Here is a 72,089-nt window from a genome sequence, read left to right as displayed (position 1 = left end):
GCATCGTGGGCAACTTGCGGTGCTTCATCTGCGGCTGCATCGGGGGCAGCTTGGGGGGCTGCATCAGGTGCTACTTGGGGAGCAGCCTCGAACGGTGGGATTTCTGCTTGAACGCCAAAATCCTTCTGAAAAGCATAGCATTTTAATGTACAGAATATCATTACTCTACAGTAAGAATGCATTCTTATGCAGTTTGAGGCGAACTCAAAATATTTTTTTTTCCAATTTTGTTCCCCCTTCAAATGGTACTATTCTTAAATTTTGGCATAACATTCTGATTAAACTTAGTTTATTTTCTAATTCTTATACGACAAAAGCACGGAAAAATAATAAGTACATACAGTTTATTCGAATCGCGACAGAAAGATCTCAATTGAAGTCCTCTTAATAGCATACTGCAGGCTTAAATACGATATTTTAAGGAAAGGAAAGTCAGAAAAACAACAAAATTCTTACCGTATTAATGGCTTTTTCCTTAATTCTTCTGTAAAGATCTTTATTTTCTTCATTCAGATCATGAATTCTCTGTTAAAGAGAGTAATTTGTTTTACTTTAGATTAGGTAATGAAATAAAAATCAACGTAATGAATTTTATCAATTTAATGAAATGTGAACAGATTCAGACAAATGATTATCTAAAGAAACTGCCGGGACATCTTTTCATTAGTTTTCTTTCAACACTTTTGTAAACTAGCCATGTGTCAAAAAAACTCAAAACAATCATAATCCATTATTCTCGTTTTCAGTTTCATGGAATTATGACAATTTCAAACATATATTGATTTAAGGTTAAATATGTCTTAGGACTACTAATCAAACAAGCCCAGAAAAACCGAGATATGCATAAAGTGAACATGGAACGAAATAAAAATGTTAAAATATACGTTTCAGGAGTGGAATTGTGCTCCGATTTAAACAAAAGAGTAAGTTTACTTAGATTTAAATGATGATCTTCCGGAACCATTTAACAACCAAATATACTTGTTTATAAGATTGAAAGCATAAGCGCTGATTAAAACTTGTAAGCATAAACTAAGCATTAAAGCCTGCAAAAAGGGTTTTTCTTTCAATGCCTCATCTTATGATTAAATATCTTTCATGGCTTTATTGCTTGGTTCAGAAACTTACTAGAAAATCAAACACTTTTTTCCTTAAACTTTCAAAGTTTTCATAGTTTATAGTACTAGAAAAATTTGTGGATAATTATTTTTATGTATAAATGACAATTCTATGCATCAAGCCCGCACCGTATATTTTATTCCGTTTTTCCGTTCCGTTTTTTTTTTTTTAAAGAAAACATTTGCATATTAACATTTAAATTGCTTACTAAAGTAAAGTTTTTAAAGAAGTAATGAAATGTTTCGCGGCATTCCAGTGCTTCTTTACAACACTAGAATCCACTAAACCGTTATTTTGATGGTTTTCAAACTTCGTACTTAAAATTGATATAAATGTATTTAGCAATTTCAGAATTTATTATATTGTGTGGATCATTCATGCAATAATGGACATCTGTACCTATTTACGTTCATTTACCCGTCGCTTTCAGACATTTCCTGGAAAAATGTGAATACCATTTTTCATATGAAATTATATTGATTGATCCAAAGTGTTCAGCTGGCGTTATAATGGGATCTATTTAATTCCGATTTTGATTCATTTTAAAACTAAAAGCTCTAACTGGTAATGGTATAAATAAAAATAAAAAAAATGTTTTTTTTTTATTTTATATATAATAAATAAATGTTTATATATTAAATGTATCTGTTAAATTATATTCTTTTATTTATATAAAGTAAGCCTAAAGTTACAATGAAAGCCATAACCCAAAAGTCAATTTTACGGGTATGGTAAAACTATATTTAACATCGGTAAAATATACATTTGTTAAATTATCTAAACTTTTGTACTTGTAATTCTTTGGTATATAATTGTATAATAGTAAAGATACATACAACTTAAAATTAAGGATTGAATACATTTTTCTTTAAAATGCAATTTTCTAATGATAGAGAAATATTTTTATTTCTCAAAATTCGAATTTCATCGTAAAATACTCTTTACGTTTTAATAGCATAAAATATACAACATTCACGATTTCAAACACTGTCAGTTACTTTTGCAGGTTTTTGAAGATTTTAATAGCTTTTCTTTATAAGTCCAAATCCCATTTATAAATCTAAAATGATCGACGGTCTAATTCGAATTTTGTAAAGATAGGAAGCACGAAAGAAATTGTATCATTTAATTTTGAATTATCATTCATTTATAAATAACTTAGAACAGAATTCAAAACTTAGAAGATGAACAAAAATGTTACAAAGTTTCTAAACAGGCTTATGAATAGCTATTTCTACAAATACTTTAGCAACTGAATCATTTTATATGAGTTGAAAACTTGAGACTGGGATCTCGTTTTCTAGATTTTTTCTTCTGAACAAAAGCATTATTCAAAATCACCGGCCACAAGTGATTTAAAAAGGGTTTTAAAACATTTTAGATAAGTGAAATGAATTTTGTAGTTTTCCGCCATTAACTTTGTTACATATTTTTGCCGAAATTCTATTTATACACTTATAAAATTCAAAAAGTAATCTTTTCAATTTTAACCACTTTTTTTCGGTATAATTTTATTTTTAAAAACTTTTAGGTTTTATAAAAGCAATTTATTGTTTTAGTTAATGCATTTATAATAAAACGCATTGCGTTGACGTTAAATACATTTTCTGTTACATATTTTTATATGAAAAAAGAAATGAGACAAAAAAAAAGACGAATGGACGAATAGAGCTTAAAAAATTATAGACAAGAAGTTTGAATATCTTAAATGTTATATGAATTTCCTCGGAATTATTTTTATAACAAAAATAGAATAATTGATACAGTTGGCAAACTGGACCCTACGGACTTATTTAAAAATGTTTGACATTTTTACGATCGCCATTTAAACCACAGCTCCCATCTTAAATATTTTTTCCCTGTGATGTATATTAAGTTTATAATAAAAATTACATAATTAATAATTATTATTTATATAAGTAATTGTGATATTTTAAATTGAAAAAGCAACTCTGTGTCAAGCCACATCATGAAACAGTCGAATTTAATAACGTATTTGAAATACGTTAAAAGATAGATAGAAAACATAAGACGAATCTTTATATATGATATGTGAAGTGTTGATAAAAATTGTTTGTTGAATAAAGCGATTTTCCTGCTGATTTTCGATAAGGAGATGAATAAAAAGGTAGTAAAGTAGCATTTTGAATGAATTCCAAGTGACTTATCTGCGCTCAAAGATACAAATGGAATTTCACTTCTTCGAATTTCTCACAACGTATCAACATAAATATATAAAATTTGTCTCAAACGATGAAATTTAGTTTTACAATTCTTGTTTTTCGCTTAATGTTAAACTCACCTGAGAGCTTTACAGATTAAGTACCGGTGATCAATAAATTAAGTACCGGTGATCAATAAATTAAGTACCAGTGATCAACAAAAATAAATCAATAAATTGAAATATATAAATTATGAATCAGAAAATGCTTCCATGCGACTGCCAGTATTCTTAAATAGTGAATGTTAGCGACCTGAAATCGCTAATATTGGTCAAATGTACAATTTTCAAAATTAATTTTTGTTATGATAAAGGATTCATCAAAAATTAAGATAATTCTCGCAGCTTTTCAAATCCAAATGAAGAAATAAACAGAGCAAAAATAAATTGTATGTTACATCATAAAGACCTATGAGTTATTTTTCAATAATACATACTTCAATGTGATCCATTTTCCTCTAATTTTAAAAATCTTCAAAAAATATTTCAAAAGAAATTGCAAACAATTAAATTCGAATCATTTTAGTATTTCCTCAAGGAGTAAAATTGTAGATAGTCAATGAAGTTTAAAATCTTCACCACCTCCCAAACCTTTTTTTAAAAATTAAATTATTTTTTAAAAAATATAAATTAATAAAATAAATTTTAAATAAAATATAATTTAATAAAAATATTTCTTGAAACGTTCTTTTATTAGTTTAAAATAAATTCTCTCATTTTAAGCAATCATTTTTCATTTAATCAAAACATCAAAACCCTATTGAAATTTTGTTATCTTCCTAAAATTTTAAAATATTTCGACATCATTAAAATTTTTATGGTGTTAAAATATTTATGAAATTAGCTATTCAGTGACATGAAACTTAATTTCAGCACAATTGTTTCCTCATTTTAATGATTTTGGCAATAGTCTTCACAGACAAAAAAAAAAGTTATTGTTGATGTATAATGTTTTTTTTTATTGCTGAAGAACAGAAATATATAAGAAGTATTGTCAGAAGTGTTAGAGGAATTCTGGAAGAACACTAGAAAAAGATTTTAAAGCTTATGCTTCACAATTTATATCGCTATTTGATTTTCAAAAGATCTTTTAGGGGATGAAAAACGGATTATTTTAACTGTCTCAAAACATTCATTAAAATATTATCAGTATTTGTGGAAAAAATAGCTTATTTTATCGCAAATAATATCTTGGAGAGTTGATCAATTATCATTTGATCAAATATTTTAAAAGTCACTTGATTTTTTTAAACTGAAAGTATATAACACTTAACGCATTTTATGCATTATAATATCCTGTACTAAAGATTTTTCATTAGACATATTAGACGTATAAACATTTTATTCCAAAAATACAGATATATATAAAAGTTCATTTGATATCAAAGGCACTTATTCATGCACATATATTGTATGGCAATTATCGGATATTTTCAAACTAATCTTTACCAAACACTGGAAGTTTAAAAAATGACTAGTTCCAGAAATCGCCTAGAACAAATGTTTCGAAAATATAAATAATTTACCCATGGGTAATTCTCCATATCCTTAATTACAATATAATCATTAACTTGAATTACCTCCTCATATTGAACCAAGAGAGCATCCTTTTCTGCAATTTGGCTCCTAAGGGAGCGCATCTCTCTTTCCATTTCTTCCATTCGACGGACCAAACGCAAATGTTCCTTAAAGAAAAAGGAATATTCAATCAACATCTCTTGATTTAACGCTAAGCACAGATTCAAATGTTTTGTTTTTTTTTTTAACTTTCTAAAACAACTGGTTATTCTTTCTGTTTTTAAAAAAATAGAGTTTTAAATTTCCAATTCTTGAAAAAAATTGAACTTTGATGAGGTTATATTTTAATCAGCAATACCACTGCCTCAAAATAGATTTCATTTAATTATTTTATGAGCCTAAATTGCATATTGACTAATCAGGATGATATCAATATTTATTAAACGCATGATTTAAGTACTTCCGAAACATTTGTCAAATAGCATCAGTGGCAATTTTAAATCATTAAAGGCACTTTAATGACTCAGTGTTTTCTATTTTTGCTCTGAAAATCTATGACAGTCACAACTAAAATATTCCAGAATATATAGTAAACGGTTAAAATTATGATGAAACAAAGAAGAGCAATAATTTTCAGTTTACGTAAGTTAAAATAATGAAATCATGTAGTATTATTTAACGTCGCGTTTTAGATTTTAAATTCCATTTTAAATGACTTATTTTGACAAACTAAAAATGACTGAGAAACTAAAAGAACAAATTTTCATATGAAAAATATCAAATGAATTGCGGTGTCGCTAGTGTGTGTGTTAATTTTAATAATTCAATGCATCACGTAACCTCAGTTTTAAAATTTAATTCAGAAAATTATTTTAGTGTTTTATTTAATGATTTTTTGTCCGTAGTTTCATTACTAGTGATTACAGAAGTACAAATGCCCTAACAAAAGGAGCAGATTGTCATCTTAAAGAAATCTGTTTTGCTTCTGACTTAGTTTTCTGGAGGGTCAACAATTTAAATATTGGCCATTTTTCAAAAAAAAAAGTTGCAAAATGCAAAATTCTTGCTTCGGTCTTCCTAATATAATACTTTTATGTATTTCAAGCTTTTTGAGGTCATTATTTAAACAAATGGATCAAATTTAAAACAAATGTGATAAAAATTCCCTGAATGTATTTATAAATGCAGTTCAAATTGGCTCAAAGATATTTCCCTGCTTCAGTCATTTAAGCTACAAATCTTCAACCTGAAGAAATTTTGTTCACTGATTTCGCAGAAGTCAAATTAGAAAACTAAGAATCGTGAAAATTTTTACAGATAAAACTGTTAAGTGGAAGCAAAAATATGCAGAATTTCTTAATCATGATTTGGTATCTCACAATTTCGTATTGTTTACAGATCCTAAAGGGTGGAATAATTACGATGGAAGATTTTTTATTTTAGGTACTTTGAGCAAAATGATTTTAAATTGCAGAATTTCTATTATAAACTACTTTCAAGCAGAGAAACATTGCTGCGAAATTTAGCTCGATCAAAGTATCTGTACAATGGTGTAAATAGCAATCGAATTACAACATATCATTATACAGTAAAACCACTTTTCGTCTGCCAATTACGACATTTTATGCCATGAATATGCTATGCTTTAACAAAAATATACCGTGTAAACTTAAATATTGTAGCAAAGCAGAAAGCATTTTTAGTCGGCCTATAATTATACAATAAAATACAGAAATAAGAGTAAATTAAAATTGTTTTTCACTTCTATAATGCGAGATTCACATCAGTAAGATATTTTGGCTGACGATGGTAGCTTTTAAAGTAGTGAAATAATCAGTTGGATATAATAATATCCTATTGATTTAAATAATCAGTTTTCAGAAATTTTAAAACAGTATGTTAGTTTTCCATTTCTAAAATATATATCTGATAAAAATACACATCGGAACTAAACATCACTTTTAAATCATTGATTAAAAATGAATAACAGAACACGCAATTTCATATCATTTACTTTCGTAATTAATATATTTGAGATTCTTTTTTTTTCTACCAAAAATACATAGGCGTTGAACCACGAACGGTACGAGCTGTAATCTCTTATCAATCCAAAAAGAATCAAGCTGGATTCTTGGGAGTTGCCGAATGAATGTAGCGATATTTTGAATTTTAATGGTACAAATGCCAGTCTGACATCTGGACCCAATAGAAAGCATTCTAACCAAACTTACATTATCAAAAATAACAGATAATTTAAAAGAGAAATACCAAAGAATTTTAAAGGAAAGAAGAATGAATCAAATTAGTCTGATTAAACCGATTTCAATTAGAAAAATTAAATTCCGAGGATTGCACAATAAATATTTCAAGATATTAATTGTTAAAATACTTCACTCAGTTAAAATTATTCCAATATGCTATAATTGGTCTAAAGGATCAATAATACTGTCGCCTGACAAGCACATTGGTGATAGTTTGCCTTTTAATAAATTATTGCTTGTAAAATCTGTTTGGAAAGTTTTTTATTTCAATTTTACAAATAAATGTCAATAAGGAAATGCCGCAACTGCCCTTTCAATGAAGCTGCAGAAACTGTTCGAGTAACATTGTTTATCACAGACAAATTTTCCGCTTTCTATACGAGTAATTAAATACTCGTGGAGTAAGATTTATTCATTCGAGATGCTCCCCCAAATGAGTTCGTCTAAAAGGCAGGGTTTCTAAGAACATTCAAAGGATGTACGTGATTAAGAAGTAGCTATCAGTTAAATGGCGACCTTTTTATATCAGCCCCTGAAGAAGCTGTGCTGTCATTGCAGTTTTTGATAGGTAGCATTTTTTTTTTTTAATCCACGAAAGAGAAACTCCGATATTCCAGCATTCAGATACTTTGGGAATGACAGTGTATGCTTGTTGGAAACCTGCGATACATGGCTGAATGAAGTCTTATTTATCACAGATCTGATCGTCCCTAATTGCACTTTCTTCTGGATACTGAAATATAGTATACTTTTACAATCCAGAGGAGTATTAAATACAGTAGATATTCTATATGTCATGTAAGATTGGAGCCTTTTTCAACAGACGGTATTGATCCTTTATTTCCTAAAAGTATTGTTCTCCGTTGTGTTTTAAAGAATGAAATTTGATTAAAACATTTCAAACTCATGAATTACCGTATCTAGATGCGTATAAAAAGGCTACACTACAGGGTTTTCGAATCTGTATAAATAATTCCTTCTTTATAAACCTTAGACAAAACGAAATATTTTAATGAAAGGTATCTACCGTCTGTAAAAGTGAGCAATATTTATTCAATGATTAAAACCGGCAGATAAGCCAACACAATTTCCGTTTTTAAGTCATCCAGAATCGATTGATTCGGAAGTTCCATACGCTTTATTTGGCAAGAAAATAGCTTAAAATAAATCGAATCAGATGTTAATTTAGAAATCTTCATAAAAATGATTGATATCATTTTGCCCAGCGAATAGCCTTTTTCTTTTTGTAAAGTACCCACATTTTCCATCACAAGATGTATTAAACTTATAGCATTCTATGTCCAAATAATGGATTCATCAGAGTACTTGAAATGTCGAGAATAAAGGAATTAGAACAACCATTCATAAGATGCTCGCAATTGCTTTTTATTTTAAAATATAAGACAAAATTTCTGTTATGTAAATTGTAAAATGGTATTTTGCAAATGATATTTAAATTATTTGTTACTTTCGCGGTGAAAATCCGAATCCTGAAATGATGTATAGGATACAATATATACAAGTGATTTAAAAGCGGATCCTATATATTCAGTATATGTAGATTTAGATAGTGAAGCTATAGTTGATTTGTTAAAATAAGACGAATAGGAAAGACTATTGAAAATCTGCACCCCAAGTAGCCTTCGCTGTTCAGATGATTCGATGTTTTGGCACATTTTCATTTCATATTTAAAGATTGGTCTAAATATAAATCGTTCTTCAAAGCAAAGATAACACCAAAAAATTCAGTCCGACCCCATTGGTACATTAGTGTCTAATTAATTTCAAGTTGCGAATGGGACCCACGAATTTTTCAGAAATGCCGAAGCTGTGTTCTGTTTAATAAAGTAAATCAGTTGCAATCTTTCCAGTTAGTAATATTTTTAGCTTCTGTATGCAGCTAACGTTCGATAAAATTCATTAATTCCAATTCATAGTCTATATGAAAGTAATGTATATATAATAAACCATCAACGTATTGCTGTAGCTGCAGAATGCTTTTTAATTTGATGAAGTTACACTTCAAATGCTTCTCTGAAACGCCTTCATACTGTGGAAAGAACGGTAAGAAATCTAAACGTACTTTAAATATACTTATCTGGAGAAAGTTGTATATTCATAAGATTTGGAAAGTTTCCCAGAAACCCCATGTTGTACACGCTCTAAAAGGCCACATCGTCCTGTCCTACAATATCCCGTCTTAAACGTTGTAATTGTCGAAAAAATTGGAAAGGGTATTTTGCCAAAAAAGAGTAAAAACGTTTCTAGCATTAATGTTTTATCATTGGTACCTCTTCCATATCGAAATCCATTTTGAAAACTTGATAAGAAACCAGATTTTTCCATGTAATGTATTAATTGGAAATTGGCCTTTCTCATCATTAGTTTTCACAAACAAATTGTGAAGGCAAACAGTTTATAAGCAAGTGTGTACGGTGTCCTTTCCATGATTGGGAAGTCGAATTACATTCCTCTGCTTCCATACATTGGTAAATATTTTTTAACCAAATTATATAAAACTTAAAAGAAAAAGGCACTTAAAATCTTGAACAATTTTTTTTTCTCTTTGAATGGAGATGCTAGTTGGGATTTCTTCATAGATATTGTAAATTCATGTAAAGCGAAAAAGCCGTTATTTATTTCTGACTTTGGAGACCGAAAATCCAGCAATTCTATCTACACGTTTTTTGTACATTATAAATTCGTGGGAAAGTATTCTATATTTGACCTTTTTTTACGAAAAGATTCATCTATGCGTTTCTACAGTGAGCTTTATTTTCAACATAATTTTTTCATTAAATAGGAGAATCGATACTAAATGACTTTTTATATTTTTTCGGTATCTTGTGAACATTTCCTCATACTGCTTTAGATACTATCTTATTTTGAATTGTATTAAAGCAATTTTCAAAAACACTCATTTTAATTTGAAGTTTTATTCTACTATTTATTGCTTAATATTACTTTAAGATCTATACTATCAGTTACTGGATAACGATTATAATTCTAAGCTTTAATTTACTAGCTTTCGCATATACGTCGACCCATTATGCTTCCCGAAATTTAAGGAATTTACCCAACGTTTTGGGAAAGGAATTTTCAGAAGCTGTTAGAATATGACACGTTTCAATTTTAGTAGCTACGTCAATTTTGTTTTTCCAAAGTCATGCCTAGAATAAATTTTGAATTAATTCTCTTGACGCAAGTTGGAATTTCAGAAGTTGCCCAACAATCCAGAACCGTTTCCTTATCTCCAATAAAATACACCAGCTGCCAACAGAGGTTAAAAAAGCGGACTCGCCTTTACCAACCGATTTAAGGAGCAACAAGGACAAAAGGAACAAATACACCGGGATCCTACTTTGCCTGTAAAGCTTCGCCATCGACACCCATATTAGAAAGAAGTTAAACAAAGAAGAGCATATGTATGATATGCCAACTTAATTTATAAAGGAAACCTCGAAGATGGAAAGAAAGGGGGAATCACTTAGGACACCCAAGAACTTGGCACCTGTGCTTGCCGAAGAACGAACCTCTCTGTATATAAGGAAATATTCTCTGGGAACTATGAGTACGAGCAGTCCACTCAAAAGATAAGCCTCTGAAAGGGAGCTTAGCAAGGTGTTATATACAAGTTACATTCCAATATCTTTGGAGAGAAATATCAGTCTCCCCCCCCTGTAACGTTTTAATTTTAGTCGTTTTTTCTTTCAATTAAACAGTCTCAGTCCTGTAGTGATAACATTATCAAGAAAAGAAGAGTAAAGTCATTTTTTATTTCGCTTTTACTGCTTTGCTATAATTTATTCTGAATTTGATTTCGATACAATTGAAGCCGTTCGAGTTAGTATTCTCTAAAATAACTAAAAAGGGAACTACAATTTTTTTAGATTCCATTAAACACAATAACTAAATATTGCTCTCGAGTAGAGCAAATTCAGCGAAATCTAAACTGAAGACTTGATTCTTGAATAAACAAGAAAAAAGCAGATAATTCATGACTTATTATTGGAAATAGCAACACGCTTACTTTATAGACGGGTCGGAAAGTCTTAGTAATACCACTGATGAAAATCTAACCCGATATCTACACCTACATTCGCCACCGTTTGGGAAAAAAATTATGAATAAACTCTGGTCATTAAAAACTGAGCTTTCGGAAGTTTTAGGATTCTTAGAGATGGCTTAACAAAGCTACACCATCTTGGATTAGTAATAACCACTACAGTATATTTTAGACTTCCATTTTATTTACATTTGAACCGATTGTTACATTCCATCTTATATCTAGTTGCTCTAAGGTGAACTGAAGAAATAATACCAATTTGTACATGTTTGCGTCGAAGACTAATTTAGCTTTCTTTGAGGTTATACCATCAGTTTAACAGAAGATAAAATATTGGAAAAACAAACTGTCTTTTGTCTAAACATAGGCGTAAAGAATGCAATAGACAATATTTTGAAGAATTAAGGTAAGAGAAAATAAAATTATCAATTTCAATACAAATGATAATGTTATACCAATTTATCTTCAAATAAAATTATTATATGGTGTAAGTCTTGATGTTGACAAAACTATTCTTCTGCCATGGGTTGAACGTAAAAGCTCAGCAATTTTTTTTGTTAAGTTCCGATCCAAATTTAAATCTCTTCTAAACTCAATCTTTTCTAAAAGTTATAGATTACTGAAACCCTAGATCTAATAAAATGTACAAAAATCATTCAATAGTCTGTATTACAACAGTTTTGAGATTCAGCAAGCTCAAAACATTTCAAAGGTGTTGCCAATTAATGTGATAATCTAGAAAAAAAATATTCACAAATAACTAGTAAGAATAAGACAATCGACAACAATTATTTTTCTAAGAAATGAGTCAGGAAACAAATATATTGTAAATGGGCAGATGTCGAAAAACGCAAGTATCTATCCATATATCAAAGAAAAAGAAAGTTCTCACAAACCGAAGTTTAACTATTCTTAAAATTTTAACGTTCATTTATCATCTATCTTCAACAGGACCAAAAGTTTCCAATGCACATGCGGAAGATTTCGTCCAAAATCTTCTTATGAAATGAATGTGTACCTTTATCATAGCCATGGATGTCAAACCATTCACTCGAAACGCAAACAATTATTTACTTAATGCATCCATTAACCTTTCTAGAAAAAATCTTTAAAACGCGAGAAACTGCTGTCATTTATTAATGCGAGATTCCAATTTAATGATTCAAACCATCCTCTACATTCGTATCTGAAATAAAAGAATTCTATGATTGATCGAGACAACTTCTTTGTAACAACCGAATTTATAAAGTGCTTCAAGGGATTAAAATAACGTTGGAGTTGGATTCTGTAAAGTTTCTCCAAATTAGAATTGAATCTTTCAACCTTTGTATTCACAAAGTTGAATTTCTGCAATTCCTCTAGAATTAAAAAGCGTTTTCCGCATCTCAGTAATCAACATGAAAAGGATGCTATAGAAGGCAAATCAGAATGCTGACCAGACTTCCAAAGTTCATCAAAGTGAAATCAAATCTCCAGCTATTGCATTGAGTAATGCAAACATTCCACCTGAAAGCAGATTGGACTTAAAAATGGTAGTCCTTCCCACCCTCAACCCCCGCTTGGGGTATCTTGCTATGCTTCGTTTCGTAAATATTCCTAATTCGTTTAACTTGAAATCCTTTTTCATGCTTTTTGCCCCTTTCGGTTTGCTTCTTTCAAAAATATTCTTTTTAATTCGATATATTATTGATCCATTGTATATTTGAATGTCGCCAATCATTTGCATATGCTTCTAGGGAAAACCTATTTGAGTAAAATATTGATGATCAGTTAAACAATGGTCGCTAATTGCTGTTCGAGAAAGTTACCCATATCAGATTCGATGTCAATATCGGTAAAATTTTCCTATTTTTCAGAAGCTGTAACATTTTAAAATTTATATTCTTCAAAAGGCTTTTTTCGGAAATTTTCCATAATATTTTTTTCAGAAATTTAAATCTAATATCAAAAATTTTCCAGATTATTGTCACCCTTTGCTAATTGGCTTATCCTTCCATAACAGAGGAGATAAGGCCCTCATTATTCCAAAGAAAATGAAAAATTCATAAAAGCGTCGATTGCATGAGATTATGAAGTGGACCCTTCCAAGCCAATTACTCTAACAAATCAAAGATATGTTTAGAAATTCACCGCTTCGTGATTCTAGCGATAGATGGAAGGGGAGAATAAGGGAATTAGAAAATAGAGTATTAAAACTATCACAATATAATTTTTCATCTCGTTTTAATTGGGAAAAGACGATGTGAAAGTTCCAAACGTAGCTTTTGCTTCCCCATATGAACCTACTCATATCGATATCTTCCATTGGATTGAATCAACCCTTTCACTTCTAACACGGCTGTGAATTTATATATTAATGAGCTAGTTACTTTTTCAAAAAAGGGGTGCATGATGTAAAGCACGTCATCGGTAAAGACAACTTCGCTTTACATTCCGAATTCCACATTCAAAAAAGAAACCGGCAAACGATCCCTTAGCATAAAGCTTGCACTGCCGGGTTAATGAGTGTTAAAGCATTATTTATGAGCTGCTACTGCGAATTATATGAAATGAGCTCCAACACTTTTATTGTCATTACATTTGTACAGCATTAAAAATGGTTTTAATGCTGTACAAATTACCTTCATGCAAAAATAATGCGTATACTAAAAAGAACGAAGTATTCCCGCTTTTGATTAGGCATGGTTTAATTCTAGTTATAAATTTGTTTAATGCGACGAATTAAAACCCGCTGGTAGTATTAAAATTACCTGTAAATATAATTAAGTTACTTCGCAAATATCTTGTAATATTTTTTTTTAATATAATGCTTCCAATGATTTTTTAATAAGAACAAGGTAAAGTAATCTAGTGGGTAAGCTTATAAAAATATCAATCGTCGAAAGTGACAGTAGTGTAACTTAAAAGGGAAATTATTCTAGATAAATTCAACGCAAGTTACATTCAACATTTTCAAATCTTCTAAAGCTGCAGAAAGTTTAGTTAATTTTTTGAAGGTTTAAAACTGTTCCGTTGAATAAATATAAGCCACTTCAATTCAAAGTAATTGAAATTCAGTCCACCCTTTCAATGCATTGAACATATTTACAGAGATAAAGCCAAAATATATTTAATAAAAGTAGACTAAATAAAGTTCCAGATTTGTTTCAATATTGAGGGATCTTTATTTCTGTTTACATTTATACATCAGAATTTTAAGATGTATTGGTAATTACAGAAACAAAAGTTCGTAGTATATAGCCTACACAATCTTATGGCAAAATTGTGTTTCCTTTCTCAAGATCAACAAAGAGGAAACAATTGCATCCAGACCATTTCTTTATTGTTTTATGATATTTAACAATTATACGTAGAAAAAAATGGTAGCAAACATTTATATTTCTAAAATAAAAGTTCACGAAAATTTTATGGCAAATTAATATAATGACGAACAATTCACACATACCGGTCCGTGAATCGATTCATCAGCGAAGTGAATCCTCTTTCCGCCTGCCCCATCTAAAAGAAAATACAAACGAAATTTTATTTCTCAGCTTGGAATATTAGAATAAAATAAATACAAGCATATTGCCAATCGTGTTCCAATACGAAACCGATCAAAACTGTATATACAAATATACATAATACATATAAACTACTTATTCGTATATTACGTTTCTTACTGCATAAGCAAAACATTGATAATCGAATCTATTTTTTAGTTTGAATTTCGCCAATATTATATATCAATACCTGCATTTCGAACGATATTAAAACATTCGGACTTTGTTACGCTCCTGAAATTCAACAATTTTTCCATTGCGGCCTCAGTTATTCGCCCAGAAATTTAATATTTTCATGGAATGAACTTCATAATATTTTGCTTCAAACCTTGTTGTGTCTTCAATATAATGAGTATGAGGGCACATGAAAAGGAACTCTGTCAATAATGAAAATGTTCCTTTACGCAACATGATTGATATCGCTTGAGTAAAGAGCATGTGCAAATATAACCCATTTTATGAATTCCCTTAATTGAAGCTAAAACCAATTAAATGAGAGTGTTTTAAAAGCACCTCTTTGAACTAAAACGTTCTCCATTATAAAAAAAAAATTAGACATTCGAGTTTTCTTACAAAGATTTCTTACAAGTAAATATTTTAAATTGTAAAATCAAATATTAGAATGCATTAAAAAGAATGTTTCTTCAGGTAATCATTTTAATTTCAAATAGAAAATTATTGTGCAATTGCATATCATAAACACAAATCTGTGTACATATACCAGGTTAAAAAATCTCTAATTAGAAAAATGAGTAAAGGTACAATGAAGATGAATTCTTTTTAATTATTACTGGAACAAAAAAAATGGTACGAAAAAATCTGAAAAAATGGCATTTTTCGAATAGAAATCATTCTTGAAACAGTCCCCTCCCTCCCAAGGAACTAAAACTGTTTTAGATAAGATAAATTTTTATTTACAAGCATTTCGCAATTACGCTGTTTTAAGCATGTTTAAAATAAAAAAATGTTTTGTGGGAAAAAACATTACATTGTGGTTCTTGATGCTTATATATTTATTATCTTATTAAAATCTTGGTTTTATCTTGGATGCAATTTTATTTTTTGATTTAATGAATAAATAGCAAAAAACTGCAACTTAAAGATCTAAATGTCTTTAGGTACAAGTTGGGATAAAATTGAAATTGAAGTTCCCAGATAAAATACTTTGGATTCGAAAATATTCGTTGAAATTCATCAAAATATTTTAATTTTTCATCATTTCCAGAAAAATTCGTAAATCACCGGAAGTTGGAGTTGTTCTGGAACTACAACTCCAAGTAGACTTCACTTAACTAGTCACTCCAGTGACTCGTCTGTGCATCCCCACTCTTTGTAGATCCTATATCAGGGCTTCAAATGTTTTATCTTTGTCTCTAATAAATATCTCTCCAAAATTTCGGCAATTTCATTTTCTTCGGTAAATGGTTACCAATTTTGACACCAATGTTGGCAGTTATTACATTGGCATATATATCTGTAAAACTATCTTTTCCACTATACTTCGCATGGAAGCAGTATTACAAATTTGTAACAGTGTCGTTACTTTCCTCGGTAATAAAAAAAAATTGCTGAAATTCTGTTTAATTTTTAATGTCTCATAATTCGTTGCTGATTAAATATAGAACCAATTTCGTCACACAAATATGAAATTTTAACAATTTTCTATGAATAAGATGCAAGTGTCCAGAAATGTTATATCGTGTATTTTGGATTCACAGTCGCCGTTAGTATAAAATTCTTAAGTGCTAGAAAGTATTGCAAAACTTACCACTGGGTTCTCCTGCAGGTCTCTTGGACATCTAAAGTAAAGAAATTAAAAAAAGGTCAGTTTCGACAAATTGGATACGAATATAAACTGCATAAAGACACAATTTCGGCTTGAGCAAAATAGAGAGGAACCGTGACGATTATTAGAATATTTTATAGAACATCCTATTGCTCATTGCATTACTGAAGTCAAATGTATAGTAATTTAACAGTTATATACTTTATATCAGATGAGGATTAAGAACACCAAATGCCCCAGTGAAGTAACTCTTGGTTTTCCATGGGAGGGAGTGAGGTTGGAAGATTTTTATTAATGCCAAGAACATTTTTTGGAAACTTAGTAACCTGTATTTAGATGGCAAATTCTGCGTTATTGAAATTCGTAACGTATTACTTGATGCTTTTAAATGTCAAGATTGGGGAACTTTTCATTTTCTGCTTAAGTAATACGCAATATACGAATCAGGTATACCTTCATATTTTGTTGAACAGTTAGTTACAGAATTTCAATTACCATACATCCGTGTAGGCTTTTAACACGGAAGTGCTTTATTTCTCCATTTGGCTTAATTGAGCGATCAAGACTGTTATAGGAAACTAAAGCTATTATTAAAAGCATTTAAAGCTAAAACCCATTAGAAATGTGAGCTATTCAACTTGGATGTTACTTTATAATAAATTATTTTAATTCAGCAATTAAAAAAAGCGAATTAAATTAAAACTAAAAATGTAGTCATTTTAAATCCGACACCATTTATAAAATGGGAAGTAGGTTTGATATTTGATCAATTGTATCAATGCTTAGTTGTATTTTTAAAGACTGATTCTAAATAGCCAGTTAATTATAGAATCGAGGGTTATTGAATTTATAATTTAAGTCTTGAACTGATGTGCGAATTGAAAACTGGCGTGTATATTATCACAACAAGCTTAATAAGATTTGTTCATACGAAGTCTGATTATTTCATCCATCCATCTATATAATCAACGATTAAATAAAATGTTTAAATCGCATTTCTTATAAATTTAAAATAGGGTCGGTCTCTAAAAGTCTGTACATTTAAAATAGAGCGTGAAAACGGTTTAAAAAATTAATTAAATTTTGTAGTACATGCCTATAAATTGTACAACCTCTTCATTTTAAATATTAATTGTGGAGAATTAACTTTAAATTTCCTTAAATTTCATTCTAAATCTAATCGTTTTAATTTATTACAACTGTTAGATTGGGATCACATTTAAGGAAATTTTAACACAAAAAATAAAGGACAGAATATCCAATTTACAAATTATTCGAATTTCACTGACTTCTATGGACAGACAAATGAACCACACACCGAATTATACAAGAATTTTTCGTACAGTACTAAAATGCAAACGGATGACACATGAAATGAATTGGAGACATTTGTCCTTGAATAAAAACGGCTTTCAAGATCCAATTTAAAAAAACCCAATTTCATTGCTTCTCTTCACATAACATCGCTTGATTGCAAATGCATATAAATATTTAAAACGGGCAAAACAAACTGTTGCCAGATGTTTGAATAGAAACTATTCTATTAAAGGAATTATAAAGAAACATTCTACCAACAAAAATATTAAAGGGCAGCACAGAAATGTGAACCTTATTTTTTAATGATTCAATACACAATTAAACTAATACGATATTTTAACGAACTAAGAAAAATAAATTTGAGAGAGTAAAAAGATTAAAATGTTCAATTTTCGAAGGTCGTAAATTTAAAATATTAGATGTGAAAGCAAAAACTGCTTTATTTTGGTCAAATTCAACTTTCTTGAAAAAATACTCATACAAAAATTGAAAATCGAAATGTTCGCCATTACTATCCATGTTCTTTGTTTCTATTACTTGAAATAAGGCTACAGTCATTCATTAGTGCAAGTTATCGATATTTTGTTCTTGTATCATTTACAGTTATACTATTTAAACCGACATTGAGCATCTACAATAGTTTTTCTTCCAAGATTTTTAAACAGAAAGTGAAATATTTTAGATAGAAATAAAACACTAGGAACGCAGAAGCGGAATCCAATTTTAAGGCAAATTTTTAGGCTAAGAATTTGTTTTTAAATAAGGTTACATTTTCACCTGTCGGAGTTGGGTGCTGATACTATGGCAGCAAAAATTATTGTCGTTTTAATCTTTCCAAAATCTGTTTTAATAAATGTATTGTATAGATAAAAATTGGCTTGCACCATCAGAAATGCTTCAAAGGCACCGTTTCAACAGTCTTTGCGTATCTTGTTTTCATCGAAATACATCCTTCAAAATTTAGTAAGGAACTTATTCAATAAGTATGTAATACCGATTAAAGAGTTTGCTCTTTATTAAATCGGAATCTAAAAACTTTAGGTAATTTTCAAACGATATGAACGCATTAAATGCTACCCTTATACTTCATAAAACCTTTACATTCATATTTCCACAGTATTTATGCACGAGTTTTTTGGTTGGACATTTAAAAACCTTGTTGTCAGATGAAATATCAAGTAACCTCAAAAGGATGCCTTAACTAAACTTCTTAAAGGACGTATCTGCCAGAGATTTGTTTCTTCGATCCAGAAATCAGAGCAAGTGGTCGCCCGAAATACTCCCAATTTTAAGTCGTCTCTCTACCTGCCCAAGGATAAGATAATGCACCTTGGATTTGGCCGTATGTCTTGCATAGCATTTCGTGGATATTCCACAGAAATATTCATTAAATACCTATGACATATCAATATCTATGAAATATAAATTTCGACGGATTTCGTCTAAATTTAATCCATATCCACACTTCAGATGCTTAACTTGCGTACCGAATTTCGTTTACTTAATTCATTAAGTTTTATAATTACAGAATGAATTTGTACTCTAGCACTCATCCAAGGAAGGAGTTTCTATGGAAACTATAGAAATCAACAAATTTGGTCATGTGTTCATATACCAAATTTCATCCATCTAGCTCTAAACATTTGAGTGATCGTCTTCAGATGCAAAAAAGATGTGCATAATGCCGATGCGTTTTCCGAACTTGGTAATTTCTAAAGTTTGGAAAATTGTTAGAAAATCGATTTCGAATCGACGTTCACAATAACCGGCTTCCGAATTATTGAAATAGAATATAATTAGAATTAATATGGAATTTCTTGAAAATAAATTACAGAAAGCAAAAACGCTTATATACTACTGAATAACAATTAAGCACTTGTCGATACTTTTTTTTTTTTTTTATCTTGCCGTGATTCGATTCCAATGTCTCTTCCTTGATTTGTCTAAGTAAGCAATACATTTCCCAAAGTAACGATGAAAAACATTTAGATATCTTCGATTGCTTGGAATACACCTTTGACTTCTAATCAAAGCGATATGAACAACGCTAAAGAGTTTTGTCAAACATTCAGTAATGAACTTTTGAATTACGAGGCGTTGAAAAAAAATACAAAGGCTGAAGCAAGTTCACAATGCGATTATCCGAAATTGCGAAGTAAATGAAACCGATTCTTCAGAAATAGAATTTAAGGGGCTGAATTACTCTATTTTTACAGACTTCATCAAAAAAAGGTTGATTGGAAACAAAATTTATCAATCAAAATAATCGATGAAATGCGAGTTGCATGTAAACATCTAGTTTTCTACGAATGGATTTTATTCTTCGGTCCCGGAATTATGAAACGCTTGCGTTTATGTTTTATAATTAAACAGGAATCGAATAAACTCCCAAGCGTCTCCATCTGGTTATCTCAAAATTAATTCGACTCGTTTCAGGAAATTTACTTATCTTTATTTTCAATAAAAGAAATTTTACGATCCCTGGGGTACCTCTAGACATTAATTCACAAATGAATTAGTTAATTTCCATGAAATAATTTGTAAGATTATAATTTTACATGATTAGCTAAATGTCAAGTACACTAATTGAACTACGCAGCATATATATTTGAGCATTAAAAAAAATATTTCCACGAAGGCGCCCATTTTAGAGCGATGTGATGATTAATATTACCAGGCAGAAATGAATAATTGGTTACTACACACTTTGTATCTTTTAGTAAGAATGCATCTTTTTGAAGCATTAATTCAAACAGGAATTCCCTTTCAACTCGTTTATTGCTGTGTGAAATAACTTCAGATATGCAAATAACAGAAACTAACCCCACTTGCAAAGAGTCGACTTTACGTCATAAATTTTGAATATTTCGACAAACTCAAACGACACTCATCAGTTGCAATAAGGGATTGAAATTTCAAAACAGAAAGCGATAAATGTTAGTACATAAAGATTTTACTATGAACTACTTGGAATAAAATGCTCAAGAGCATGTCTTTGTATTTTTATAATCGCAGATTAATTCTTTCTTTACCACGCCTAAAAATTCTCCAACCCAGTTAAATGTAAAAGTAAAATACATTCGTCGATAAAATACTAATAAATGAAAAAGAATGATTTTCCACTTCACTGCAGCATTTTCATAATAAATAACTTACGGCGCAGAAAAGTTTACAGAATGATTTTTAAAAGTGCTTTATGGGGCTCTAAGATATGGAAACGCTTACAGCTGAAATAAGATTCTAACAGAAAGGCAGATAAATAAACGCAAAAAAAGTCAATCTCCAAAATATCAAAAAAAAGTAATTGCATTAAAATTGTTAGATACAGAACTGGAATTCTATTTCCAAACGCGAATGGAAAGAAAGATTAACCTATTAAAAACTATCACATTTTACAAGAAGAAATAAAGACTTGAATAAAAAGATCATCGCAGATATATCGATTTTTTTATAAACGCAATTCCAGATAATACTTGCAATAAAATAGAAAAGCCATACAAAAATACCCTAGAAATACAGAACATATACCAAAGAAAAAAAATCCAATACTTTATTGTTGTACAATAAAATGAGGAATGCGAAATGCATTATAAATTTTAAAGTTATAAACACATGAAGTCAAATGTTAATTTCATAAAACCAATCAAATTTCAAATGCAATAGATTAGATTTTATTATAAATACTTAATAAAATTGCAATGAACTTTCAAGCGATTGGAAGAAATGATCATAGACTCATCGCACACTATATATGTATAACTATAATTAATTATAAATTAACAGATCATTTATAAATTAAAAACATCCCCCAATGAAGAAGTTATAGGAAATATTAGTTTAAAATTGACTAGAATAAATTAAGTATTTTATACAATGCATCGAATGATTTGCATTTTGCGAAAAGAAACCTGTTAGCACATTTGGTAAGGAAAACTTAAAAAACGCATTTGCAATTATTACTTTTACTTCACTAATTCGACTCTCAAACACACTCATTGATTTAAATAATGTAAATCTCATAGAAAATACAACTTCCTGATTGCATATTATCTACTATACACAATAAGAAAGAAATATAGAAATCAATTTACTTACATTTAATAAATATTTAGAGAGGGAAAGATAAAACTAATAGATAACAAATATTTCAACTGAATTCAAATATCCAAGTAAGCACAATTTTTTTTTATTTGTTTATGAGCAATTGATAACAAAAGGTCATAAACGGAAACGAGAGACTCACAAAATTTCATTTATATACTAGAATGTCACGTGACTAAAAAAAAAATATTCTGACGAAAAAGTCAACAGATGTAAATAGAAGTTACAGTTTTTAAATACTAACTTACTAATAATTTTCTTGAATTTTCTCGTAACTAAATGAAAAAAAAAATATCAGCTTTTGATGAATCTGAACTGCTTTCAAAAATTACTTTAAATGTTTCCTGAAAAGAAACTTCTTTTCTCTTAGAGATATTTTAACATCCTAGACTGAATCATATAGTCTATATTTTACAATAAAAACCCCATTTTGCTATATAGAAAGATGTAAAATGAAAATTAAATATTTTAAGATAAAAAAAATCCTATGTTTGTGTGGCAATGAAGCTGCCTAAAAATATGTTTATTCTTTCATTCCAACAAGGTTCAAAATTATTGATTCTCAAAATCCCATTTTGACAAGTAAAAATTAGCATTAAGAGAGCTGAAATTAAATATTAAATAATGAAATTTAATCTTAAAATTTCATATATAATATTTTTAAAACTCTTTTTGGTATTCGGTACTTTTAAGATAGCCCTTTTAAATAAAGCAATCCCCTTGATATTTTGTAAATGGAATCAAACAGTTACGAAAAACACAACTCTTACTTTCAATGGAGATTTGGAATCATATACTAATTATATTTGCTTTACGAATTATGAACATTTTAGGTGATAAAGTTTCATCTTCAATATCATAGGATCATCGGTCTGATTCACTATGTGATCGTGTCAAATCCTGTCCTCGAAGGTTAAGCATCTTCAATTTGTGCTGGATTCCATTTCGTTTATTACGATGCATGGATTCTGTTCCTGAGTGCTGAATAGTGTTTATGATTACTAGGTCCGAACAACCTTCGGTTTTTCATACCGGAGCGTAAATTCATATCTATTACGTAAAGTAGTTAGCTGAGATTAAATACTTTTTTTTTATCTGGCGAAACTTTGAAATAAATATAATAAATGTCAAAAATTGAGATTAAAAGTTCTGGGAGATAAACATTTTAATTCAGTTTTTCCCTTATAATGATCACTGCGAAGGTATCTTCCATATTATTATATTAATGCACACCAATATTCGTTAGTAATGATTGGGGATTGAATTATTCAAAATAATTCTATACACCAAAAGAAATTCTGCATGTAGGCACATGAATAGCATATTTCAAATAAAATATTTGAATGATTTTTAATATTTGTATTTACACGCTTGTCCGTGATAATGAATTGAAGTTTTACTTTATCAAAATCTTATATAAATCCTTCATAGCAAGGTTTTCAAAATTTTTATCTCTGAAGATGTGAATATTTATTTCTCTTTGGGCCTTGTACTCCTCTTTGTAAAGTCACAGATTGGCATCAAAGAATTCTAAATTCAAAATTCGATCAAAGAAGAAAGAGAATCACTCAAGCATGCAGGACAAATGCAGCAGGGCTGGACGTCCTTTCGTTTCCGTACAGCAGAATTGTCGATATATTGTCGTCGTACTGTCAGGGGCATCATCCTCATCATCTGATCAAAATTAAAAGCTCAGTCTCCAAATAACTCTGATGTTGTATTAAAAGGGATATAACATATTTTAACTTAGTTATAGAAAGATAAAGAGCTTTCCCATTTTTTTTTTTTAGATTTTATCATTTTATTTAACTGTGCGTAAACATCACTACTAAAATTTCTCTTGAATATAGAAATATTTTGACATCAAATTTTATTTTAAAAGTATAACATTTTGAAAATTTATTAGCAAGATTTTGAATAATGGATAAATATAACTATAATAATTAAATAAAGAGAAATATATTTAAAAAAATTTCATTTTCGAGACTCGAACTGAAGACCAGCAAAACTAAGTGCCTCGTTCTGCTGATCTTTCTACGAAGCTTCGTATCCAGAGTGCGTCTGAATGGCCTAAGACTCTTATTAAGATGATAAACTAAAAGTTTTAACACGGTGTCATTCTGGTCTAAAAGAATAATGCTCTGAATAGGAATGAATTCTGCGCATGTGAGTGATCTTCACTCCTAAAATTTCTTTTGAATATAGAAATATTTTGACATTAAATTTTATTTTAAAAGTATAACATTTTGAAAAGTTCTTAGGATGTGTTGGAATAATGTATACCTAAAATAAATAAAAGAGAAAAAAGAAAAGAAAAAAAATATTCTAAAAATTCTCATTTTTGAGACTCGAACTGGAGACCAGCAAAACTAAGTGCCTCGTTCTGCTGATCTTTCCACGAAGCTTCGTATCCAGTGTGCGTCTGAATGGCCTAAGACTCTTATTAAGATGATAAACTAAAAGTTTTAACACGGTGTCATTCTGGTCTAAAAGAATAATGCTTTGAATAGGAATGAATTCTGCGCATGTGCGTGAACTTGACTCCTAAAATTTCTTTTGAATATAGAAATATTTTGACATTAAATTTTATTTTAAAAGTATAACATTTTGAAAAGTTCTTAGGAAGTGTTGGAATAATGTATACCCAAAATAAATAAAAGTGAAAAAAGAAAAGAAAAATATATTTAAAAAATTCTCATTTTTGAGACTCGAACTGAAGACCTTCAAAACTAAGTGCCTCGTACTGCTGATCTGGCCGCGAAGCTTCGTATCCAGAGTGCGTCTGAATGGCCTAAGACTCTCATTAAGATTCTACACTAAAAGTTTTAACACGGTGTCATTCTGGTCTAAAAGAATAATGCTTTGAATAGGAATGAATTCTGCGCATGTGCGTGAAATTCACTCATAAAATTTCTCTTGATTATAGAAATATTTTGACATGAAATTTTATTTTAAAAGTATAACATTTTGAAAAGTTCTTAGGAAGTGTTGGAATAATGTATAACTAAAATAAATAAATGAGGAAAAAGAAAAGAAAAATATATTTAAAAAATTCTCATTTTCGAGACTCGAACTGAAGACCAGCAAAACTTAGCGACTAGTTCTGCCGCTCTGGCCACGAAGCTTCGTACCCAGACAGCGTCTGAATGGCCTAAGACTCTCATTAAGATGATAAACTAAAAGTTTTTAACACGGTGTCATTCTGGTCTAAAAGCATAATGCTTTGAATAGGAATGAATTCTGCGCATGTGCGTGAACTACACTCCTAAAATTTCTTTTGAATATAGAAATATTTTGACATTAAATTTTATTTTAAAAGTATAACATTTTGATATGTTTTTATTAAGTGTTGGGATAATGTATACCTAAAATAAATAAAAGAGAAAAATGAAAAGAAAAATTTATTTAAAAAATTCTCATTTTCAGGATTCGAACTGAAGACAAGCAAAACTAAGTGTCTCGTTCTGCCGATCTGGCCACGAAGCTACGTACCCAGAGAGCCTCTGAATGGTCTAACATTCTCATTAAGATTATAAACTAAAAGTATTAACACGGTGTTATTCTGGTCTAAAAGCATAATGCTCTGAACAGGAATGAATTCTGCGCATGTGCGTGAACTAGACTCCTAAAATTTTATTTGAATTTAGAAATATTTTGACATTAAATTTTATTTTAAAAGTATAGCATTTTGAAAAGTTCTTAGGAAGTGTTGCAATAATGTATACGTAAAATAAATAAAAGAGAAACAAAAGAAAAGAAAAATATATTTAAAAAATCCTCATTTTCGAGACTCGAATTGAAGACCAGTAAAACTAAGTGGCTCGTTCTGCCGATCTGGCCAGGACGCTTCGCACCCGCAGTGCGCCTGAATGGTCTAAGACTCTCAATAAGATTATAAACTAAACGTTTTACACGGTGTCATTCTGGTCTAAAAGCATAATGCTTTGAATAGGAATGAATTCTGCGCATGTGCGTGAACTACACTCCTAAAATTTCTTTTGAATATAGAAATATTTTGACATTAAATTTTATTTTAAAAGTATAACATTTTGAAAAGTTCTTAGGAAGTGTTGGAGTAATGTATACCTAAAATAAATAAAAGAGAAAAAAGAAAAGAAAAATATATTTAAAAAATTCTCATTTTCGAGACTCGAACTGAAGACCAGCAAAACTAAGCTGTTCGTTCTGCCGATCTGGCCACGAAGCGTCGTACCCAGAGTGCGTCTGAATGGCCTAAGACTCTCATTAAGATGATAAACTAAAAATTTTAACACAGTGTCATTCTGGTCTAAATGCACAATGCTTTGAATATGAATGAATTCTGCGGATGTGCGTGATCTTGACTCCTAAAATTTCTCTTGATTATAGAAATATTTTGACATTAAATTTTATTTTAAAAGTATAACATTTTGAAACGTTCTTAGGAATTGTTGCAATAATGTATAAATAAAATAAATAAAAGAGAAAACAAGAAAAGAAAAATAGATTTAAAAAATAATCATTTTCGAGTCTCGAACTGAAGACAAGCAAAACTAAACAACTCGTTCTGCCGATCTGGCCACGACGCTTCGCACCCGGAATGCGTCTGAATGGCCTAAGACTCTCATTAAGATGATAAACAAAGTTTTAACACGGTGTCATTCTTTTCTAAAAGCATAATGCTTTGAATAGGAATGAACTCTGCGCATGTCCGTGAACTTGACTCCTAAAATTTCTCTTGAATATAGAATTTTTTTGACATTAAATTTTATTTTAAAAGTATAAAATTATGAAAAGTTCTTAGGAAGTGTTGGAATAATGTATACCTAAAATATATAAAAGAGAAAAATGTAAAAAAATTCTCATTTTTGAGACTCGAACTCAAAACCTTCAAAACTAAGTGAATCGTTCTGGTGATCTGGCCACCAGGCTTCGCATCCAGAGTGCGTCTGAATGGCCTAAGAGTCTCATTAATATTATACACTAAAAGTTGTAACACGGTGTCATTCTTGTATAAAAGCATAATGCTTTGAATAGGAATGAATTCTGCGCATGTGCGTGAACTTCACTCCTAAAATTTCTTTTGAATATAGAAATATTTTGACATTGAATTTTATTTTAAAAGTATAACATTTTGAAAAGTTCTTAGGAAGTGTTGGAATAATGTATACCTAAAATAAATAAAAGAGAAAAATGAAAAGAAAAATACATTTAAAAAATTCTCATTTTCGAGACTCGAACTGAAGACCAGCAAAACTAAGCTGCTTGTTCTGCAGATCTGGCCACGAAGCGTCGTACCCAGAGTGAGTTTGAATGGCCTAAGACTCTTATTAATATTATACACTAAAAGTTTTAACACGGTGTCATTCTGGTCTAAAAGCATAATGCTTTGAACAGGAATGAATTCTGCGCATGTGCGTGAATTCACTCTTAAAATTTCTCTTGAATATAGATATATTTTGACATTAAATTTTATTTTAAAAGTATAACATTTTGAAAAGTTCTTAGGAAGTGTTGGAATAATGTATACCTAAAATATATAAAAGAAAAAAATGTAAAAAAATTCTCATTTTTGAGACTCGTACTCAAAACCTTCAAAACTAAGTGCCTCGTTCTGCTGATCTGGCAACCAAGCTTCGTATCCAGAGTGCGTCTGAATGGCCTAAGACTCTCATTAAGATTATAAACTAAAAGTTTTAACACGGTGTCATTCTTGTCTAAAAGCATAATGCTTTGAATAGGAATGAATTCTGCGCATGTGCGTGATTTTCACTCCTAAAATTTCTTTTGAATATAGAAATATTTTTAAATTAAATTTTATTTTCAAAGTATAACATTTTGAAAATTTATTAGCAAGTGTTTGAATAATGGATAAATATAACTAAAATAAAGAAAGAATGAAAAATATATTTAAAAAATCCTCATTTTCGAGAATCGAACTGAAGACCAGCAAAACTAAGTGGCTCGTTCTGCCGATCTGGCCAGGAAGCTTCGTACCTGGAGTGCGTCTGAATGGCCTAAGACTCTCACTAAGATTATAAACTAAAAGTTTTAACACGGTGTCATTCTTGTATAAAAGCATAATGCTTTGAATAGGAATGAATTCTGCGCATGTGCGTGAACTTCACTCCTAAAATTTCTTTTGAATATAGAAATATTTTCACATTAAATTTTATTTTAAAAGTATAACATTTTGAAAAGTTCTTAGTAATCGTTGGACTAATAGATAAATATAACTAAAATAAATAAATAAAGAAAAATATATTTAAAAAATTCTCATTTTCGAGATTCGAACTGAAGACCAGCAAAATGAAGTGGATCGTTCTGCCGATCTGGCCACGAAGCTTCGGACACGGAGTGCGTCTGAATGGCCTAAGACTCTCATTAAGATTATAAACTAAAAGTTTTAACACGGTGTCATTCTTGTGAATAGGAATGAATTCCTCGAATGTGCGTGAACTTCACTCCTAAAATTTCTCTTGAATATAGAAATATTTTGACATTAAATTTTATTTTAAAAGTATAACATTTTGAAAAGTTCTTAGGAAGTGTTGGAATAATGTATACCTAAAATAAATAAAAGAGAAAAATGAAAAGAAAAATGTATTTAAAAAATTCTCATTTTCGTGTCTCGAACTGAATACCAGCAAAACTAAGCTGCTCGTTCTGCCGATCTGGCCACGAAGCTTCGTACCCAGAGCGCGTCTGAATGGCCTAAGAATCTCATTAAGATGATAAACTAAAAGTTTTAACACGGTGTCATTCTGGTCTAAAAGCATAATGCTTTGAATAGGAATAAATTCTGCGCATGTGCGTGAACTTGACTCCTAAAATTTCTCTTGAATATAGATATATTTTGACATTAAATTTTATTTTAAAAGTATAACATTTTGAATAGTTCTTAGGAAGTGTTGGAATAATGTATACCTAAAATAAATAAAAGAGAAAAATGAAATGAAAAATATTTTTAAAAAATTCTCATTTTCGAGACGAACTGAAGACCAGCAAAACTAAACGGCTCGTTCTGCCGATCTGGCCACGAAGCTTCGTACCCAGAGTGCGTCTGAATGGCCTAAGACTCTCATTAAGATTATCCACTAAAACTTTTAACACGGTGTCATTCTGGTCTAAAAGCACAATGCTTTGAATAGGAATGAATTCTGCGCATGTACGTGAACTTCACTCCTAAAATTTCTCTTGAATATAGAAATATTTTGACATTAAATTTTATTTTCAAAGTATAACATTTTGAAAATTTATTAGCAAGTGTTTGAATAATGGATAAATATAACTAAAATAAAGAAAGAAAGAAAAATATATTTAAAAAATCCTCATTTTCGAGAATCGAACTGAAGACCAGCAAAATTAAGCTGCTCGTTCTGCCGATCTGGCCACGAAGCTTCGTACACGGAGTGCGTCTGAATGGCCTACGACTCTCATTAAGATTATAAACTAAAAGTTTTAACACGGTGTCATTCTTGTCTAAAAGAATAATGCTTTGAATAGGAATGAATTCTGCGCATGTGCGTGAACTTCACTCCTAAAATTTCTCTTGAATATAGATATATTTTGACATTAAATTTTATTTTAAAAGTATAACATTTTGAAAAGTTCTTAGGAAGTGTTGGAATAATGTATACCTAAAATAAATAAAAGAGATAAATGAAAAGAAAAATATATTTAAAAAATTCTCATTTTTGAGACTCGAACTGAAGACCAGCAAAACTAAGCTGCTCGTTCTGCCGATCTGGCCACGAAGCGTCGTACCCAGAGTGAGTTTCAATGGCCTAAGACTCTCATTAATATTATACACTAAAAGTTTTAACACGGTGTCATTCTTGTCTAAAAGCATAATGTTCGGAATAGGAATGAATTCTGCGCATGTGCGTGAACTTGACTCCTAAAATTTCTCTTGAATATAGAAATATTTTGACATTAAATTTTATTTTAATGGTAGAACATTTTGAAAAGTGCTTAGGAAGTGTTGGAATAATGTATACCTAAAATAAATAAAAGAGAAAAAAGAAAAGAAAAATATATTTAAAAAAATTCTCATTTTCCAGACTCGAACTGAAGACCAGCAAAACGAAGTGTCTCGTTCTGCCGATCTGGCCACGAAGCTTCGTACCCGGAGTGCGTCTGAATGGCCTAAGACTCTCATTAAGATTATAAACTAAAAGTTTTAACACGGTGTCATTCTGGTCTAAAAGCATAATGCTTTGAATGGGAATGAATTCTGCGCATGTGCGTGAACTTGACTCCTAAAATTTCTCTTGAATATAGAAATATTTTGACATTAAATTTTATTTTGAAAGTATAACATTTTGAAAATTTATTAGCAAGTGTTTGAATAATGGATAAATATAACTAAAATAAATAAAGAAAGAAAAATATTTTTAAAAAATCCTCATTTTCGAGAATCGAACTGAAGACCAGCAAAACTAAGTAGCTCGTTCTGCCGATCTGGCCACGAGGCTTCGCACCCGCAGTGCGCCTGAATGGTCTAAGACTCTCAATAAGATTATAAACTAAACGTTTTACACGGTGTCATTCTGGTCTAAAAGCATAATGCTTTGAATAGGAATGAATTCTGCGCATGTGCGTGAACTACACTCCTAAAATTTCTTTTGAATATAGAAATATTTTGACATTAAATTTTATTTTAAAAGTATAACATTTTGAAAAGTTCTTAGGAAGTGTTGGAGTAATGTATACCTAAAATAAATAAAAGAGAAAAAAGAAAAGAAAAATATATTTAAAAAATTCTCATTTTCGAGACTCGAACTGAAGACCAGCAAAACTAAGCTGTTCGTTCTGCCGATCTGGCCACGAAGCGTCGTACCCAGAGTGCGTCTGAATGGCCTAAGACTCTCATTAAGATGATAAACTAAAAATTTTAACACAGTGTCATTCTGGTCTAAATGCACAATGCTTTGAATATGAATGAATTCTGCGGATGTGCGTGATCTTGACTCCTAAAATTTCTCTTGATTATAGAAATATTTTGACATTAAATTTTATTTTAAAAGTATAACATTTTGAAACGTTCTTAGGAATTGTTGCAATAATGTATAAATAAAATAAATAAAAGAGAAAAAAAGAAAAGAAAAATAGATTTAAAAAATAATCATTTTCGAGTCTCGAACTGAAGACCAGCAAAACTAAACAACTCGTTCTGCCGATCTGGCCACGACGCTTCGCACCCGGAATGCGTCTGAATGGCCTAAGACTCTCATTAAGATGATAAACAAAGTTTTAACACGGTGTCATTCTTTTCTAAAAGCATAATGCTTTGAATAGGAATGAACTCTGCGCATGTCCGTGAACTTGACTCCTAAAATTTCTCTTGAATATAGAATTTTTTTGACATTAAATTTTATTTTAAAAGTATAAAATTATGAAAAGTTCTTAGGAAGTGTTGGAATAATGTATACCTAAAATATATAAAAGAGAAAAATGTAAAAAAATTCTCATTTTTGAGACTCGAACTCAAAACCTTCAAAACTAAGTGAATCGTTCTGGTGATCTGGCCACCAGGCTTCGCATCCAGAGTGCGTCTGAATGGCCTAAGAGTCTCATTAATATTATACACTAAAAGTTGTAACACGGTGTCATTCTTGTATAAAAGCATAATGCTTTGAATAGGAATGAATTCTGCGCATGTGCGTGAACTTCACTCCTAAAATTTCTTTTGAATATAGAAATATTTTGACATTGAATTTTATTTTAAAAGTATAACATTTTGAAAAGTTCTTAGGAAGTGTTGGAATAATGTATACCTAAAATAAATAAAAGAGAAAAATGAAAAGAAAAATACATTTAAAAAATTCTCATTTTCGAGACTCGAACTGAAGACCAGCAAAACTAAGCTGCTTGTTCTGCAGATCTGGCCACGAAGCGTCGTACCCAGAGTGAGTTTGAATGGCCTAAGACTCTTATTAATATTATACACTAAAAGTTTTAACACGGTGTCATTCTGGTCTAAAAGCATAATGCTTTGAACAGGAATGAATTCTGCGCATGTGCGTGAATTCACTCTTAAAATTTCTCTTGAATATAGATATATTTTGACATTAAATTTTATTTTAAAAGTATAACATTTTGAAAAGTTCTTAGGAAGTGTTGGAATAATGTATACCTAAAATATATAAAAGAAAAAAATGTAAAAAAATTCTCATTTTTGAGACTCGTACTCAAAACCTTCAAAACTAAGTGCCTCGTTCTGCTGATCTGGCAACCAAGCTTCGTATCCAGAGTGCGTCTGAATGGCCTAAGACTCTCATTAAGATTATAAACTAAAAGTTTTAACACGGTGTCATTCTTGTCTAAAAGCATAATGCTTTGAATAGGAATGAATTCTGCGCATGTGCGTGATTTTCACTCCTAAAATTTCTTTTGAATATAGAAATATTTTGAAATTAAATTTTATTTTCAAAGTATAACATTTTGAAAATTTATTAGCAAGTGTTTGAATAATGGATAAATATAACTAAAATAAAGAAAGAATGAAAAATATATTTAAAAAATCCTCATTTTCGAGAATCGAACTGAAGACCAGCAAAACTAAGTGGCTCGTTCTGCCGATCTGGCCAGGAAGCTTCGTACCTGGAGTGCGTCTGAATGGCCTAAGACTCTCACTAAGATTATAAACTAAAAGTTTTAACACGGTGTCATTCTTGTATAAAAGCATAATGCTTTGAATAGGAATGAATTCTGCGCATGTGCGTGAACTTCACTCCTAAAATTTCTTTTGAATATAGAAATATTTTCACATTAAATTTTATTTTAAAAGTATAACATTTTGAAAAGTTCTTAGTAATCGTTGGACTAATAGATAAATATAACTAAAATAAATAAATAAAGAAAAATATATTTAAAAAATTCTCATTTTCGAGATTCGAACTGAAGACCAGCAAAATGAAGTGGATCGTTCTGCCGATCTGGCCACGAAGCTTCGGACACGGAGTGCGTCTGAATGGCCTAAGACTCTCATTAAGATTATAAACTAAAAGTTTTAACACGGTGTCATTCTTGTCTAAAAGCATAATGCTTTGAATAGGAATGAATTCCTCGAATGTGCGTGAACTTCACTCCTAAAATTTCTCTTGAATATAGAAATATTTTGACATTAAATTTTATTTTAAAAGTATAACATTTTGAAAAGTTCTTAGGAAGTGTTGGAATAATGTATACCTAAAATAAATAAAAGAGAAAAATGAAAAGAAAAATGTATTTAAAAAATTCTCATTTTCGTGTCTCGAACTGAATACCAGCAAAACTAAGCTGCTCGTTCTGCCGATCTGGCCACGAAGCTTCGTACCCAGAGCGCGTCTGAATGGCCTAAGAATCTCATTAAGATGATAAACTAAAAGTTTTAACACGGTGTCATTCTGGTCTAAAAGCATAATGCTTTGAATAGGAATAAATTCTGCGCATGTGCGTGAACTTGACTCCTAAAATTTCTCTTGAATATAGATATATTTTGACATTAAATTTTATTTTAAAAGTATAACATTTTGAATAGTTCTTAGGAAGTGTTGGAATAATGTATACCTAAAATAAATAAAAGAGAAAAATGAAATGAAAAATATTTTTAAAAAATTCTCATTTTCGAGACGAACTGAAGACCAGCAAAACTAAACGGCTCGTTCTGCCGATCTGGCCACGAAGCTTCGTACCCAGAGTGCGTCTGAATGGCCTAAGACTCTCATTAAGATTATCCACTAAAACTTTTAACACGGTGTCATTCTGGTCTAAAAGCACAATGCTTTGAATAGGAATGAATTCTGCGCATGTACGTGAACTTCACTCCTAAAATTTCTCTTGAATATAGAAATATTTTGACATTAAATTTTATTTTCAAAGTATAACATTTTGAAAATTTATTAGCAAGTGTTTGAATAATGGATAAATATAACTAAAATAAAGAAAGAAAGAAAAATATATTTAAAAAATCCTCATTTTCGAGAATCGAACTGAAGACCAGCAAAACTAAGCTGCTCGTTCTGCCGATCTGGCCACGAAGCTTCGTACACGGAGTGCGTCTGAATGGCCTACGACTCTCATTAAGATTATAAACTAAAAGTTTTAACACGGTGTCATTCTTGTCTAAAAGAATAATTCTTTGAATAGGAATGAATTCTGCGCATGTGCGTGAACTTCACTCCTAAAATTTCTCTTGAATATAGATATATTTTGACATTAAATTTTATTTTAAAAGTATAACATTTTGAAAAGTTCTTAGGAAGTGTTGGAATAATGTATACCTAAAATAAATAAAAGAGATAAATGAAAAGAAAAATATATTTAAAAAATTCTCATTTTCGAGACTCGAACTGAAGACCAGCAAAACTAAGCTGCTCGTTCTGCCGATCTGGCCACGAAGCGTCGTACCCAGAGTGAGTTTCAATGGCCTAAGACTCTCATTAATATTATACACTAAAAGTTTTAACACGGTGTCATTCTTGTCTAAAAGCATAATGTTCGGAATAGGAATGAATTCTGCGCATGTGCGTGAACTTGACTCCTAAAATTTCTCTTGAATATAGAAATATTTTGACATTAAATTTTATTTTAATGGTAGAACATTTTGAAAAGTGCTTAGGAAGTGTTGGAATAATGTATACCTAAAATAAATAAAAGAGAAAAAAGAAAAGAAAAATATATTTAAAAAAATTCTCATTTTCCAGACTCGAACTGAAGACCAGCAAAACGAAGTGGCTCGTTCTGCCGATCTGGCCACGAAGCTTCGTACCCGGAGTGCGTCTGAATGGCCTAAGACTCTCATTAAAATTATAAACTAAAAGTTTTAACACGGTGTCATTCTGGTCTAAAAGCATAATGCTTTGAATAGCAATGAATTCTGCGCATGTGCGTGAACTTGACTCCTAAAAGTTCTCTTGAAAATAGAAATATTTTGACTTTAAATTTTATTTTAAAGGTAGAACATTTTGAAAAGTGCTTAGGAAGTGTTGGAATAATGTATACCTAAAAAAAAATAAAAGAGAAAAAATAAAGAAAAATATATTTAAAAAATTCTTATTTTCGAGACTCGAACTGAAGACCAGCAAAACTAAGTGGCTCGTTCTGCTCGTTAGGCCACGAAGCTTCGGACACGGAGTGCGTCTGAATGGCCTAAGACTCTCATTAAGATTATAAACTAAAAGTTTTAACACGGTGTCATTCTTGTCTAAAAGCATAATGCTTTGAATAGGAATGAATTCCTCGAATGTGCGTGAACTTGACTCCTAAAATTTCTCTTGAATATAGAAATATTTTGACATTAAATTTTATTTTGAAAGTATAACATTTTGAAAATTTATTAGCAAGTGTTTGAATAATGGATAAATATAACTAAAATAAATAAAGAAAGAAAAATATTTTTAAAAAATCCTCATTTTCGAGAATCGAACTGAAGACCAGCAAAACTAAGTAGCTCGTTCTGCCGATCTGGCCACGAGGCTTCGTACCCGGAGTGCGTCTGAATGGCCTAAGGCTCTTATTAAGATTATAAACTAAAAGTTTTAACACGGTGTCATTCTGGTCTAAAAGCATAATGCTTTGAATAGGAATGAATTCTGCGCATGTGCGTGAACTTCACTCCCAAAATTTCTTTTGAATATAGAAATATTTTGACATTTAATTTTATTTTAAAAGTATAACATTTTGAAAAGGTCTTAGTAAGTGTTGGAATAATGGATAAATATACCTTAAATAAATAAAAGAAAAAAAAAGTAAAGAAAGATATATTTAAAAAATGGTCATTTTCGAGATTCGAACTGAAGACCAGCAAAACTAAGTGGCTCGTTCTGCCGATCTATCCACGAGGCTTCGTACCCGGAGTGCGTCTGAATGGCCTAAGACTCTTATTAAGATTATAAACTAAAAGTTTTAACACGGTGTCATTCTGGTCTAAAAGCATAACGCTTTGAATGGGAATGAATTCTGCGCATGTGCGTGAACTTGACTCCTAAAATTTCTTTTGAATATAGAAATATTTTGACATTAAATTTTATTTTAAAGGTAGAACATTTTGAAAAGTGCTTAGGAAGTGTTGGAATAATGTATACCGAAAATAAATAAAAGAGAAAAAAGAAAAGAAAAATATATTTAAAAAATTCTCATTTTCGAGAATCGAACTGAAGACCAGCAAAACTAAGTGGCTCGTTCTGCCGATCTGGCCACGAGGCTTCGTACCCGGAGGGCGTCTGAATGGCCTAAGACTCTGATTAAGATTATAAACTAAAAGTTTTAACACGGTGTCATTCTTGTCTAAAAGCATAATGCTTTAAATAGGAATGAATTCTGCGCATGTGCGTGAATTCACTCCTAAAATTTCTTTTGAATATAGAAATATTTTGACATTAAATTTTATTTTAAAGGTAGAACATTTTGAAAAGTGCTTAGGAAGTGTTGGAATAATGTATACCTAAAATAAATAAAAGAGAAAAAAGAAAAGAAAAATATATTAAAAAAATTTGTGTTTATTTCCAGACTCGAACTGTGCTCATTTTCCAGACTCGAACTGAAGACCAGCAAAACGAAGTGGCTCGTTCTGCCGATCTGGCCACGAAGCTTCGTACCCGGAGTGCGTCTGAATGGCCTAAGACTCTCATTAAGATTATAAACTAAAAGTTTTAACACGGTGTCATTCTGGTCTAAAAGCATAATGCTTTGAATGGGAATGAATTCTGCGCATGTGCGTGAACTTGACTCCTAAAAGTTCTCTTGAAAATAGAAATATTTTGACATTAAATTTTATTTTAAAGGTAGAACATTTTGAAAAGTGCTTAGGAAGTGTTGGAATAATGTATACCTAAAATAAATAAAAGACAAAAAAGAAAAGAAAAATAAATTTAAAAAATTCTCATTTTCGAGACTCGAACTGAAGACCAGCAAAACAAAGTGGCTCGTTCTGCCGATCTGGCCACGAGGCTTCGTAGCCGGAGTGCGTCTGAATGGCCTAAGACTCTTATTAAAATTATAAACTAAAAGTTTTAACACGGTGTCATTCTGGTCTAAAAGCATAATGCTTTGAATAGCAATGAATTCTGCGCATGTGCGTGAACTTGACTCCTAAAAGTTCTCTTGAAAATAGAAATATTTTGACTTTAAATTTTATTTTAAAGGTAGAACATTTTGAAAAGTGCTTAGGAAGTGTTGGAATAATGTATACCTAAAAAAAATAAAAGAGAAAAAATAAAGAAAAATATATTTAAAAAATTCTTATTTTCGAGACTCGAACTGAAGACCAGCAAAACTAAGTGGCTCGTTCTGCTCGTTAGGCCACGAAGCTTCGGACACGGAGTGCGTCTGAATGGCCTAAGACTCTCATTAAGATTATAAACTAAAAGTTTTAACACGGTGTCATTCTTGTCTAAAAGCATAATGCTTTGAATAGGAATGAATTCCTCGAATGTGCGTGAACTTCACTCCTAAAATTTCTCTTAAATATAGAAATATTTTGACATGAAATTTTATTTTAAAAGTATAACATTTTGAAAAGTTCTTAGGAAGTGTTGGAATAATGTATACCTAAAATAAATAAAAGAGAAAAATGAAAAGAAAAATGTATTTAAAAAATTCTCATTTTCGTGTCTCGAACTGAAGACCAGCAAAACTAAGCTGCTCGTTCTGCCGATCTGGCCACGAAGCTTCGTACCCAGAGCTCGTCTGAATGGCCTAAGACTCTCATTAAGATGATAAACTAAAAGTTTTAACACGGTGTCATTCTGGTCTAAAAGCATAATGCTTTGAATAGGAATAAATTCTGCGCATGTGCGTGAACTTGACTCCTAAAATTTCTCTTGAATATAGATATATTTTGACATTAAATTTTATTTTAAAAGTATAACATATTGAATAGTTCTTAGGAAGTGTTGGAATAATGTATACCTAAAATAAATAAAAGAGAAAAATGAAAAGAAAAATAATTTTAAAAAATTCTCATTTTCGAGACGAACTGAAGACCAGCAAAACTAAACGGCTCGTTCTGCCGATCTGGCCACGAAGCTTCGTACCCAGAGTGCGTCTGAATGGCCTAAGACTCTCATTAAGATTATCCACTAAAACTTTTAACACGGTGTCATTCTGGTCTAAAAGCACAATGCTTTGAATAGGAATGAATTCTGCGCATGTACGTGAACTTCACTCCTAAAATTTCTCTTGAATATAGAAATATTTTGACATTAAATTTTATTTTCAAAGTATAACATTTTGAAAATTTATTAGCAAGTGTTTGAATAATGGATAAATATAACTAAAATAAAGAAAGAAAGAAAAATATATTTAAAAAATCCTCATTTTCGAGAATCGAACTGAAGACCAGCAAAACTAAGCTGCTCGTTCTGCCGATCTGGCCACGAAGCTTCGTACACGGAGTGCGTCTGAATGGCCTACGACTCTCATTAAGATTATAAACTAAAAGTTTTAACACGGTGTCATTCTTGTCTAAAAGAATAATGCTTTGAATAGGAATGAATTCTGCGCATGTGCGTGAACTTCACTCCTAAAATTTCTCTTGAATATAGATATATTTTGACATTAAATTTTATTTTAAAAGTATAACATTTTGAAAAGTTCTTAGGAAGTGTTGGAATAATGTATACCTAAAATAAATAAAAGAGATAAATGAAAAGAAAAATATATTTAAAAAATTCTCATTTTCGAGACTCGAACTGAAGACCAGCAAAACTAAGCTGCTCGTTCTGCCGATCTGGCCACGAAGCGTCGTACCCAGAGTGAGTTTCAATGGCCTAAGACTCTCATTAATATTATACACTAAAAGTTTTAACACGGTGTCATTCTTGTCTAAAAGCATAATGTTCGGAATAGGAATGAATTCTGCGCATGTGCGTGAACTTGACTCCTAAAATTTCTCTTGAATATAGAAATATTTTGACATTAAATTTTATTTTAATGGTAGAACATTTTGAAAAGTGCTTAGGAAGTGTTGGAATAATGTATACCTAAAATAAATAAAAGAGAAAAAAGAAAAGAAAAATATATTTAAAAAAATTCTCATTTTCCAGACTCGAACTGAAGACCAGCAAAACGAAGTGGCTCGTTCTGCCGATCTGGCCACGAAGCTTCGTACCCGGAGTGCGTCTGAATGGCCTAAGACTCTCATTAAGATTATAAACTAAAAGTTTTAACACGGTGTCATTCTGGTCTAAAAGCATAATGCTTTGAATGGGAATGAATTCTGCGCATGTGCGTGAACTTGACTCCTAAAATTTCTCTTGAATATAGAAATATTTTGACATTAAATTTTATTTTGAAAGTATAACATTTTGAAAATTTATTAGCAAGTGTTTGAATAATGGATAAATATAACTAAAATAAATAAAGAAAGAAAAATATTTTTAAAAAATCCTCATTTTCGAGAATCGAACTGAAGACCAGCAAAACTAAGTAGCTCGTTCTGCCGATCTGGCCACGAGGCTTCGTACCCGGAGTGCGTCTGAATGGCCTAAGGCTCTTATTAAGATTATAAACTAAAAGTTTTAACACGGTGTCATTCTGGTCTAAAAGCATAATGCTTTGAATAGGAATGAATTCTGCGCATGTGCGTGAACTTCACTCCCAAAATTTCTTTTGAATATAGAAATATTTTGACATTTAATTTTATTTTAAAAGTATAACATTTTGAAAAGGTCTTAGTAAGTGTTGGAATAATGGATAAATATACCTTAAATAAATAAAAGAAAAAAAAAGTAAAGAAAGATATATTTAAAAAATGCTCATTTTCGAGATTCGAACTGAAGACCAGCAAAACTAAGTGGCTCGTTCTGCCGATCTATCCACGAGGCTTCGTACCCGGAGTGCGTCTGAATGGCCTAAGACTCTTATTAAGATTATAAACTAAAAGTTTTAACACGGTGTCATTCTGGTCTAAAAGCATAACGCTTTGAATGGGAATGAATTCTGCGCATGTGCGTGAACTTGACTCCTAAAATTTCTTTTGAATATAGAAATATTTTGACATTAAATTTTATTTTAAAGGTAGAACATTTTGAAAAGTGCTTAGGAAGTGTTGGAATAATGTATACCGAAAATAAATAAAAGAGAAAAAAGAAAAGAAAAATATATTTAAAAAATTCTCATTTTCGAGAATCGAACTGAAGACCAGCAAAACTAAGTGGCTCGTTCTGCCGATCTGGCCACGAGGCTTCGTACCCGGAGGGCGTCTGAATGGCCTAAGACTCTGATTAAGATTATAAACTAAAAGATTTAACACGGTGTCATTCTTGTCTAAAAGCATAATGCTTTAAATAGGAATGAATTCTGCGCATGTGCGTGAATTCACTCCTAAAATTTCTTTTGAATATAGAAATATTTTGACATTAAATTTTATTTTAAAGGTAGAACATTTTGAAAAGTGCTTAGGAAGTGTTGGAATAATGTATACCTAAAATAAATAAAAGAGAAAAAAGAAAAGAAAAATATATTAAAAAAATTTGTGTTTATTTCCAGACTCGAACTGTGCTCATTTTCCAGACTCGAACTGAAGACCAGCAAAACGAAGTGGCTCGTTCTGCCGATCTGGCCACGAAGCTTCGTACCCGGAGTGCGTCTGAATGGCCTAAGACTCTCATTAAGATTATAAACTAAAAGTTTTAACACGGTGTCATTCTGGTCTAAAAGCATAATGCTTTGAATGGGAATGAATTCTGCGCATGTGCGTGAACTTGACTCCTAAAAGTTCTCTTGAAAATAGAAATATTTTGACATTAAATTTTATTTTAAAGGTAGAACATTTTGAAAAGTGCTTAGGAAGTGTTGGAATAATGTATACCTAAAATAAATAAAAGACAAAAAAGAAAAGAAAAATAAATTTAAAAAATTCTCATTTTCGAGACTCGAACTGAAGACCAGCAAAACAAAGTGGCTCGTTCTGCCGATCTGGCCACGAGGCTTCGTAGCCGGAGTGCGTCTGAATGGCCTAAGACTCTTATTAAAATTATAAACTAAAAGTTTTAACACGGTGTCATTCTGGTCTAAAAGCATAATGCTTTGAATAGCAATGAATTCTGCGCATGTGCGTGAACTTGACTCCTAAAAGTTCTCTTGAAAATAGAAATATTTTGACTTTAAATTTTATTTTAAAGGTAGAACATTTTGAAAAGTGCTTAGGAAGTGTTGGAATAATGTATACCTAAAAAAAAATAAAAGAGAAAAAATAAAGAAAAATATATTTAAAAAATTCTTATTTTCGAGACTCGAACTGAAGACCAGCAAAACTAAGTGGCTCGTTCTGCTCGTTAGGCCACGAAGCTTCGGACACGGAGTGCGTCTGAATGGCCTAAGACTCTCATTAAGATTATAAACTAAAAGTTTTAACACGGTGTCATTCTTGTCTAAAAGCATAATGCTTTGAATAGGAATGAATTCCTCGAATGTGCGTGAACTTCACTCCTAAAATTTCTCTTAAATATAGAAATATTTTGACATGAAATTTTATTTTAAAAGTATAACATTTTGAAAAGTTCTTAGGAAGTGTTGGAATAATGTATACCTAAAATAAATAAAAGAGAAAAATGAAAAGAAAAATGTATTTAAAAAATTCTCATTTTCGTGTCTCGAACTGAAGACCAGCAAAACTAAGCTGCTCGTTCTGCCGATCTGGCCACGAAGCTTCGTACCCAGAGCTCGTCTGAATGGCCTAAGACTCTCATTAAGATGATAAACTAAAAGTTTTAACACGGTGTCATTCTGGTCTAAAAGCATAATGCTTTGAATAGGAATAAATTCTGCGCATGTGCGTGAACTTGACTCCTAAAATTTCTCTTGAATATAGATATATTTTGACATTAAATTTTATTTTAAAAGTATAACATATTGAATAGTTCTTAGGAAGTGTTGGAATAATGTATACCTAAAATAAATAAAAGAGAAAAATGAAAAGAAAAATAATTTTAAAAAATTCTCATTTTCGAGACGAACTGAAGACCAGCAAAACTAAACGGCTCGTTCTGCCGATCTGGCCACGAAGCTTCGTACCCAGAGTGCGTCTGAATGGCCTAAGACTCTCATTAAGATTATCCACTAAAACTTTTAACACGGTGTCATTCTGGTCTAAAAGCACAATGCTTTGAATAGGAATGAATTCTGCGCATGTACGTGAACTTCACTCCTAAAATTTCTCTTGAATATAGAAATATTTTGACATTAAATTTTATTTTCAAAGTATAACATTTTGAAAATTTATTAGCAAGTGTTTGAATAATGGATAAATATAACTAAAATAAAGAAAGAAAGAAAAATATATTTAAAAAATCCTCATTTTCGAGAATCGAACTGAAGACCAGCAAAACTAAGCTGCTCGTTCTGCCGATCTGGCCACGAAGCTTCGTACACGGAGTGCGTCTGAATGGCCTACGACTCTCATTAAGATTATAAACTAAAAGTTTTAACACGGTGTCATTCTTGTCTAAAAGAATAATGCTTTGAATAGGAATGAATTCTGCGCATGTGCGTGAACTTGACTCCTAAAATTTCTCTTGAATATAGATATATTTTGACATTAAATTTTATTTTAAAAGTATAACATTTTGAAAAAATCTTAGGAAGTGTTGGAATAATGTATACCTAAAATAAATAAAAGAGATAAATGAAAAGAAAAATATATTTAAAAAATTCTCATTTTCGAGACTCGAACTGAAGACCAGCAAAACTAAGCTGCTCGTTCTGCCGATCTGGCCACGAAGCGTCGTACCCAGAGTGCGTTTCAATGGCCTAAGACTCTCATTAATATTATACACTAAAAGTTTTAACACGGTGTCATTCTTGTCTAAAAGCATAATGTTCGGAATAGGAATGAATTCTGCGCATGTGCGTGAACTTGACTCCTAAAATTTCTCTTGAATATAGATATATTTTGACATTAAATTTTATTTTAAAAGTATAAGATTTTGAAAAGTTCTTAGGAAGTGTTGGAATAATGTATACCTAAAATAAATAAAAGAGAAAAATGAAAAGAAAAATATATTTAAAAAATTCTCATTTTCGAGACTTGAACTGAAGACCAGCAAAACTAAGCTGCTCGTTCTGCCCACAAAGCTTCGTACCAACAGCACGTCTCAATGGCCTAAGACTCTCATTAAGATGATAAACAAAGTTTTAACACGGTGTCATTCTGGTCTAAAAGCATAATGCTTTGAATAGGAATGAATTCTGCGCATGTGCGTGAACTTGACTCCTAAAATTTCTCTTGAAAATAGAAATATTTTGACATTAAATTTTATTTTAAAAGTATAACATTTTGAAAAGGTCTTAGGAAGTGTTGGAATAAAGTGTACCTAAAATAAATAAAAAAGAGAAAAATGAAAAAAAATATATATATATTTAAAAAATTCTCATTTTCGGGACTCGAACTGAAGACCAGCAAAACTAAGCTGCTCGTTCTGCCGATCTTGCCACGAAGCTTCGTACCCACCGTGCGTCTGAGTGGCCTAAGACTCTCATTAAGATGATAAACAAAGTTTTAACACGGTGTCATTCTTTTCTAAAAGCATAATGCTTTGAATAGGAATGAATTCTGCGCATGTCCGTGAACTTGACTCCTAAAATTTCTCTTGAATATAGAATTTTTTTGACATTAAATTTTATTTTAAAAGTATAAAATTATGAAAAGTTCTTAGGAAGTGTTGGAATAATGTATACCTAAAATATATAAAAGAGAAAAATGTAAAAAAATTCTCATTTTTGAGACTCGAACTCAAAACCTTCAAAACTAAGTGAATCGTTCTGGTGATCTGGCCACCAGGCTTCGCATCCAGAGTGCGTCTGAATGGCCTAAGACTCTCATTAATATTATACACTAAAAGTTGTAACACGGTGTCATTCTTGTATAAAAGCATAATGCTTTGAATAGGAATGAATTCTGCGCATGTGCGTGAATTCACTCCTAAAATTTCTTTTGAATATAGAAATATTTTGACATTGAATTTTATTTTAAAAGTATAACATTTTGAAAAGTTCTTAGGAAGTGTTGGAATAATGTATACCTAAAATAAATAAAAGAGAAAAATGAAAAGAAAAATACATTTAAAAAATTCTCATTTTCGAGACTCGAACTGAAGACCAGCAAAACTAAGCTGCTTGTTCTGCAGATCTGGCCACGAAGCGTCGTACCCAGAGTGCGTTTGAATGGCCTAAGACTCTTATTAATATTATACACTAAAAGTTTTAACACGGTGTCATTCTGGTCTAAAAGCATAATGCTTTAAACAGGAATGAATTCTGCGCATGTGCGTGAATTCACTCCTAAAATTTCTCTTGAATATAGATATATTTTGACATTAAATTTTATTTTAAAAGTATAACATTTTGAAAAGTTCTTAGGAAGTGTTGGAATAATGTATACCTAAAATAAATAAAAGAGAAAAATGAAAAGAAAAATATATTTAAAAAATTCTCATTTTCGAGACTTGAACTGAAGACCAGCAAAACTAAGCTGCTCGTTCTGCCCACAAAGCTTCGTACCAACAGCACGTCTGAATGGCCTAAGACTCTCATTAAGATGATAAACAAAGTTTTAACACGGTGTCATTCTGGTCTAAAAGCATAATGCTTTGAATAGGAATGAATTCTGCGCATGTGCGTGAACTTGACTCCTGAAATTTCTCTTGAATATAGAAATATTTTGACATTAAATTTTATTTTAAAAGTATAAAATTATGAAAAGTTCTTAGGAAGTGTTGGACTAATAGATAAATATAACTAAAATAAATAAAGAAAGAAAAATATATTTAAAAAATTCTCATTTTCGAGACTCGAACTGAAGACCAGCAAAGCGAAATGGCTCGTTCTGCCGATCTGGCCACGAAGCGTCGGACACGGAGTGCGTCTGAATGGCCTAAGACTCTCATTAAGATTATAAACTAAAAGTTTTAACACGGTGTCATTCTTGTCTAAAAGCATAATGCTTTGAATAGGAGTGAATTCTGCGAATTAGCGTGAACTTCACTCCTAAAATTTCTCTTGAATACAGAAATATTTTGACATTAAATTTTATTTTCAAAGTATAACATTTTGAAAATTTATTAGCAAGTGTTTGAATAATGGATAAATATAACTAAAATAAAGAAAGAATGAAAAATATATTTAAAAAATCCTCATTTTCGAGAATCGAACTGAAGACCAGCAAAACTAAGTGGCTCGTTCTGCCGATCTGGCCAGGAAGCTTCGTACCTGGAGTGCGTCTGAATGGCCTAAGACTCTCACTAAGATTATAAACTAAAAGTTTTAACACGGTGTCATTCTTGTCTAAAAGAATAATGCTTTGAATAGGAATGAATTCTGCGCATGTGCGTGAACTTGACTCCTAAAATTTCTCTTGAATATAGATATATTTTGACATTAAATTTTATTTTAAAAGTATAACATTTTGAAAAAATCTTAGGAAGTGTTGGAATAATGTATACCTAAAATAAATAAAAGAGATAAATGAAAAGAAAAATATATTTTAAAAATTCTCATTTTCGAGACTCGAACTGAAGACCAGCAAAACTAAGCTGCTCGTTCTGCCGATCTGGCCACGAAGCGTCGTACCCAGAGTGCGTTTCAATGGCCTAAGACTCTCATTAATATTATACACTAAAAGTTTTAACACGGTGTCATTCTTGTCTAAAAGCATAATGTTCGGAATATGAATGAATTCTGCGCATGTGCGTGAACTTGACTCCTAAAATTTCTGTTGAATATAGATATATTTTGACATTAAATTTTATTTTAAAAGTATAAGATTTTGAAAAGTTCTTAGGAAGTGTTGGAATAATGTATACCTAAAATAAATAAAGGAGAAAAATGAAAAGAAAAATATATTTAAAAAATTCTCATTTTCGAGACTTGAACTGAAGACCAGCAAAACTAAGCTGCTGGTTCTGCCCACAAAGCTTCGTACCAACAGCACGTCTGAATGGCCAAAGACTCTCATTAAGATGATAAACAAAGTTTTAACACGGTGTCATTCTGGTCTAAAAGCATAATGCTTTGAATAGGAATGAATTCTGCGCATGTGCGTGAACTTGACTCCTGAAATTTCTCTTGAATATAGAAATATTTTGACATTAAATTTTATTTTAAAAGTATAAAATTATGAAAAGTTCTTAGGAAGTGTTGGACTAATAGATAAATATAACTAAAATAAATAAAGAAAGAAAAATATATTTAAAAAATTCTCATTTTCGAGACTCGAACTGAAGACCAGCAAAGCGAAATGGCTCGTTCTGCCGATCTGGCCACGAAGCGTCGCACACGGAGTGCGTCTGAATGGCCTAAGACTCTCATTAAGATTATAAACTAAAAGTTTTAACACGGTGTCATTCTTGTCTAAAAGCATAATGCTTTGAATAGGAATGAATTCTGCGAATTAGCGTGAACTTCACTCCTAAAATTTCTCTTGAATACAGAAATATTTTGACATTAAATTTTATTTTCAAAGTATAACATTTTGAAAATTTATTAGCAAGTGTTTGAATAATGGATAAATATAACTAAAATAAAGAAAGAATGAAAAATATATTTAAAAAATCCTCATTTTCGAGAATCGAACTGAAGACCAGCAAAACTAAGTGGCTCGTTCTGCCGATCTGGCCAGGAAGCTTCGTACCTGGAGTGCGTCTGAATGGCCTAAGACTCTCACTAAGATTATAAACTAAAAGTTTTAACACGGTGTCATTCTTGTCTAAAAGAATAATGCTTTGAATAGGAATGAATTCTGCGCATGTGCGTGAACTTGACTCCTAAAATTTCTCTTGAATATAGATATATTTTGACATTAAATTTTATTTTAAAAGTATAACATTTTGAAAAAATCTTAGGAAGGGTTGGAATAATGTATACCTAAAATAAATAAAAGAGATAAATGAAAAGAAAAATATATTTAAAAAATTCTCATTTTCGAGACTCGAACTGAAGACCAGCAAAACTAAGCTGCTCGTTCTGCCCACAAAGCTTCGTACCAACAGCACGTCTGAATGGCCTAAGACTCTCATTAAGATGATAAACAAAGTTTTAACACGGTGTCATTCTGGTCTAAAAGCATAATGCTTTGAATAGGAATGAATTCTGCGCATGTGCGTGAACTTGACTCCTGAAATTTCTCTTGAATATAGAAATATTTTGACATTAAATTTTATTTTAAAAGTATAAAATTATGAAAAGTTCTTAGGAAGTGTTGGACTAATAGATAAATATAACTAAAATAAATAAAGAAAAAAAAATATATTTAAAAAATTCTCATTTTCGAGACTCGAACTGAAGACCAGCAAAGCGAAATGGCTCGTTCTGCCGATCTGGCCACGAAGCGTCGGACACGGAGTGCGTCTGAATGGCCTAAGACTCTCATTAAGATTATAAACTAAAAGTTTTAACACGGTGTCATTCTTGTCTAAAAGCATAATGCTTTGAATAGGAATGAATTCTGCGAATTAGCGTGAACTTCACTCCTAAAATTTCTCTAGAATACAGAAATATTTTGACATTAAATTTTATTTTCAAAGTATAACATTTTGAAAATTTATTAGCAAGTGTTTGAATAATGGATAAATATAACTAAAATAAAGAAAGAATGAAAAATATATTTAAAAAATCCTCATTTTCGAGAATCGAACTGAAGACCAGCAAAACTAAGTGGCTCGTTCTGCCGATCTGGCCAGGAAGCTTCGTACCTGGAGTGCGTCTGAATGGCCTAAGACTCTCACTAAGATTATAAACTAAAAGTTTTAACACGGTGTCATTCTTGTATAAAAGCATAATGCTTTGAATAGGAATGAATTCTGCGCATGTGCGTGAACTTCACTCCTAAAATTTCTTTTGAATATAGAATTATTTTGACATTAAATTTTATTTTAAAAGTATAACATTTTGAAAAGTTCTTAGTAATCGTTGGACTAATAGATAAATATAACTAAAATAAATAAATAAAGAAAAATATATTTAAAAAATTCTCATTTTCGAGACTCGAACTGAAGACCAGCAAAATGAAGTGGATCGTTCTGCCGATCTGGCCACGAAGCTTCGGACACGGAGTGCGTCTGAATGGCCTAAGATTCTCATTAAGATTATAAACTAAAAGTTTTAACACGGTGTCATTCTTGTCTAAAAGCATAATGCTTTGAATAGGAATGAATTCCTCGAATGTGCGTGAACTTCACTCCTAAAATTTCTCTTGAATATAGAAATATTTTGACATTAAATTTTATTTTAAAAGTATAACATTTTGAAAAGTTCTTAGGAAGTGTTGGAATAATGTATACCTAAAATAAATAAAAGAGAAAAATGAAAAGAAAAATGTATTTAAAAAATTCTCATTTTCGTGACTCGAACTGAATACCAGCAAAACTAAGCTGCTCGTTCTGCCGATCTGGCCACGAAGCTTCGTACCCAGAGCGCGTCTGAATGGCCTAAGAATATCATTAAGATGATAAACTAAAAGTTTTAACGCGGTGTCATTCTGGTCTAAAAGCATAATGCTTTGAATAGGAATAAATTCTGCGCATGTGCGTGAACTTGACTCCTAAAATTTCTCTTGAATATAGATATATTTTGACATTAAATTTTATTTTAAAAGTATAACATTTTGAATAGTTCTTAGGAAGTGTTGGAATAATGTATACCTAAAATAAATGAAAGAGAAAAATGAAATGAAAAATATTTTTAAAAAATTCTCATTTTCGAGACGAACTGAAGACCAGCAAAACTAAACGGCTCGTTCTGCCGATCTGGCCACGAAGCTTCGTACCCAGAGTGCGTCTGAATGGCCTAAGACTCTCATTAAGATTATCCACTAAAACTTTTAACACGGTGTCATTCTGGTCTAAAAGCACAATGCTTTGAATAGGAATGAATTCTGCGCATGTACGTGAACTTCACTCCTAAAATTTCTCTTGAATATAGAAATATTTTGACATTAAATTTTATTTTCAAAGTATAACATTTTGAAAATTTATTAGCAAGTGTTTGAATAATGGATAAATATAACTAAAATAAATAAAGAAAGAAAAATATATTTAAAAAATCCTCATTTTCGAGAATCGAACTGAAGACCAGCAAAACTAAGCTGCTCGTTCGGCCGATCTGGCCACGAAGCTTCGTACACGGAGTCCGTCTGAATGGCCTACGACTCTCATTAAGATTATAAACTAAAAGTTTTAACACGGTGTCATTCTTGTCTAAAAGAATAATGCTTTGAATAGGAATGAATTCTGCGCATGTGCGTGAACTTGACTCCTAAAATTTCTCTTGAATATAGATATATTTTGACATTAAATTTTATTTTAAAAGTATAACATTTTGAAAAGTTCTTAGGAAGTGTTGGAATAATGTATACCTAAAATAAATAAAAGAGATAAATGAAAAGAAAAATATATTTAAAAAATTCTCATTTTCGAGACTCGAACTGAAGACCAGCAAAACTAAGCTGCTCGTTCTGCCGATCTGGCCACGAAGCGTCGTACCCAGGGTGCGTTTCAATGGCATAAGACTCTCATTAATATTATACACTAAAAGTTTTAACACGGTGTCATTCTTGTCTAAAAGCATAATGTTCGGAATAGGAATGAATTCTGCGCATGTGCGTGAACTTGACTCCTAAAATTTCTCTTGAATATAGATATATTTTGACATTAAATTTTATTTTAAAAGTATAAAATTATGAAAAGTTCTTAGGAAGTGTTGGAATAATGTATACCTAAAATATATAAAAGAAAAAAATGTAAAAAAATTCTCATTTTTGAGACTCGTACTCAAAACCTTCAAAACTAAGTGCCTCGTTTAAGTGCTGATCTGGCAACCAAGCTTCGTATCCAGAGTGCGTCTGAATGGCCTAAGACTCTCATTAAGATTATAAACTAAAAGTTTTGACACGGTGTCATTCTTGTCTAAAAGCATAATGCTTTGAATAGGAATGAATTCTGCGCATGTGCGTGAAATTCACTCCTAAAATTTCTTTTGAATATAGAAATATTTTGAAATTAAATTTTATTTTAAAAGTATAACATTTTGAAAAGTTCTTAGTAATTGTTGGACTAATAGATAAATATAACTAAAATAAATAAAGAAAGAAAAATATATTTAAAAAATTCTCATTTTCGAAACTCGAACTGAAGACCAGCAAAATGAAGTGGCTCGATCTGCCGATCTGGCCACGAAGCTTCATACACGGAGTGCGTCTGAATGGCCTAAGACTCTCATTAAGATTATAAACTAAAAGTTTTAACACGGTGTCATTCTGGTCTAAAAGCATAATGCTTTGAATAGGAATGAATTCTGCGCATATGCGTGAACTTGACTCCTAAAATTTCTCTTGAATATAGAAATGTTTTGACATTAAATTTTATTTTGAAAGTATAACATTTTGAAAATTTATTAGCAAGTGTTTGAATAATGGATAAATATAACTAAAATAAATAAAGAAAGAAAAATATTTTTAAAAAATCCTCATTTTCGAGAATCGAACTGAAGACCAGCAAAACTAAGTGGCTCGTTCTGCCGATCTGGCCACGAGGCTTCGTACCCGGAGGGCGTCTGAATGGCCTAAGACTCTTATTAAGATTATAAACTAAAAGTTTTAACACGGTGTCATTCTGGTCTAAAAGCATAATGCTTTAAATAGGAATTAATTCTGCGCATGTGCGTGAACTTCACTCCCAAAATTTCTTTTGAATATAGAAATATTTTGACATTAAATTTTATTTTAAAAGTATAACATTTTGAAAAGGTCTTAGTAAGTGTTGGAATAATGGATAAATATACCTTAAATAAATAAAAGAAAAAAAAAGTAAAGAAAGATATATTTAAAAAATGCTCATTTTCGAGATTCGAACTGAAGACCAGCAAAACTAAGTGGCTCGTTCTGCCGATCTGGCCACGAGGCTTCGTACCCGGAGGGCGTCTGAATGGCCTAAGACTCTTATTAAGATTATAAACTAAAAGTTTTAACACGGTGTCATTCTGGTCTAAAAGCATAATGCTTTTAATAGGAATGAATTCTGCGCATGTGCGTGAACTTCACTCCTAAAATTTATTTTGAATATAGAAATATTTTGACATTAAATTTTATTTTAAAGGTAGAACATTTTGAAAAGTGCTTAGGAAGTGTTGGAATAATGTATACCTAAAATAAATAAAAGAGAAAAAAGAAAAGAAAAATATATTTAAAAAATCCTCATTTTCGAGAATCGAACTGAAGACCAGCAAAACTAAGTAGCTCGTTCTGCCGATCTGGCCACGAGGCTTCGTACCCGGAGTGCGTCTGAATGGCCTAAGACTCTGATTAAGATTATAAACTAAAAGTTTTAACACGGTGTCATTCTGGTCTAAAAGCACAATGCTTTGAATAGAAATGAATTCTGCGCATGTGCCTGAACTTGACTCCTAAAATTTCTCTTGAAAATAGAAATATTTTGACATTAAATTTTATTTTAAAGGTAGAACATTTTGAAAAGTGCTTAGGAAGTGTTGGAATAATGTATACCTAAAATAAATAAAAGAGAAAAAAGTAAAGAAAGATATATTTAAAAAATGCTCATTTTCGAGATTCGAACTGAAGACCAGCAAAACTAAGTGGCTCGTTCTGCCGATCTGGCCACGAGGCTTCGTACCCGGAGTGCGTCTGAATGGCCTAAGACTCTGATTAAGATTATAAATTAAAAGTTTTAACACGGTGTCATTCTGGTCTAAAAGCACAATGCTTTGAATAGGTATGAATTCTGTGCATGTGCCTGAACTTGACTCCTAAAATTTCTCTTGAAAATAGAAATATTTTGACATTAAATTTTATTTTAAAGGTAGAACATTTTGAAAAATGCTTAGGAAGTGTTGGAATAATGTATACCTAAAATAAATAAAAGAGAAAAAAGAAAGGAAAAATATATTTAAAAAATTCTCATTTTCGAAACTCGAACTGAAGACCAGCAAAACTACGTGGCTCGATCTGCCGATCTGGCCACGAAGCTTCGTACACGGAGTGAGTCTGAATGGCCTAAGACTCTCATTAAGATTATAAACAAAGTTTTAACACGGTGTCATTCTGGTCTAAAAGCATAATGCTTTAAATAGGAATGAATTCTGCGCATGTGCGTGAACTTCACTCCTAAAATTTCTTTTGAATATAGAAATATTTTGACATTAAATTTTATTTTAAAGGTAGAACATTTTGAAAAGTGCTTAGGAAGTGTTGGAATAATGTATACCTAAAATAAATAAAAGAGAAAAAAGAAAAGAAAAATATATTTAAAAAATCCTCATTTTCGAGAATCGAACTGAAGACCAGCAAAACTAAGTAGCTCGTTCTGCCGATCTGGCCACGAGGCTTCGTACCCGGAGTGCGTCTGAATGGCCTAAGACTCTGATTAAGATTATAAACTAAAAGTTTTAACACGGTGTCATTCTGGTCTAAAAGCACAATGCTTTGAATAGAAATGAATTCTGCGCATGTGCCTGAACTTGACTCCTAAAATTTCTCTTGAAAATAGAAATATTTTGACATTAAATTTTATTTTAAAGGTAGAACATTTTGAAAAGTGCTTAGGAAGTGTTGGAATAATGTATACCTAAAATAAATAAAAGAGAAAAAAGTAAAGAAAGATATATTTAAAAAATGCTCATTTTCGAGATTCGAACTGAAGACCAGCAAAACTAAGTGGCTCGTTCTGCCGATCTGGCCACGAGGCTTCGTACCCGGAGTGCGTCTGAATGGCCTAAGACTCTGATTAAGATTATAAATTAAAAGTTTTAACACGGTGTCATTCTGGTCTAAAAGCACAATGCTTTGAATAGGTATGAATTCTGTGCATGTGCCTGAACTTGACTCCTAAAATTTCTCTTGAAAATAGAAATATTTTGACATTAAATTTTATTTTAAAGGTAGAACATTTTGAAAAATGCTTAGGAAGTGTTGGAATAATGTATACCTAAAATAAATAAAAGAGAAAAATGAAAAGAAAAATATATTTAAAAAATTCTCATTTTCGAGACTTGAACTGAAGACCAGCAAAACTAAGCTGCTCGTTCTGCCCACAAAGCTTCGTACCAACAGCACGTCTGAATGGCCTAAGACTCTCATTAAGATGATAAACAAAGTTTTAACACGGTGTCATTCTGGTCTAAAAGCACAATGCTTTGAATAGAAATGAATTCTGCGCATGTGCCTGAACTTGACTCCTAAAATTTCTCTTGAAAATAGAAATATTTTGACATTAAATTTTATTTTAAAGGTAGAACATTTTGAAAAGTGCTTAGGAAGTGTTGGAATAATGTATACCTAAAATAAATAAAAGAGAAAAAAGTAAAGAAAGATATATTTAAAAAATGCTCATTTTCGAGATTCGAACTGAAGACCAGCAAAACTAAGTGGCTCGTTCTGCCGATCTGGCCACGAGGCTTCGTACCCGGAGGGCGTCTGAATGGCCGAAGACTCTTATTAAGATTATAAACTAAAAGTTTTAACACGGTGTCATTCTGGTCTAAAAGCATAATGCTTTAAATAGGAATTAATTCTGCGCATGTCCGTGAACTTCACTCCTAAAATTTCTTTTGAATATAGAAATATTTTGACATTAAATTTTATTTTAAAGGTAGAACATTTTGAAAAGTGCTTAGGAAGTGTTGGAATAATGTATACCTAAAATAAATAAAAGAGAAAAAAGAAAAGAAAAATATATTTAAAAAATCCTCATTTTCGAGAATCGAACTGATGACCAGCAAAACTAAGTAGCTCGTTCTGCCGATCTGGCCACGAGGCTTCGTACCCGGAGTGCGTCTGAATGGCCTAAGACTCTGATTAAGATTATAAACTAAAAGTTTTAACACGGTGTCATTCTGGTCTAAAAGCACAATGCTTTGAATAGAAATGAATTCTGCGCATGTGCCTGAACTTGACTCCTAAAATTTCTCTTGAAAATAGAAATATTTTGACATTAAATTTTATTTTAAAGGTAGAACATTTTGAAAAGTGCTTAGGAAGTGTTGGAATAATGTATACCTAAAATAAATAAAAGAGAAAAAAGTAAAGAAAGATATATTTAAAAAATGCTCATTTTCGAGATTCGAACTCAAGACCAGCAAAACTAAGTGGCTCGTTCTGCCGATATGGCCACGAAGCTTCGTACCCGGAGTGCGTCCGAATGGCCTAAGACTCTCATTAAGATTATAAACTAAAAGTTTTAACATGGTGTCATTCTGCTCTAAAAGCATAATGCTTTGAATGGGAATGAATTCTGCGCATGTGCGTGAACTTGACTCCTAAAATTTCTCTTGAATATAGAAATGTTTTGACATTAAATTTTATTTTGAAAGTATAACATTTTGAAAATTTATTAGCAAGTGTTTGAATAATGGATAAATATAACTAAAATAAATAAAGAAAGAAAAATATTTTTAAAAAATCCTCATTTTCGAGAATCGAACTGAAGACCAGCAAAACTAAGTAGCTCGTTCTGCCGATCTGGCCACGAGGCTTCGTACCCGGAGTGCGTCTGAATGGCCTAAGACTCTGATTAAGATTATAAACTAAAAGTTTTAACACGGTGTCATTCTGGTCTAAAAGCACAATGCTTTGAATAGAAATGAATTCTGCGCATGTGCCTGAACTTGACTCCTAAAATTTCTCTTGAAAATGGAAATATTTTGACATTAAATTTTATTTTAAAGGTAGAACATTTTGAAAAGTGCTTAGGAAGTGTTGGAATAATGTATACCTAAAACAAATAAAAAAAAAAAAAGTAAAGAAAGATATATTTAAAAAATGCTCATTTTCGAGATTCGAACTGAAGACCAGCAAAACTAAGTGGCTCGTTCTGCCGATATGGCCACGAAGCTTCGTACCCGGAGTGCGTCCGAATGGCCTAAGACTCTTATTAAGATTATAAACTAAAAGTTTTAACACGGTGTCATTCTGGTCTAAAAGCATAATGCTTTAAATAGGAATGAATTCTGCGCATGTGCGTGAACTTCACTCCTAAAATTTCTTTTGAATATAGAAATATTTTGACATTAAATTTTATTTTAAAGGTAGAACATTTTGAAAAGTGCTTAGGAAGTGTTGGAATAATGTATACCTAAAATAAATAAAAGAGAAAAAAGTAAAGAAAGATATATTTAAAAAATGCTCATTTTCGAGATTCGAACTCAAGACCAGCAAAACTAAGTGGCTCGTTCTGCCGATATGGCCACGAAGCTTCGTACCCGGAGTGCGTCTGAATGGCATAAGACTCTTATTAAGATTATAAACTAAAAGTTTTAACACCTTTGTCATTCTGGTCTAAAAGCATAATGCTTTGAATAGGAATGAATTCTGCGCATGTGCGTGAACTTCACTCCCAAAATTTCTTTTGAATATAGAAATATTTTGACATTAAATTTTATTTTAAAAGTATAACAATTTGAAAATTTATTAGCAAGTGTTTGAATAATGGATAAATATAACTAAAATAAATAAATAAAGAAAAATATATTTAAAAAATTCTCCTTTTCGAAACTCGAACTGAAGACCAGCAAAACGAAGTGGATCGTTGTGCCGATCTGGCCACGAAGCTTCGTACACGGAGTGTGTCTGAATGGCCTAAGACTCTCATTAAGATTATAAACTAAAAGTTTTAACACGGTGTTCATTCTGGTCTAAAAGCATAATGCTTTGAATAGAAATGAATTCTGCGCATGTGCGTGAGCTTCACTCCCAAAATTTCTTTTGAATATAGAAATATTTTAACATTAAATTTTATTTTAAAAGTATAACATTTTGAAAAGTTCTTAGAAAGTGTTGGAATAATGGATAAATATACCTTAAATAAATAAAAGAAAAAAAGTAAAGAAAGATATATTTAAAAAATGCTCATTTTCGAGATTCGAACTGAAGACCAGCAAAACTAAGTGGCTCGTTCTGCCGATATGGCCACGAAGCTTCGTACCCGGAGTGCGTCCGAATGGCCTAAGACTCTCATTAAGATTATAAACTAAAAGTTTTAACATGGTGTCATTCTGCTCTAAAAGCATAATGCTTTGAAGGGGAATGAATTCTGCGCATGTGCGTGAACTTGACTCCTAAAATTTCTCTTGAAAATAGAAATATTTTGACATTAAATTTTATTTTAAAGGTAGAACATTTTGAAAAATGCTTAGGAAGTGTTGGAATAATGTATACCTAAAATAAATAAAAGAGAAAAAAGAAAAGAAAAATATATTTAAAAAATTCTCATTTTCGAAACTCGAACTGAAGACCAGCAAAACTACGTGGCTCGATCTGCCGATCTGGCCACGAAGCTTCGTACACGGAGTGAGTCTGAATGGCCTAAGACTCTCATTAAGATTATAAACAAAGTTTTAACACGGTGTTCATTCTGGTCTAAAAGCATAATGCTTTGAATAGAAATGAATTCTGCGCATGTGCGTGAACTTCACTCCCAAAATTTCTTTTGAATATAGAAATATTTTAACATTAAATTTTATTTTAAAAGTATAACATTTTGAAAAGTTCTTAGAAAGTGTTGGAATAATGGATAAATATACCTTAAATAAATAAAAGAAAAAAAGTAAAGAAAGATATATTTAAAAAATGCTCATTTTCGAGATTCGAACTGAAGACCAGCAAAACTAAGTGGCTCGTTCTGCCGATATGGCCACGAAGCTTCGTACCCGGAGTGCGTCCGAATGTCCTAAGACTCTCATTAAGATTATAAACTAAAAGTTTTAACACTGTGTCATTCTGGTCTAAAAGCATAATGCTTTGAATAGGAATGAATTCTGCGCATGTGCGTGAACTTCACTCCCAAAATTTCTTTTGAATATAGAAATATTTTGACATTAAATTTTATTTTAAAAGTATAACATTTTGAAAAGGTCTTAGTAAGTGTTGGAATAATGGATAAATATACCTTAAATAAATAAAAGAAAAAAAAAAGTAAAGAAAGATATATTTAAAAAATGCTCATTTTCGAGATTCGAACTCAAGACCAGCAAAACTAAGTGGCTCGTTCTGCCGATATGGCCACGAAGCTTCGTACCCGGAGTGCGTCCGAATGGCCTAAGACTCTCATTAAGATTATAAACTAAAAGTTTTAACACTGTGTCATTCTGGTCTAAAAGCATAATGCTTTGAATAGGAATGAATTCTGCGCATGTGCATGAACTTCACTCCCAAAATTTCTTTTGAATATAGAAATATTTTGACATTAAATTTTATTTTAAAAGTATAACATTTTGAAAAGGTCTTAGTAAGTGTTGGAATAATGGATAAATATACCTTAAATAAATAAAAGAAAAAAAAAGTAAAGAAAGATATATTTAAAAAATGCTCATTTTCGAGATTCGAACTGAAGACCAGCAAAACTAAGTGGCTCGTTCTGCCGATCTGGCCACGAGGCTTCGTACCCGGAGTGCGTCTGAATGGCCTAAGACTCTTATTAAGATTATAAACTAAAAGTTTTAACACGGTGTCATTCTGGTCTAAAAGCATAATGCTTTAAATAGGAATGAATTCTGCGCATGTGCGTGAACTTCACTCCTAAAATTTCTTTTGAATATAGAAATATTTTGACATTAAATTTTATTTTAAAGGTAGAACATTTTGAAAAGTGCTTAGGAAGTGTTGGAATAATGTATACCTAAAATAAATAAAAGAGAAAAAAGTAAAGAAAGATATATTTAAAAAATGCTCATTTTCGAGATTCGAACTCAAGACCAGCAAAACTAAGTGGCTCGTTCTGCCGATATGGCCACGAAGCTTCGTACCCGGAGTGCGTCCGAATGGCCTAAGACTCTCATTAAGATTATAAACTAAAAGTTTTAACATGGTGTCATTCTGCTCTAAAAGCATAATGCTTTGAAGGGGAATGAATTCTGCGCATGTGCGTGAACTTGACTCCTAAAATTTCTCTTGAAAATAGAAATATTTTGACATTAAATTTTATTTTAAAGGTAGAACATTTTGAAAAGTGCTTAGGAAGTGTTGGAATAATGTATACCTAAAATAAATAAAAGAGAAAAAAGTAAAGAAAGATATATTTAAATTATGCTCATTTTCGAGATTCGAACTGAAGACCAGCAAAACTAAGTGGCTCGTTCTGCCGGTCTGGCCACGAAGCTTCGCACCCGGAGTGCGTCTGAATGGCATAAGACTCTTATTAAGATTATAAACTAAAAGTTTTAACACCTTTGTCATTCTGGTCTAAAAGCATAATGCTTTAAATAGGAATGAATTCTGCGCATGTGCGTGAACTTCACTCCCAAAATTTCTTTTGAATATAGAAATATTTTGACATTAAATTTTATTTTAAAAGTATAACATTTTGAAAAGGTCTTAGTAAGTGTTGGAATAATGGATAAATATACCTTAAATAAATAAAAAAAAAAAAAAGTAAAGAAAGATATATTTAAAAAATGCTCATTTTCGAGATTCGAACTGAAGACCAGCAAAACTAAGTGGCTCGTTCTGCCGATCTGGCCACGAGGCTTCGTACCCGGAGTGCGTCTGAATGGCCTAAGACTCTGATTAAGATTATAAACTAAAAGTTTTAACACGGTCTCATTCTGGTCTAAAAGCACAATGCTTTGAATAGAAATGAATTCTGCGCATGTGCCTGAACTTGACTCCTAAAATTTCTCTTGAATATAGAAATATTTTGACATTAAATTTTATTTTGAAAGTATAACATTTTGAAAATTTATGATCAAGTGTTTGAATAATGGATAAATATAACTAAAATTAATAAAGAAAAAAAAATATATTTAAAAAATTCTCATTTTCGAAACTCGAACTGAAGACCAGCAAAACGAAATGGCTCGTTCTGCCGATCTGGCCGCGAGGCTTCGTACCCGAAGTGCGTCTGAATGGCCTAAGACTCTTATTAAGATTATAAACAAAGTTTTAACACGGTGTCATTCTGGTCTAAAAGCATAATGCTTTGAATAGGAATGAATTCTGCGCATGTGCGTGAACTTCACTCCCAAAATTTCTTTTGAACATAGAAATATTTTGACATTACATTTTATTTTAAAAGTATAACATTTTGAAAAGGTCTTAGTAAGTGTTGGAATAATGGATAAATATACCTTAAATAAATAAAAGAAAAAAAAAGTAAAGAAAGATATATTTAAAAAATGCTCATATTCGAGATTCGAACTGAAGACCAGCAAAACTAAGTGGCTCGTTCTGCCGATCTGGCCACGAGGCTTCGTACCCGGAGTGCGTCTGAATGGCCTAAGACTCTTATTAAGATTATAAACTAAAAGTTTTAACACGGTGTCATTCTGGTCTAAAAGCATAATGCTTTAAATAGGAATTAATTCTGCGCATGTGCGTGAACTTCACTCCTAAAATTTCTTTTGAATATAGAAATATTTTGACATTAAATTTTATTTTAAAGGTAGAACATTTTGAAAAGAGCTTAGGAAGTGTTGGAATAATGTATACCTAAAATAAATAAAAGAGAAAAAAGAAAAGAAAAATATATTTAAAAAATTCTCATTTTCGAGACTCGAACTGAAGACCAGCAAAACTAAGCGGCTCGTTCTGCCGATCTGGCCACGAGGCTTCGTACCCGGAGTGCGTCTGAATGGCCTAAGACTCTTATTAAGATTATAAACTAAAAGTTTTAACACGGTGTCATTCTGGTCTAAAAGCATAATGCTTTAAATAGGAATGAATTCTGCGCATGTGCGTGAACTTCACTCCTAAAATTTCTTTTGAATATAGAAATATTTTGACATTAAATTTTATTTTAAAGGTAGAACATTTTGAAAAGAGCTTAGGAAGTGTTGGAATAATGTATACCTAAAATAAATAAAAGAGAAAAAAGAAAAGAAAAATATATTTAAAAAATTCTCATTTTCGAGACTCGAACTGAAGACCAGCAAAACTAAGCGGCTCGTTCTGCCGATCTGGCCACGAGGCTTCGTACCCGGAGTGCGTCTGAATGGCCTAAGACTCTCATTAAGATTATAAACTAAAAGTTTTAACACGGTGTTCATTCTGGTCTAAAAGCATAATGCTTTGAATAGAAATGAATTCTGCGCATGTGCTTGAACTTCACTCCCAAAATTTCTTTTGAATATAGAAATATTTTAACATTAAATTTTATTTTAAAAGTATAACATTTTGAAAAGTTCTTAGAAAGTGTTGGAATAATGGATAAATATACCTTAAATAAATAAAAGAAAAAAAAAGTAAAGAAAGATATATTTAAAAAATGCTCATTTTCGAGATTCGAACTGAAGACCAGCAAAACTAAGTGGCCCGTTCTGCCGATCTGGCCACGAAGCTTAGTACCCGGAGTGCGTCTGAATGGCCTAAGACTCTCATTAAGATTATAAACTAAAAGTTTTAACACGGTGTCATTCTGGTCTAAAAGCATAATGCTTTGAATGGGAATGAATTCCGCGCATGTGCGTGAACTTGACTCCTAAAATTTCTCTTGAAAATAGAAATATTTTGACATTAAATTTTATTTTAAAGGTAGAACATTTTGAAAAGTGCTTAGGAAGTGTTGGAATAATGTATACCTAAAATAAATAAAAGAGAAAAAAGAAAAGAAAAATATATTTAAAAAATTCTCATTTTCCAGACTCGAACTGAAGACCAGCAAAACAAAGTGGCTCGTTCTGCCGATCTGGCCACGAGGCTTCGTACCCGGAGTGCGTCTGAATGGCCTAAGACTCTTATTAAAATTATAAACTAAAAGTTTTAACACGGTGTCATTCTGGTCTAAAAGCATAATGCTTTGAATGGGAATGAATTCTGCGCATGTGCGTGAACTTGACTCCTAAAATTTCTCTTGAATATAGAAATATTTTGACATTAAATTTTATTTTCAAAGTATAACATTTTGAAAAGTTCTTAGTAAGTGTTGGAATAATGGATAAATATACCTTAAATAAATAAAAGAAAAAAAAAAGTAAAGAAAGATATATTTAAAAAATGCTCATTTTCGAGATTCGAACTGAAGACCAGCAAATTAAGTGGCTCGTTCTGCCGATCTGGCCACGAGGCTTCGTACCCGGAGGGCGTCTGAATTTCCTAAGACTCTTATTAAGATTATAAACTAAAAGTTTTAACACGGTGTCATTCTGGTCTAAAAGCATAATGCTTTGAATGGGAATGAATTCTGCGCATGTGCGTGAACTTGACTCCTAAAATTTCTCTTGAAATTAGAAATATTTTGACATTAAATTTTATTTTAAAGGTAGAGCATTTTGAAAAGTGCTTAGGAAGTGTTGGAATAATGTATAAATAAAATAAATAAAAGAGAAAAAAGTAAAGAAAGATATATTTAAAAAATGCTCATTTTTGAGATTCGAACTCAAGACCAGCAAAACTAAGTGGCTCGTTCTGCCGATATGGCCACGAGGCTTCGTACCCGGAGTGCGTCCGAATGGCCTAAGACTCTCATTAAGATTATAAACAAAAAGTTTTGACATGGTGTCATTCTGCTCTCAAAAATAATGCTTTGAATGGGAATGAATTCTGCGCATGTGCGTGAACTTGAATCCTAAAATTTCTCTTGAACTAGAAATATTTTGACATTAAATTTTATTTTAAAGGTAGAACATTTTGAAAAGTGCTTAGGAAGTGTTGGAATAATGTATACGTAAAATAAATAAAAGAGAAAAAAGAAAAGAAAAATATATTTAAAAAATTCTCATTTTCGAGATTCGAACTGAAGACCAGCAAAACTAAGTGGCTCGTTTTGCCGATCTGGCCACGAGGCTTCGTAACCGGGTGTGCGTCTGAATGGCCTAAGACTCTTATTAAGATTATAAACTAAAAGTTTTAACACGGTGTCATTCTGGTCTAAAAGCATAATGCTTTGAATGGGAATGAATTCTGCGCATGTGCGTGAACTTGACTCCTAAAATTTCTCTTGAATATAGAAATATTTTGACATTAAATTTTATTTTCAAAGTATAACATTTTGAAAATTTATGATCAAGTGTTTGAATAATGGATAAATATAACTAAAATAAATAAAGAAAGAAAAATATATTTAAAAAATTCTCATTTTCGAGATTCGAACTGAAGACCAGCAAAACTGAGTGGCTCGTTTTGCCGATCTGGCCACGAGGCTTCGTAACCGGGTGTGCGTCTGAATGGCCTAAGACTCTTATTAAGATTATAAACTAAAAGTTTTAACACGATGTCATTCTGGTCTAAAAGCATAATGCTTTGAATGGGAATGAATTCTGCACATGTGCGTGAACTTGACTCCTAAAATTTCTCTTGAATATAGAAATATTTTGACATTAAATTTTATTTTCAAAGTATAACATTTTGAAAAATTATTATCAAGTGTTTGAATAATGGATAAATATAACTAAAATAAATAAAGAAAGAAAAATATTTTTAAAAAATCCTCATTTTCGAGAATCGAACTGAAGACCAGCAAAACTATGTAGCTCGTTCTGCCGATCTGGCCACGAGGCTTCGTACCCGGAGTGCGTCTGAATGGCGTAAGACTCTGATTAAGATTATAAACTAAAAGTTTTAACACGGTGTCATTCTGGTTTAAAGCACAATGCTTTGAATAGAAATGAATTCTGCGCATGTGCCTGAACTTGACTCCTAAAATTACTCTTGAAAATAGAAATATTTTGACATTAAATTTTATTTTAAAGGTAGAACATTTTGAAAAGTGCTTAGGAAGTGTTGGAATAATGTATACCTAAAATAAATAAAAGAGAAAAAAGTAAAGAAAGATATATTTAAAAGATGCTCATTTTCGAGATTCGAACTCAAGACCAGCAAAACTAAGTGGCTCGTTCTGCCGATATGGCTACGAAGCTTCGTACCCGGAGTGCGTCCGAATGGCCTAAGACTCTCATTAAGATTATAAACTAAAAGTTTTAACATGGTGTCATTCTGCTCTAAAAGCATAATGCTTTGAATGGGAATGAATTCTGCGCATGTGCGTGAACTTGACTCCTAAAATTTCTCTTGAACTAGAAATATTTTGACATTAAATTTTATTTTAAAGGTAGAACATTTTGAAAAGTGCTTAGAAAGTGTTGGAATAATGTATACGTAAAATAAATAAAAGAGAAAAAAGAAAAGAAAAATATATTTAAAAATTTCTCATTTTCGAGATTCGAACTGAAGACCAGCAAAACTAAGTGGCTCGTTTTGCCGATCTGGCCACGAGGCTTCGTAACCGGGTGTGCGTCTGAATGGCCTAAGACTCTTATTAAGATTATAAACTAAAAGTTTTAACACGGTGTCATTCTGGTCTAAAAGCATAATGCTTTGAATGGGAATGAATTCTGCGCATGTGCGTGAACTTGAATCCTAAAATTTCTCTTGAATATAGAAATATTTTGACATTAAATTTTATTTTCAAAGTATAACATTTTGAAAATTTATGATCAAGTGTTTGAATAATGGATAAATATAACTAAAATAAATAAAGAAAGAAAAATATATTTAAAAAATTCTCATTTACGAAACTCGAACTGAAGACCAGCAAAACGAAGTGGCTCGTTCTGCCGATACGGCCACGAAGCTTCGTACCCGGAGTGCGTCTGAATGGCCTAAGACTCTCATTAAGATTATAAACTAAACGTTTTAACACGGTGTCATTCTGGTCTAAAAGCATAATGCTTTGAATGGGAATGAATTCTGCGCATGTGCGTGAACTTGACTCCTAAAATTTCTCTTCAAAATAGAAATATTTTGACATTAAATTTTATTTTAAAGGTAGAACATTTTGAAAAGTGCTTAGGAAGTGTTGGAGTAATGTATACCTAAAATAAATAAAAGAGAAAAAAGTAAAGAAAGATATATTTAAAAAATGCTCATTTTCGAGATTCGAACTGAAGACCAGCAAAACTAAGTGGCTCGTTCTGCCGATATGACCACGAAGATTCGTACCCGGAGTGCGTCCGAATGGCCTAAGACTCTCATTAAGATTATAAACTAAAAGTTTTAACATGGTGTCATTCTGCTCTAAAAGCATAATGCTTTGAATGGGAATGAATTCTGCGCATGTGCGTGAACTTCACTCCTAAAATTTCTCTTGAATATAGAAATATTTTGATATTAAATTTTATTTTCAAAGTATAACATTTTGAAAATTTATGATCAAGTGTTTGAATAATGGATAAATATAACTAAAATAAATAAAGAAAGAAAAATATATTTAAAAAATTCTCATTTTCGAAACTCGAACTGAAGACCAGCAAAACGAAGTGGCTCTTTCTGCCGATCTGGCCACGAGGCTTCGTACCCGAAGTGCGTCTAAATGGCCTAAGACTCTGAATAAGATTATAAACTAAAAGTTTTTACACGGTGTCATTCTGGTCTAAAAGCACAATGCTTTGAATAGGAATGAATTCTGCGCATGTGCGTGAACTTCACTCCTAAAATTTCTCTTGAATATAGAAAAATTTTGAAATTAAATTTTATTTTAAAAGTATAACATTTTGAAAATTTATTAGCAAGTGTTTGAATAATAGATAAATATAACTAAAATAAATAAATAAAGAAAAATATATTTAAAAAATTCTCATTTTCGAAACTCGAACTGAAGACCAGCAAAACGAAGTGGCTCGTTCTGCCGATCTGGCCACGAGGCTTCGTACCCGGAGTGCGTCTGAATGGCCTAAGACTCTGATTAAGATTATAAACTAAAAGTTTTAACACGGTGTCATTCTGGTCTAAAAGCACAATGCTTTGAATAGGAATGAATTCTGCGCATGTGCGTGAACTTCACTCCTAAAATTTCTCTTGAATATAGAAAAAGTTTGACATTAAATTTTATTTTAAAAGTATAACATTTTGAAAATTTATTAGCAAGTGTTTGAAAAATGGATAAATATAACTAAAATAAATAAATAAAGAAAAATATATTTAAAAAATTCTCATTTTCGAAACTCGAACTGAAGACCAGCAAAACTAAGTAGCTCGTTCTGCCGATCTGGCCACGAGGCTTCGTACCCGGAGTGCGTCTGAATGGCCTAAGACTCTGATTAAGATTATAAACTAAAAGTTTTAACACGGTGTCATTCTGGTCTAAAAGCACAATGCTTTGAATAGAAATGAATTCTGCGCATGTGCCTGAACTTGACTCCTAAAATTTCTCTTGAAAATAGAAATATTTTGACATTAAATTTTATTTTAAAGGTAGAACATTTTGAAAAGTGCTTAGGAAGTGTTGGAATAATGTATACCTAAAATAAATAAAAGAGAAAAAAGTAAAGAAAGATATATTTAAAAAATGCTCATTTTCGAGATTCGAACTCAAGACCAGCAAAACTAAGTGGCTTGTTCTGCCGATATGGCCACGAAGCTTCGTACCCGGAGTGCGTCCGATTGGCCTAAGACTCTCATTAAGATTATAAACTAAAAGTTTTAACATGGTGTCATTCTGCTCTAAAAGCATAATGCTTTGAATGGGAATGAATTCTGCGCATGTGCGTGAACTTGACTCCTAAAATTTCTCTTGAATATAGAAATATTTTGACATTCAATTTTATTTTGAAAGTATAACATTTTGAAAATTTATTAGCAAGTGTTTGAGTAATGGATAAATATAACTAAAATAAAGAAAGAAAGAAAAATATATTTAAAAAATCCTCATTTTCGAGAATCGAACTGAAGACCAGCAAAACTAAGTAGCTCGTTCTGCCGATCTGGCCACGAGGCTTCGTACGCGGAGCGCGTCTGAATGGCCTAAGACTCTCATTAAGATTATAAACTAAAAGTTTTAACACGGTGTCATTCTGGTCTAAAAGCACAATGCTTTGAATGGGAATGAATTCTGCGACTGTGCGTAAACTTCACTCCTAAAATTTCTCTTGAATATAGAAATATTTTGACTTTAAATTTTATTTTCAAAGTATAACATTTTGAAAATTTATTAGCAAGTGTTTGAATAATTCATCAATATAACTAAAATAAATAAAGAAAGAAAAATATATTTAAAAAATTCTCATTTTCGAGACTCGAACTGAAGACCGTCAAAACTAAGTAGCTCGTTCTGCCGATCTGGCCACTAGGCTTCGTACGCGGAGCGCGTCTGAATGGCCTAAGACTCTCATTAAGATTATAAACTAAAAGTTTTAACACGGTGTCATTCTGGTCTAAAAGCACAATGCTTTGAATAGAAATGAATTCTGCGCATGTGCCTGAACTTGACTCCTAAAATTTCTCTTGAATATAGAAATATTTTGACATTAAATTTTATTTTGAAAGTATAACATTTTGAAAATTCATTAGCAAGTGTTTGAATAATGGATAAATATAACTAAAATAAATAAAGAAAGAAAAATATTTTTAAAAAATCCTCATTTTCGAGAATCGAACTGAAGACCAGCGAAACTAAATAGCTCGTTCTGCCGATCTGGCCACGAGGCTTTGTACCCGGAGTGCGTCTGAATGGCCTAAGACTCTCATTAGGATTATAAACTAAAAGTTTTTACACGGTGTCATTCTTGTCTAAAAGCATAATGCTTTGAATAGGAATGAATTCTGCGAATGTGCGTGAACTTCACTCCTAAAATTTCTCTTGAATATAGAAATATTTTGACATTAAAATTTATTTTCAAAGTATAACATTTTGAAACTTTATTAGCAAGTGTTTGAATAATGGATAAATATAACTAAAATAAATAAAGAAAGAAAAATATATTTAAAAAATTCTCATTTTCGAGGCTCGAACTGAAGACCGGCAAAACTAAGTGGCTCGTTCTGCGGATACGGCCACGAAGCTTCGTAACCGGATTGCGTTTGAATGGCCTAAGACTCTCATTAAGATTATAAACTAAAAGTTTTTACACGGTGTCATTCTTGTCCAAAAGCATAATGCTTTGAATAGGAATGAATTCTGCGAATGTGCGTGAACTTCACTCCTAAAATTTCTCTTGAATATAGAAATATTTTGACATTAAATTTTATTTTCAAAGTATAACATTTTGAAAATTTATTAGCAAGTGTTTGAATAATGGATAAATATAACTAAATTAAATAAAGAAAGAAATATATATTTAAAAAATTCTCATTTTCGTGCTCGAACTGAAGACCAGCAAAACTAAGTGTCTCGATCTGCCCACGAAGCTTCGTTCCCGCAGTACGTCTGAATGTCCTAAGACTCTCATTAAGATTATAAACTAAAAGTTTTAACACAGTGTCATTATGGTCTAAAAGCATAATGCTATGAATGGTAATGAATTCTGCGCATGTGCGTGACCTTGACTCCTAAAATTTCTCTTGAATATAGAAATATTTTGACATTAAATTTTATTTTCCAAGTATAACATTTTGAAAATGTATTAGCAAATGTTTGATTAATGGATAAATATAAATAAATAAAGAAAGAAAGAAATATATATTTAAAAAATTCTCTTTTTCTAGGCTCGAACTGAAGACCGGCAAAACTAAGTGGCTCGTTCTGCGGATACGGCCTCGAAGCTTCGTACCCGGAGTGCGTCTGAATGGCCTAAGACTCTCATTCAGATTATAAACTAAAAGTTTTTACACGGTGTCATTCTGGTCTAAAAGCATAATGCTTTGAATAGGAATGAATTCTGCGAATGTGCGTGAACTTCACTCCTAAAATTTTTCTTGAATATAGAAATAATTTGACTTTAAATTTTATTTTCAAAGTATAACATTTTGAAAATTTATTAGCAAGTGTTTGAATAATTCATCAATATAACTAAAATAAATAAATAAAGAAAAATATATTTAAAATATTCTCATTTTCGAGACTCGAACTGAAGACCATCAAAATTAAGTAGCTCGTTCTGCCGATCTGGCCACTCGGCTTCGTACGCGGAGCGCGTCTGAATAGCCTAAGACTCCCATTAAGATTATAAACTAAAAGTTTTAACACGGTGTCATTCTGGTCTAAAAGCATAATGCTTTGAATAGGAATGCATTCTGCGCATGTGCGTGAACTTGACTCCTAAAATTTCTCTTGAATATAGAAATATTTTGACATTAAATTTTATTTTGAAAGTATAACATTTTGAAAATTTATTAGCAAGTGTTTGAATAATGGATAAATATAACTAAAATAAATAAAGAAAGAAAAATATATTTAAAAAATCCTCATTTTCGAGAATCGAACTGAAGACCAGCAAAACTAAGTAGCTCGTTCTGCCGGTCTGGCCACGAAGCTTCGTACCCGGAGTGCGTCTGAATGGCATAAGACTCTTATTAAGATTATAAACTAAAAGATTTAACACGGTTTCATTCTGGTCTAAAAGCATAATGCTTTGAATGGGAATGAATTCTGCGCATGTGCGTGAACTTCACTCCCAAAATTTCTTTTGAATATAGAAATATTTTGACATTAAATTTTATTTTAAAAGTATAACATTTTGAAAAGTTCTTAGAAAGTGTTGGAATAATGGATAAATATACCTTAAATAAATAAAAGAAAAAAAAGTAAAGAAAGATATATTTAAAAAATGCTCATTTTCGAGATTCGAACTGAAGACCAGCAAAACTAAGTGGCTCGTTCTGCCGATATAGCCACGAAGCTTCGTACCCGGAGTGCGTCCGAATGGCCTAAGACTCTCATTAAGATTATAAACTAAAAGTTTTAACATGGTGTCACTCTGCTCTAAAAGCATAATGCTTTGAATGGGAATGAATTCTGCGCATGTGCGTGAACTTGACTCCTAAAATTTCTCTGAAAATAGAAATATTTTTACATTAAATTTTATTTTAAAGGTAGAACATTTTGAAAAGTGCTTAGGAAGTGTTGGAATAATGTATACCTAAAATAAATAAAAGAGAAAAAAGTAAAGAAAGATATATTTAAAAAATGCTCATTTTCGAGATTCGAACTGAAGACCAGCAAAACTAAGTGGCTCGTTCTGCCGGTCTGGCTACGAAGCTTCGTACCCGGAGTGCGTCTGAATGGCATAAGACTCTTATTAAGATTATAAACTAAAAGATTTAACACGGTTTCATTCTGGTCTAAAAGCATAATGCTTTGAATGGGAATGAATTCTGTGCATGTGCGTGAACTTGACTCCTAAAATTTCTCTTGAAAATAGAAATATTTTGACATTAAATTTTATTTTAAAGGTAGAACATTTTGAAATGTGCTTAGGAAGTGTTGGAATAATGTATACCTAAAATAAATAAAAGAGAAAAAAGAAAAGAAAAATATATTTAAAAAAATCTCATTTTCGCGATTCGAACTGAAGACCAGCAAAACTAAGTGGCTCGTTCTGCCGATCTGGCCACGAGGCTTCGTAACCGGGTGTGCGTCTGAATGGCCTAAGACTCTTATTAAGATTATAAACTAAAAGTTTTAACACGGTGTCATTCTGGTCTAAAAGCATAATGCTTTGAATGGGAATGAATTCTGCGCATGTGCGTGAATTTGACTCCTAAAATTTCTCTTGAATATAGAAATATTTTGACATTAAATTTTATTTTCAAAGTATAACATTTTGAAACTTTATTAGCAAGTGTTTGAATAATGGATAAATATAACTAAAATAAATAAAGAAAGAAAATTATATTTAAAAAATTCTCTTTTTCTAGGCTCGAACTGAAGACCGGCAAAACTAAGTGGCTCGTTCTGCGGATACGGCCACGAAGCTTCGCACCCGGAGTGCGTCTGAATGGCCTAAGACTCTCATTCAGATTATAAACTAAAAGGTTTTACACGGTGTCATTCTGGTCTAAAAGCATAATGCTTTGAATAGGAATGAATTCTGCGAATGTGCGTGAACTTCACTCCTAAAATTTTTCTTGAATATAGAAATAATTTGACTTTAAATTTTATTTTCAAAGTATAACATTTTGAAAATTTATTAGCAAGTGTTTGAATAATTCATCAATATAACTAAAATAAATAAATAAAGAAAAATATATTTAAAAAATTCTCATTTTCGAGACTCGAACTGAAGACCATCAAAATTAAGTAGCTCGTTCTGCCGATCTGGCCACTCGGCTTCGTACGCGGAGCGCGTCTGAATGGCCTAAGACTGTCATTAAGATTATAAACTAAAAGTTTTAACACGGTGTCATTCTGGTCTAAAAGCATAATGCTTTGAATAGGAATGCATTCTGCGCATGTGCGTGAACTTGACTCCTAAAATTTCTCTTGAATATAGAAATATTTTGACATTCAATTTTATTTTGAAAGTATAACATTTTGAAAATTTATTAGCAAGTGTTTGAATAATGGATAAATATAACTAAAATAAATAAAGAAAGAAAAATATATTTAAAAAATCCTCATTTTCGAGAATCGAACTGAAGACCAGCAAAACTAAGTAGCTCGTTCTGCCGGTCTGGCCACGAAGCTTCGTACCCGGAGTGCGTCTGAATGGCATAAGACTCTTATTAAGATTATAAACTAAAAGATTTAACACGGTTTCATTCTGGTCTAAAAGCATAATGCTTTGAATAGGAATGAATTCTGCGCATGTGCGTGAACTTCACTCCCAAAATTTCTTTTAAATATATAAATATTTTGACATTAAATTTTATTTTAAAAGTATAACATTTTGAAAAGTTCTTAGAAAGTGTTGGAATAATGGATAAATATACCTTAAATAAATAAAAGAAAAAAAAGTAAAGAAAGATATATTTAAAAAATGCTCATTTTCGAGATTCGAACTGAAGACCAGCAAAACTAAGTGGCTCGTTCTGCCGATATAGCCACGAAGCTTCGTACCCGGAGTGCGTCCGAATGGCCTAAGACTCTCATTAAGATTATAAACTAAAAGTTTTAACATGGTGTCACTCTGCTCTAAATGCATAATGCTTTGAATGGGAATGAATTCTGCGCATGTGCGTGAACTTGACTCCTAAAATTTCTCTGAAAATAGAAATATTTTTACATTAAATTTTATTTTAAAGGTAGAACATTTTGAAAAGTGCTTAGGAAGTGTTGGAATAATGTATACCTAAAATAAATAAAAGAGAAAAAAGTAAAGAAAGATATATTTAAAAAATGCTCATTTTCGAGATTCGAACTGAAGACCAGCAAAACTAAGTGGCTCGTTCTGCCGGTCTGGCTACGAAGCTTCGTACCCGGAGTGCGTCTGAATGGCATAAGACTCTTATTAAGATTATAAACTAAAAGTTTTAACACGGTGTCATTCTGGTCTAAAAGCATAATGCTTTGAATGTGAATGAATTCTGCGCATGTGCGTGAACTTGACTCCTAAAATTTCTCTTGAAAATAGAAATATTTTGACATTAAATTTTATTTTAAAGGTAAAACATTTTGAAAAGTGCTTAGGAAGTGTTGGAATAATGTATAACTATAATAAATAAAAGAGAAAAAAGAAAAGAAAAATATATTTAAAAAATTCTCATTTTCGAGATTCGAACTGAAGACCAGCAAAACTAAGTGGCTCGTTCTGCCGATCTGGCCACGAAGCTTCGTACCCGCAGTGCGTCCGAATGGCCTAAGACTCTTATTAAGATTATAAACTAAAAGTTTTAACATGGTGTCATTCTGCTCTAAAAGCATAATGCTTTGAATGGGAATGAATTCTGCGCATGTGCGTGAACTTGACTCCTAAAATTTCTCTTGAAAATAGAAATATTTTGACATTAAATTTTATTTTCAAAGTATAACATTTTGAAAATTTATTATCAAGTGTTTGAATAATGGATAAATATAACTAAAATAAATAAAGAAAGAAAAATATACTTAAAAAATTCTCATTTTCGAAACTCGAACTGAAGACCAGCAAAACGAATTGGCTCGTTCTGCCGATCTGGCCACGAAGCTTCGTACCCGGAGTGCGTCTGAATGGCCTAAGACTCTCAATAAGATTATAAACTAAAAGATTTAACACGGTTTCATTCTGGTCTAAAAGCATAATGCTTTGAATGGGAATGAATTCTGCGCATGTGCGTGAACTTGACTCCTAAAATTTCTCTTGAATATAGAAATATTTTGACATTAAATTTTATTTTCAAAGTATAACATTTTGAAAATTTATGATCAAGTGTTTGAATAATGGATAAATATAACTAAAATAAATAAAGAAAGAAAAATATATTTAAAAAATTCTCATTTTCGAAACTCGAACTGAAGACCAGCAAAACGAAGTTGCTCGTTCTGCCGATCTGGCCACGAGGCTTCGTACCCGAAGTGCGTCTGAATGACCTAAGACTCTCATTAAGATTATAAACTAAAAGTTTTAACACGGTGTCATTCTGGTCTAAAAGCATAACGCTTTGAATAGGAATGAATTCTACGCATGTGCG

This window comes from Argiope bruennichi, chromosome 7 (genome assembly GCF_947563725.1).
Source record: "Argiope bruennichi chromosome 7, qqArgBrue1.1, whole genome shotgun sequence".
NCBI lineage: Eukaryota > Metazoa > Arthropoda > Arachnida > Araneae > Araneidae > Argiope > Argiope bruennichi.
Note: the sequence above shows the minus strand (reverse complement) of the source record.